General features: G+C 43.8%; 3 protein-coding genes across 3 annotated transcripts in view; 2 read left to right on the top strand and 1 right to left on the bottom strand.

The window, feature by feature from the left end:
- The first annotated feature begins 22,215 nt into the window (after nucleotides 1-22,215).
- On the top strand, nucleotides 22,216-44,446 carry LOC110517235 (GTP-binding protein Rheb). Its single transcript, XM_036986640.2, has 8 exons — nucleotides 22,216-22,540; nucleotides 23,430-23,501; nucleotides 30,339-30,406; nucleotides 30,745-30,827; nucleotides 35,358-35,414; nucleotides 40,101-40,148; nucleotides 40,502-40,583; nucleotides 42,227-44,446. Exons 1-8 carry the CDS (start codon nucleotides 22,489-22,491, stop codon nucleotides 42,317-42,319), a joined length of 555 nt encoding a protein of 184 aa, XP_036842535.1. The 5' UTR covers nucleotides 22,216-22,488; the 3' UTR covers nucleotides 42,320-44,446.
- Nucleotides 44,447-44,536: 90 nt separating this feature from the next.
- Nucleotides 44,537-51,356, bottom strand: LOC110530854 (uncharacterized). The gene is made up of 4 exons (XM_036986641.2): nucleotides 50,930-51,356; nucleotides 49,424-49,495; nucleotides 45,720-45,842; nucleotides 44,537-45,272 (listed from the first exon to the last, which is right to left on the bottom strand). The coding sequence occupies exons 2-4, from the start codon at nucleotides 49,470-49,472 to the stop codon at nucleotides 45,166-45,168; spliced, it is 279 nt and encodes a 92-aa protein (XP_036842536.2). The 5' UTR covers nucleotides 49,473-49,495; nucleotides 50,930-51,356; the 3' UTR covers nucleotides 44,537-45,165.
- A 13,324-nt stretch (nucleotides 51,357-64,680) lies between these two features.
- LOC110529151 (nuclear factor 7, ovary) overlaps nucleotides 64,681-72,089 on the top strand; it is a 13,445-nt gene continuing 6,036 nt past the window's right edge. The window contains 2 exon segments of the mRNA XM_090182933.1: nucleotides 64,681-65,296; nucleotides 68,763-68,858. Coding sequence (XP_090039059.1) covers nucleotides 64,901-65,296; nucleotides 68,763-68,858 — 492 coding nt within the window. The 5' untranslated portion in view covers nucleotides 64,681-64,900.

Below are 72,089 nucleotides of genomic sequence, written 5' to 3'. Positions count from 1 at the left end.
TGAACCTTAATCACTGTTACTAGCCGGCCTCCGCCCAGTACCCTGCCTTGAACCTTAATCACTGTTACTAGCCGGCCTCCGCCCAGTACCCTGCCTTGAACCTTAATCACTGTTACTAGCCGGCCTCCGCCCAGTACCCTGCCTTGAACCTTAATCACTGCTACTAGTCGGCCTCCGCCCAGTACCCCACCCTGCACCTTAATCACTGTTACTAGTCGGCCTCCGCCCAGTACCCTGCCTTGAACCTTAATCACTGCTACTAGCCGGCCTCCGCCCAGTACCCTGCCCTGAACCTTAATCACTGTTACTAGTCGGCCTCCGCCCGGTACCCTGCCTTGAACCTTAATCACTGTTACTAGTCGGCCTCCGCCCAGTACCCTGCCCTGAACCTTAATCACTGTTACTAGTCGGCCTCCGCTCAGTACCCAGCCCTGAACCTTAATCACTGTTACTAGTCGGCCTCCGCCCAGTACCCTGCCCTGAACCTTAATCACTGTTACTAGTCGGCCTCCACCCGGTACCCTGCCCTGAACCTTAATCACTGCTACTAGTCGGCCTCCGCCCAGTACCCTGCCCTGAACCTTAATCACTGCTACTAGTCGGCCTCCGCCCAGTACCCTGCCCTGAACCTTAATCACTGTTACTAGTCGGCCTCCACCCAGTACCCTGCCCTGAACCTTAATCACTGCTACTAGTCGGCCTCCGCCCAGTACCCTGCCCTGAACCTTAATCACTGTTACTAGTCGGCCTCCGCCCAGTACCCAGCCCTGAACCTTAATCACTGTTACTAGTCGGCCTCCGCCCAGTACCCTGCACCTCATTTTGTGGGCAGTGTGCGCATAGCCTGTCTTCTCTTGAGAGCCAGGTCTGTCTACGGCGGCCTTTCTCAATAGCAAGGCTATGCTCACTGTGTCTGTACATAGTCAAAGCTTTCCTTAATTTTGGGTCAGTCACAGTAGTCAGGTATTCTGCCAATGTGTACTCTCTGTTTAGGGCCAAATAGCATTCTAGTTTGCTCTGTTTTTTTGTTAATTCTTTCCAATGTGTCAAGTAATTATCTTTTTGTTTTCTCATGATTTGGTTGGGTCTAATTGTGTTGCTGTCCTGGGGCTCTGTGGGGTGTGTTTGTGTTTGTGAACAGAGCCCCAGGACCAGCTTGCTTAGGGGACTCTTCTCCAGGTTCATCTCTCTGTAGGTGATGGCTTTGTTATGGAAGGTTTGTGAATCACTTCCTTTTAAGTGGTTGTAGATTTTAACGTCTCTTTTCTAGATTTTGATAATTAGCGGGTATCGGCCTAATTCTGCTCTGCATGCATTATTTGGTGTTCTACATTGTACACGGAGGATATTTTTGCAGAATTCTGCATGCAGAGTCTCAATTTGGTGTTTGTCCCATTTTTTGAATTCTTGGTTGGTGAGCGGACCCCAGACCTCACAACCATAAAGGGCAATGGGTTCGATAACTGATTCAAGTATTTTCAGCCAGATCCTTATAGGTATGTTGAATTTGATGTTCCTTTTGATTAAATAAAGGCTCTTCTCTCTCTCTGGTTCTCTCTCTCTCTCTGGTTCTCTCTCTCTCTGGTTCGCTCTCTCTCTCTCGTTCTCTCTCTCTCTCTCGTTCTCTCTCTGGTTCTCTCTCTGGTTCTCTCTCTGGTTCTCTCTCTCTCTCCGGTTCTCTCTCTCTGGTTCTCTCTCAATGGTTCTCTGAAATTCAAATGTCTTTATTGACGTAGATAGTGTCACCACATACATTGCAAACATATAGACACGTCAAATCAATGACGAGTTTAGGAAAAAATAATACTAGTCAATGAGTAGTAACAATTAACAGGACACTACAGTAAGACATTAGAACAACAACAAAATAGTGAGAAAGACACAGATAGGAATGTTATTGGTCTGGTTGGTTGTTCCACTGGCTGGGTTTTTGGGTTTCAAAATGTTTGTATTTCTTTTCAATTTTGGGAAATACATAACATTCTCTCTCTCTGGTTCTCTCTCTCTCTCTCTGGTTCTCTCTCTCTCTGGTTCTCTCTCTCTCTGGTTCTCTCCCTCTCTCTCTCTCTCTCTCTGGTTCTCTCTCTCTCTCTGGTTCTCTCTCTCTCTCTCTGGTTCTCTCTCTCTCTCTGGTTCTCTCTCTCTCTGTCTGGTTCTCTCTCTCTCTCTGGTTCTCTCTCTGGTTCTCTCTCTCTCTGGTTCTCTCTCTCTCTGGTTCTCTCTCTCTCTCTCTCTCTCTGTATGGTTATCTCTCTCTCTCTCTGGTTATATTTTCTCTCCTCTACTAATCTGCATTTCCGAGCAGATCATTGTATCACCTGGGGCGTGAGAGAGGAGCCAATTTCCAGATGGCGTTTCCAATGCGTGACATATCCTCAATTTGAGATGTACAGTAACACACTGACAATTCCACTTCTTCTACACAGTCTCTATCAGTCCTAGCAAGGAGGATGATATGTAGAAACACACACACACACACACACGCACGCACGCATGCACTCACACACACACACACACACACACACACACACACACACACACGGAACGTGTCCAGTGGTGTGAATATGTATAGTACCAGTCATAAGTTTGGACAGACCTACTCATTCAAGGGTTTTTCTTTATTTTTGACAATTTTCTACATTGTAGAATAATAGAGAAGACGTCAAAACAATGAAATAACACACGTGGAATCATGTAGTAACCAACAAAGTGTTAAACAAATCCAAATATATTTGAGATTCTTCAGAGTTGCCAACCTTTACCTTGATGACAGTTTTGCACATTATTGGCATTCTCTCAACCAGCTTCATGAGGTACCTGGAATGCATTTCAATTAACAGGTGTGCCTTGTTAAAAGTTCATGTGTGGAATTACTTTCATTCTTAATGCATTTGAGCCAATCAGTTGTGTTGTGACAAGGTAGGGGTGGTATACAGAAGATAGCCCTATTTCGTGAAAGACCAAGTCCATATTATAGCAAGAACAGCTCAAATAAGCAAACATATTCCATCATTATTTTAAGACATGAAGGTCAGTCAATGCAGAAAATGTCAAGAACTTTAAAAGTTTCTTCAAGTGCAGTTGCTAAAACCCTCAAGGGCTATGAAACTGGCTCTCATGAGGACCGCCACACGAAAGGAAGACCCAGACTTACCTCTACTGCAGAGGATAAGTTCATTAGAGTTACCAGCCTCAGATTGCAGCCCAAATAAATGCTTCACAGAGTTCAAGTAACAGACACATCTCAACATCAACTGTTCTGAGGAGACTGTGTGAATCAGGCCTTCATGGTCAAATTGCTGTAAAGAAACAACTACTAAAGGACACCAATAATAATAAGAGATTTGCTTGGGCCAAGAAACACAAGCAATGGACATTAGACCGGTGGAAATCTGTCCTTTGGTCTGATGAGTCCAAATCTGATATTTTTGGTTCCAACCACCGTGTGTTTTTGCGACACAGAGTAGGTGAACGGACGATCTCTCCTGAACTAGATATCTAACGTCGCGTCTCAAATACAACCCTAATTTCTACTTATTACCAGGGCTCATAGATCAAAGGTAGTGTGCCATTTGGGGTCTAAAGTAGGGCACTAATGTAGGGAATAGGGTGCCATTTGGGGTCTAAAGTAGTGCACTATGTAGGGAAAAGGGTGCCATTTGGGGTCTAAAGTAGGGCACTAATGTAGGGAATAGGGTGTCATTTGGGGTCTAAAGTAGGGCACTATGTAGGGAATAGGGTGCCATTTGGGGTCTAAAGTAGTGCACTATGTAGGGATTAGGGTGCCATTTGGGGTCTAAAGTAGTGCACTATGTAGGGAATAGGGTGCCATTTGGGGTCTAAAGTAGGGCACTATGTAGGGAATAGGGTGCCATTTGGGGTCTAAAGTAGTGCACTATGTAGGGAATAGGGTGCCATTTGGGATCTAAAGTAGGGCACTATGTAGGGAATAGGGTGCCATTTGGGGTCTAAAGTAGTGCACTATGTAGGGAATAGGGTGCCATTAGGTGTCTAAAGTAATGCACTATGTAGGGAATAGGGTGCCATTAGGTGTCTAAAGTAGTGCACTATATAGGGAATAGGGTTCCATTTGGGATTCAGCATAGATATCTAGTTAAGGTGGCTGGCTCTAAGTTCTCTCACGACTCCCCTTCATAGCATGCTGAACGCTGCCCTCCCCTCCATCTTAGGCAGATGATGTGGTGGAGCCCGAGTGGCTAATAAGTTTTCACATTTCTTGTCTTCTAGATTATCGTGTTCTTCCCTAAAGAGGAGGAACAGTATACATTATATCAATTTGTGGGATGGAAATATACTATAAGATTTAGCATTTTCAACAGTACTCGTAATTATCACAAGTAACATCACTCGGTTGGTAGATCATGGCGCTTGCAGCGTCAGGGTTGTGGGTTCAATTCCCGGGGACCACCCATGTGTAAAATGTCCATAACTGTCATTGTGGATAAAGCGTCTGCTAAATGGCATAAAAAGTCACCACATAGTTACCACATAGTTACCACATAGTCAACATAGTTACTACATAGTTACCACATAGTCAACATAGTTACTACATAGTTACCACATAGTCAACATAGTTACTACATAGTTACCACATAGTCAACATAGTTACTACATAGTTACCACATAGTTACCACATAGTTAACACATAGTTACCACATAGTTAACATAGTTACCACATAGTTACCACATAGTTACCTCACAGTTAACATAGTTACCACATAGTTACCACATAGTTACCCCATAGTCAACATAGTTACTACATAGTTACCACATAGTTACCTCACAGTTAACAAAGTCACCACATAGTTACCACATAGTCAACATAGTTACTACATAGTTACCACATAGTCAACATAGTTACTACATAGTTACCACATAATTACTACATAGTTACCACATAGTTACCACATAGTTAACATAGTTACTATGTTAAAGAGCTCAGCCATGTGCTCCTTATCAGTAACAACCACATCATCAACATTAAGGGACATGGGCAGCTGTGAGGAGGAGGGTTTATTCTCCAGGTCTTTAAACATTTTCCAGAACTTCTTGGGGGTTAGACCCACAGAGAGAGAGCTCCTAACTTTGGCCCTCCGGATAGCCTGAGTGCACTTATTTCTAATTTGCCTGAACGAGAGCCAGTCAGCCTGAGTATGCGTGTGCCGAGCCTTTCGCCAAATGCAATTCTTGAGGTTGAGTGGCTCTGCCAGATCACGGTCGAACCAGGGGCTGAACCTGTTTTTAATTCAAATTTTCTTTATGGGAGCGTGTTTGTTAACAATACCACTGAAAATATCAAAAAAGGAGGTCCAAGCGTCTTCGACAGAGGGGATCAAGCTGATTCTGTACCAATTTACAGAGGCCAGTTCATGAAGGAAGGCTTGCTCATTCAAGTTTTTTAGCAAGCGTCTATGACAAATCAGGACGTTTCACTGAGCAGCCATTACGAACACAGGCTGTAAAACAGTGATCACTAAGGTCATTACAGAAAACACCAGACTGATACCTATCAGGATTATTTGTGAGGATAACATCAAGAAGAGTAGCCTTTTCTGGGTGTTTGGAGTCATACCTTGTGGGATTGGTAATAATCTGAGAAAGATTTAGGGAGTCCCATTGCTTTAGGACTGCTTCAGGTGGTTTAAGCATGTCCTAGTTTAGGTCACCTAGCAGGACAAATTCAGACTTAGTGTAAGGGGCCAGGAGAGAGCTAGCATACAGTCCGGTGCTGATGGTGGACGATAACACCAAGCAACAAAAAGATAATTGACAGTTTAATGCTTAAAACCAGCAAATCAAATTGTTTGGTGGAGACAACCCGAGCACTGAAGGTGATCCTTGGTAAAGATTGCCACTCCACCACCTTTGGAATATCTGTCTTGCCGAAAAAGGTTATAACCAGAAAGGTTAACATCAGTATTCAAAACACTCTTCCTGAACCACGTCTCAGTAATGACCAACACATCTGGATTGGAGCTCTGAACCCACACTTTCAAATGATACATTTTAGACAATAAGCTTCTAGTGTTATAACATGCAGAAAACCAAGGCTTTTACGAGAGCAGAAATCAGTGAAACAGATATCAGACCACAAGTCAGAATTGGGACTAGCAACAGTAGATGAGTCAGGGTGGACATGCACATTTCCAGATATCATCAGCAGTAAAACAATCAGGGCACGGCAGAGGACAGGGATATGCATCAGATAACAACAAGATCATATTGCACAGCAATTTCATCAAGTAACATGAATACAAAGCCGGCGAGAGGTGGTTAAAATAGGATGGGAGGCCAAGAGTCTGTGTAACCAATAGAGAGTCAGAGTCCTGAGTGTGGGAACAAACACAGCCTGTCACACGGGTTGGGTAAACAAGCAAGTTCATAGTCAACAAAGCACACAGAAGTCATGAGGCAAATAGCATAAAGCACAATAAAAAAATATAACGACTTGGGGCTAGCCATTGTAAGGTCAAAGAGTCACTCGCCCCAACAAGATAACTTGAGAGAGTAGCTCTCTATGAGTCCAGTAGGCTATACAAGTCTGAGATCAAATAATTAAATAGTAGGCCTATACTAGTTAATTAAAGCATTTCTGAGTAAGCTCACATAATAAGCTTCACGAGTTAATGAGCCTACCCTAAAAATTCAGATCAGTCCAAAGTCTGCAGTGTTTGTGACTGTGTGTGCGTGCTGGAGGCGGGTGAAAGCTCGGGACAGAGGGGGGAGTGTGGCGGGGGGAGACAGGCCATGACAAACGGTGGAAATCCAAGCCAATGGGAGTAGGTGTCACACCCGCTTTATTTCCAGCGAATGGTCCTTTACGAAGTCCAAACAAAGTTGTCCTGTGGCTGTTGCTGTATTTCGAAGATTTACGAGACGGATATCGTCTGACGTGATCAAAGCAAGAATCTTGTTTCTTATTGAGGTCATTTACAATTGAAGTGTCCTGGGTGCATATCAATTCAAAAGAGAGATGCGCCCCACAGGTGGTTCAATCCCCGTCCACGCCTTAGAGCCTGAGTGGAAACGATTACTATGAGGTCTCTCCAGTTTCCTCCTAGCCTGGTTTCAGTTCTATTTGTCAAATCAAATCAAATCGAATTGTATTTGTCACATGCGCCAAATACAACAGGTGTGGAATGTTTACTTACAAGCCCTTAACCAACAATTCCGTTTTAAGAAAAATAAGAGTTATTAAGAATTTTTTTACGAAATAAACTAAAGTAAAAAAAGTAACACAATAAAATGACAATAATGAGGCTATATACAGCTGGTACCAGTACTGAATCAATGCTCGGGGGTACAAGTTAGTCAAGGTCATTGAGGTAATATGTACATGTAGGTAGGGGTAAAGTGCTGTTTTGACAACTCCTAGGATCATTGTCACTTCATTGGTGTGAGAATGACCGTATGAGTTGGCAAGGCAGCACAAACAGATCTGGGCTCAGGCTACTTTCTCCAGAACTCCACCCTGGAGACACGACACCATGTTGTACTGAGAGAGACTGGAGACCCGGCTAAGGGTTAAATAAAATGCATTCCTTCCAGGGAGTGACTGAGTTAGATAAATTAAGTATGCATTCCTTTTCATGAAGGTTGGCGAGCATAGAAATAGAATGAATTGAACTGGCTTTCATTCTAATTCTGTGTTTGTGACCGTTCTATTCATTCTAATTCCATGTTTGGAACTGTTCTATTCATTCTAATTCTGTTTGTGACCGTTCTATTCATTCTAATTCCATGTTTGTAACTGTTCTATTCATTCTAATTCTGTTTGTGACCGTTCTATTCATTGTAATTCTATGTTCGTGGCCATTCTATTCATTCTAATTCTATGTTTGTGACCGTTCTATTCATTCTAATTCTGTGTTTGTGACCGTTCTATTCATTCTAATTCTGTGTTTGTGACCATTCTATTCATTCTAATTCTATGTTTGTGACCGTTCTATTCATTCTAATTCTGTGTTTGTGACCGTTCTATTCATTCTAATTCTATGTTTGTGGCCGTTCTATTCATTCTAATTCTGTGTTTGTGACCGTTCTATTCATTCTAATTCTGTGTTTGTGACTGTTCTATTCATTCTAATTCTGTGTTTGTGAGTGGGTCCAGGTGCCTATTGGTGGCACATGCCCAGCTGGAGGACGTGAGGGAGTGACTCCCAGTGCTGTCACACACACACACAAGGGCACACATCCACACAGGCTGATGTGCTAACAGAGCCAGTGAGCTGAAAGAGACCGGCATCGATGCCAACCACCTCCAAGGGTTCAACAGTAACACTCGCTCTGCTCCTCTCCAGCTGCAGGTCTGCTAGCTACTCTATGACTGCCTTCCCTTTATCTACACCCGTTATCTATTCCCTTTATCTACACCCTTGATCTATTCCATTTATCTACACCCTTTATCTACACCCGTTATCTATTCCCTTTATCTATTCCCTTTATCTACACCCTTTATCTACTCCCTTTATCTACACCCTTTATCTATTCCCTTTATCTACACCCGTTATCTATTCCCTTTATTTACACCCTTGATCTATTCCATTTATCTACACCCTTTATCTACACCCGTTATCTATTCCCTTTATCTACACCCTTTATCTACTCCCATTATCTACACCCTTTATCTATTCCCTTTATCTACACCCTTTATCTATTCCCTTTATCTACACCCGTTATCTATTCCCTTTATCTATTCCCTTTATCTATTCCCTTTATCTACTCCCTTTATCTACACCCTTTATCTATTCCCTTTATCTATTCCCTTTATCTACTCCCTTTATCTACACCCTTGATCTATTCCATTTATCTACACCCTTTATCTACACCCTTGATCTATTCCATTTATCTACACCCTTTATCTACACCCTTGATCTATTCCATTTATCTACACCCTTTATCTACACCCGTTATCTATTCCCTTTATCTATTCCCTTTATCTACACCCTTTATCTATTCCCTTTATCTATTCCCTTTATCTATTCCCTTTATCTACACCCTTTATCTACACCCTTTATCTACACCCTTTATCTATTCCCTTTATCTATTCCCTTTATCTACACCCTTTATCTACTCCCTTTATCTACACCCTTTATCTATTCCCTTTATCTACACCCTTTATCTATTCCCTTTATCTACACCCGTTATCTATTCCCTTTATCTATTCCCTTTATCTACTCCCTTTATCTATTCCCTTTATCTACACCCTTTATCTACACCCTTTATCTACACCCTTTATCTATTCCCTTTATCTACACCCTTTATCTATTCCCTTTATCTACTCCTTTTATCTACACCCTTGATCTATTCCATTTATCTACACCCTTTATCTACACCCTTTATCTATTCCCTTTATCTATTCCCTTTATCTACACCCTTTATCTACTCCCTTTATCTACACCCTTTATCTATTCCCTTTATCTACACCCGTTATCTATTCCCTTTATTTACACCCTTGATCTATTCCATTTATCTACACCCTTTATCTACACCCGTTATCTATTCCCTTTATCTACACCCTTTATCTACTCCCATTATCTACACCCTTTATCTATTCCCTTTATCTACACCCTTTATCTATTCCCTTTATCTACACCCGTTATCTATTCCCTTTATCTATTCCCTTTATCTATTCCCTTTATCTACTCCCTTTATCTACACCCTTTATCTATTCCCTTTATCTATTCCCTTTATCTACTCCCTTTATCTACACCCTTGATCTATTCCATTTATCTACACCCTTTATCTACACCCTTGATCGATTCCATTTATCTACACCCTTTATCTACACCCTTGATCTATTCCATTTATCTACACCCTTTATCTACACCCGTTATCTATTCCCTTTATCTATTCCCTTTATCTACACCCTTTATCTATTCCCTTTATCTATTCCCTTTATCTATTCCCTTTATCTACACCCTTTATCTACACCCTTTATCTACACCCTTTATCTATTCCCTTTATCTATTCCCTTTATCTACACCCTTTATCTACTCCCTTTATCTACACCCTTTATCTATTCCCTTTATCTACACCCTTTATCTATTCCCTTTATCTACACCCGTTATCTATTCCCTTTATCTATTCCCTTTATCTACTCCCTTTATCTATTCCCTTTATCTACACCCTTTATCTACACCCTTTATCTACACCCTTTATCTATTCCCTTTATCTACACCCTTTATCTATTCCCTTTATCTACTCCTTTTATCTACACCCTTGATCTATTCCATTTATCTACACCCTTTATCTACACCCTTTATCTATTCCCTTTATCTACACCCTTTATCTATTCCCTTTATCTATTCCCTTTATCTATTCCCTTTATCTACACCCTTTATCTACACCCTTTATCTACTCCCTTTATCTATTCCCTTTATCTACACCCTTTATCTACACCCTTTATCTAATCCCTTTATCTACACCCTTTATCTACACCCTTTATCTACACCCTTTATCTATTCCCTTTATCTACACCCTTTATCTACACCCTTTATCTATTCCCTTTATCTATTCCCTTTATCTACACCCTTTATCTACTCCCTTTATCTACACCCTTTATCTACACCCTTTATCTACACCCTTTATCTATTCCCTTTATCTACACCCTTTATCTACACCCCTTTATCTACACCCTTTATCTATTCCCTTTATCTATTCCCTTTATCTACACCCTTTATCTACACCCTTTATCTATTCCCTTTATCTATTCCCTTTATCTACACCCTTTATCTACACCCTTTATCTATTCCCTTTATCTATTCCCTTTATCTATTCCCTTTATCTACACCCTTTATCTACACCCTTTATCTATTCCCTTTATCTATTCCCTTTATCTACACCCTTTATCTACACCCTTTATCTATTCCCTTTATCTACACCCTTTATCTACACCCTTTATCTATTCCCTTTATCTATTCCCTTTATCTACACCCTTTATCTACACCCTTTATCTACTCCCTTTATCTACACCCTTTATCTACACCCTTTATCTATTCCCTTTATCTACACCCTTTATCTACACCCTTTATCTACACCCTTTATCTATTCCCTTCATCTACACCCTTTATCTATTCCCTTTATCTACACCCTTTATCTACACCCTTTATCTATTCCCTTTATCTACACCCTTTATCTACACCCTTTATCTATTCCCTTTATCTACACCCTTTATCTACACCCTTTATCTATTCCCTTTATCTATTCCCTTTATCTACACCCTTTATCTACACCCTTTATCTACACCCTTTATCTATTCCCTTTATCTACACCCTTGATCTATTCCCTATATCTATTCCCTTTATCTATTCCCTTTATCTATTCCCTTTATCTACACCCTTTATCTACACCCTGTATCTATTCCCTTTATCTACACCCTTGATCTATTCCCTTTATCTATTCCCTTTATCTACACCCTTGATCTATTCCCTTTATCTATTTCCTTTATCTACACCCTTTATCTACACCCTTTATCTACACCCTTTATCTATTCCTTTAAAAACACCCTTTATCTACTCCCTTTATCTATTCCCTTTATCTGCACCCTTTATCTACACCCTTTATCTACACCCTTTATCTATTCCTTTAAAAACACCCTTTATCTATTCCCTTTATCTATTCCCTTTATCTACACCCTTTATCTACACCCTGTATCTATTCCCTTTATCTACACCCTTGATCTATTCCCTTTATCTATTCCCTTTATCTACACCCTTTATCTACACCCTTTATCTATTCCCTTTATCTATTCCCTTTATATATTCCCTTTATCTACACCCTTTATATATTCCCTTTATCTATTCCCTTTATCTACACCCTTTATCTACACCCTTTATCTACACCCTTTATCTACACCCTTTATCTATTCCCTTTATCTATTCCTTTATAAACACCCTTTATCTACTTCCTTTATCTACACCCTTTATCTACACCCTTTATCTACACCCGTTATCTATTCCCTTTATCTATTCCCTTTATCTACACCCTTTATCTACTCCCTTTATCTACACCCTTTATCTACTCCCTTTATCTACACCCTTTATCTATTCCCTTTATCTACACCCGTTATCTATTCCCTTTATCTATTCCCTTTATCTATTCCCTTTATCTACACCCTTTATCTACTCCCTTTATCTACACCCTTTATCTACTCCCTTTATCTACACCCTTTATCTACTCCCTTTATCTACACCCTTTTATCTACTCCCTTTATCTACACCCTTTATCTACTCCCTTTATCTACACCCTTTATCCATTCACTTTATCTACACCCGTTATCTATTCCCTTAATCTATTCCCTTTATCTACACCCTTTATCTACTCCCTTTATCTATTCCCTTTATCTACACCCTTTATCTACACCCTTTATCTACACCCGTTATCTACACCCTTTATCTACTCCCTTTATCTACACCCTTTATCTACACCCGTTATCTACACCCTTTATCTACACCCTTTATCTACTCCCTTTATCTACACCCTTTATCTACACCCTTTATCTACACCCTTTATCTACTCCCTTTGTCTACACCCTTTATAATGCACTTTTTTGGACCTGGGCTTGAGATTTCCACATTCTCAGGTTGTTGAGCACCCGGCCGCTAGTCATTCCATTATTTGTAGAAAATGAGTTATTCCTACAGTTGTTGGATATTAATTTGATCACCCTGTTGTAGGATAACCTATACACAGTTGAAGTCTGAAGTTTACATACATCTTAGCCAAATACATTTAAACTCAGTTTTTCACAATTCCTGACATTTAATCCATATAAAGTCCCTGCTTTAGGTCAGTTTGGATCACCGCTTCATTTTTAGAATGTGAAATGTCAGAATAATAGTAGAGAGAATCATTTATTTCAGCTTCACATTCCCAGTGGGTCAGAAGTTTACATACACTCAATTAGTATTTGGTAGCATTGCCTTTAAATTGTTTAACTTGGGTCAAATGTTTCGGGTAGCCTTACACAAGCTTCCCACAATAAGTTGGATGAATTTTGGCCCATTCCTCCTGACAGAGCTGGTGTAACTGAGTCAGGTTTGTAGGCCTCCTTGCTCGCACACGCTTTTTCAGTTCTGCCCACACATTTTCTATGGGATTGAGGTCAGGGCTTTGTGATGGCCACTCTAATACCTTGACTTTGACATTGTTGTCCTTAAGCCATCTTGCCACAACTTTGGAAGTATGCTTAGGGTCATTGTCCATTTGGAAGACCCATTTGTGACCAAGCTTTAACTTGGTTTTAACTGACTGATGTCTTGAGATGTTGCTTCAATATATCCACATAATTTTCCACCCTCATGATGCCATCTATTTCGTGAAGTGCACCAGACACTCCTGCAGCAAAGCCCCCCCCCCCCCCCCCCCCCCCCCACAACATGATGCTGCCACCCCCGTGCTTCACGGTTGGGATGGTGTTCTTCAGCTTACAACCCCTCCCCTATTTCCTCCAAACATAACAATGGTTATTATGGCCAAACACGTCTATTTTTGTTTCATCAGACCAGAGGACATTTTTCCAAAAATGATGATCTTTGTCCCCATGTGCAGTTGCAAACCGTAGTCTGGCATTTTATGACGGTTTTGGAGCAGTGGCTTCTTCCTTGCTGAGCGGCCTTTCAGGTTATGTCGATGTAAGACTTTTACTGTGGATATAGATACTTTTGTACCTGTTTCTTCCAGTATCTTCAAAAGGTCCTTTGCTGTTGTTCTGGGATTAATTTGCACTTTTCGCAAGTACATTCATCTCTAGGAGACAGAACGCGTCTCCTTCATGAGCGGTATGACGGCTAGGTGGTCCCATGGTGTTTATACTTGCATACTATTGTTTGTACAGCTGAACGTGGTACCTTCAGGCGTTTGGAAATGTCTCCCAAGGATGAACAAGACTTGTGGAGGTCTACAAATGTTCTTGGCTGATTTCTTTTGATTTTCCCATGATGTCAAGCAAAGAGGCACTGAGTTTGAAGGTAGGCCTTGAAATAAATCCACAAGTACACCTCCAATTGACTCAAATGATGTCAATTAGCCAATCAGAAGCTTCTAAAGCCATGACATAATTTTATAGAATTTTCCAAGCTGTTTAAAGGCACAATCAACTTAGTGTATGTAAACTTCTGACCCACTGGAATTATGATACAGTGAATTAAAAGTGAAATAATCTGTCTGTAAACAATTGTTGGAAAAATGACTTGTGTCATGCACAAAGTAGATGTCCTAACCGACTTTCCAAAACTATAGTTTGTTAACAAGAAATTTGTGGAGTAGTTGAAAAAACAGTTTTAATGACTCCAACCTAAGGTGTATGTAAACTTCCGAATTCAACTGTATACACCAGGTGGTGTCAGAGGAAGACCCAACAAATTGTCAAAGACTCCAGTCACCCAAGTCATAGACTGTTCTCTCTGCTACCGCATGGCAAGCGGTACCGGAGCGCCAAGTCTAGGACCAAAAGGCTCCTTAACAGCTTCTACCCAAAAGCCATAAGACTGCAGAGCAACTAATCAAGTGGCCACCCGGACTATTTACATTGACATATAACTAACTATCTAACTATAACTGTGCCTATAACTATATATAACTACAAGCTATAACTATATATCTAACTATAACTATGTCTATAACTGTCTATAACCATAATATATAACTATCTATCTAACTATGACTATGTGTATAACTATCTATAACTATAATCTATAACTATCTAACTATCTATAACTATAATCTATAACAATCTAACTATCTATGACTATAATCTATAACTATCTAACTATCTATAACTATAATCTATAACTATCTAACTATCTGTAACTATAATCTATAACTAACTATAACTATGTCTATAACTGTCTATAACTAACTAGATCTATGTCTATAACTATCTATAACTAACTATAACTATGTGTATAACTATCTATAACTATAATCTATAACTATCTAACTAACTATAACTATGCCTATTACTGTCTATAACTATAATCTATAACTATCTAACTAACTATAACTATGTCTATTACTATCTATAACTATAATCTATAACTAACTATAACTATCTATAACTATAATCTATAACTATCTAACTAACTATAACTATGTCTATTACTATCTATAACTATAATCTATAACTAACTATAACTATCTACAACTATAATCTATAACTAACTATAACTGTCTATAACTAACTAGATCTATGTCTATAACTATCTATAACTAACTATAACTATGTGTATAACTATCTATAACTATAATCTATAACTATCTAACTAACTATAACTATGTCTATTACTGTCTATAACTATAATCTATAACTAACTATAACTATCTATAACTATAATCTATAACTAACTATAACTATCTATAACTATAATCTATAACTAACTATAACTGTCTATAACTATAATCTATAACTATCTAACTAACTATAACTATGTCTATTACTATCTATAACTATAATCTATAACTAACTATAACTATCTATAACTATAATCTATAACTATCTAACTAACTATAACTATGTCTATTACTATCTATAACTATAATCTATAACTAACTATAACTATCTACAACTATAATCTATAACTAACTATAACTGTCTATAACTAACTAGATCTATGTCTATAACTATCTATAACTAACTATAACTATGTGTATAACTATCTATAACTATAATCTATAACTATCTAACTAACTATAACTATGTCTATTACTGTCTATAACTATAATCTATAACTAACTATAACTATCTATAACTATAATCTATAACTAACTATAACTATCTATAACTATAATCTATAACTAACTATAACTATGTCTATAACTGTCAATAACTAACTAGATCTATGTCTATAACTATCTATAACTAACTATAACTATGTGTATAACTATCTATAACTATAATCTATAACTAACTATAACTATCTATAACTATAATCTATAACTAACTATAACTATGTCTATAACTGTCAATAACTAACTAGATCTATGTCTATAACTATCTATAACTAACTATAACTATGTCTATAACTATCTATAACTATAATCTATAACTATCTAACTAACTATAACTAAGTATATTACTATCTATAACTATAATCTATAACTAACTATATCTATCTATAACTGTAATCTATAACTAACTATATCTATCTATAATCTATAACTATCTAACTAACTATAACTATGTCTATTACTGTCTATAACTATAATCTATAACTATCTAACTAACTATAACTATGGCTATTACTGTCTATAACTATAATCTATAACTAACTATAACTATGTCTATTACTATCTATAACTAACTATAACTATCTATAACTATATAACTAACTATAACTATGTCTATTACTATCTATAACTATAATCTAAAACTATCTATAACTATAATCTAAAACTATCTATAACTATGTCTATTACTATCTATAACTATAATCTTATACTATCTATCTAACTATAACTATGTCTATTACTATCTATAACTAACTATAACTATGTCTATAACTAACTAGATCTATGATTTTAGGATTATGTTATTGTATGTGTATAATGTACATTAGATGAACACATTTGTGCAGATCCTTACTTTAGGACTGTTGTGCCAGTGTAGTTTCTGTAGGCTTCCGTTCTCCTCCCATCCACTCCCCACCATATATGCCTATGCGTGGCTGCAATTCGTGTCTGTCTATGGGGCTTAACCCATTGTGGTCTGAGTCAGCTATTTTGTAGTGTGTGTAGTGTTACTGCGTGCTCAGTGTCTGGTCTATACACTCCAGGTATACTATGACTTGAGGCTTACGAGTGGGTATGTAACGGAGACATGTTATCTTCCACGGATAATCCCATCCTCTAGGCTGCTTGCGGCTTCAGGGGCAGAGGTCTGAATCAGATGTGCTAGAAAAGAGACATTACTGGACAAAAACAGTAGGAACACCTGCTCTTTCCATGTCACAGACTGACCAGGTGAATCCAGGTGAAAGATATGGTCCCTTATTAAGGTCACTTGTTAAATCCACTTCAAATCAGTGTAGACGAAGGGGAGGAGACAGGTGGTTAAAGAAGGATTTTTAAGCCTTGAGGCAATTGAGACATGGATTGTGTATGTGCCATTCAGAGGGTGAATGGACAAGACAACAGATGTAAGTGACTTTGAACGGGGGGTATGGTAGTAGGTACCAGGCGCTTTTCGAGTTTTTCACGCTCAACCGTTTCCCCGTGTGTTACCAAGAATGGTCCAACCACCCGAAGGACATCCAGCCAACTTGACACAACTGTGGGAAGCATCGGAGTCAACATGGATATGGAGCATTAAAGGTCGCCATAACACCACTCAACAAACCTACTATCATTTAGAGAGCATCATGGGGGTTTTCTACATTTTAGAAACCGTGGTGCACTGGAAATGATAGTATTGAGTGGTGTTATGGCGACCTCTACTGGTTAGAAAGGAGTACTGGTTATTTGTGACCAATAACCTGATGATGATGACACATTTAGTGGTGCATGTTCGGCTATACTGTTAAACAAACACACATCAAATCAACCTGACTGCTGTTAACAATATCTGTCATTATTTAACAACAACAAAAAATACCTGATTTATCACAAATTAACACAAAATAAATTAACATCAGTGAAGAAGAGGCATTAGATATTTTCAAAATAGAGGTTCTAGTCACAGAGAGGTTTCACCTGTTAGACTTCATTATGATAGACAGATCATACCCCTAGTCACAGAGAGGTTTCACCTGTTAGACTTCATTATGGTAGACAGATCATACCCCTAGTCACAGAGAGGTTTCACCTGTTAGACTTCATTATGATAGACAGATCATACCCCTAGTCACAGAGAGGTTTCACCTGTTAGACTTCATTATGATAGACAGATCATACCCCTAGTCACAGAGAGGTTTCACCTGTTAGACTTCATTATGGTAGACAGATCATACCCCTGGTCACAGAGGTTTCACCTGTTAGACTTCATTATGGTAGACAGATCATACCCCTGGTCACAGAGGTTTCACCTGTTAGACTTCATTATGGTAGACAGATCATACCCCTAGTCACAGAGGTTTCACCTGTTAGACTTCATTATGGTAGACAGATCATACCCCTGAACACAGAGGTTTCACCTGTTAGACTTCATTATGGTAGACAGATCATACCCCTAGTCACAGAGGTTTCACCTGTTAGACTTCATTATGGTAGACAGATCATACCCCTAGTCACCTCTCCATGCACCATTCACCTGTTAGACTTCATTATGGTAGACAGATCATACCCCTAGTCACCTCTCCATGCACCATTCACCTGTTAGACTTCATTATGGTAGACAGATCATACCCCTAGTCACAGAGAGGTTTCACCTGTTAGACTTCATTATGGTAGACAGATCATACCCCTAGTCACAGAGGTTTCACCTGTTAGACTTCATTATGGTAGACAGATCATACCCCTAGTCACAGAGGTTTCACCTGTTAGACTTCATTATGGTAGACAGATCATACCCCTAGTCACCTCTCCATGCACCATTCACCTGTTAGACTTCATTATGGTAGACAGATCATACCCCTAGTCACAGAGAGGTTTCACCTGTTAGACTTCATTATGGTAGACAGATCATACCCCTAGTGACCTCTCCATGCACCATTCACCTGTTAGACTTCATTATGGTAGACAGATCATACCCCTAGTCACCTCTCCATGCACCATTCACCTGTTAGACTTCATTATGGTAGACAGATCATACCCCTAGTCACAGAGAGGTTTCACCTGTTAGACTTCATTATGGTAGACAGATCATACCCCTAGTGACCTCTCCATGCACCATTCACCTGTTAGACTTCATTATGATAGACAGATCATACCCCTAGTCACCTCTCCATGCACCATTCACCTGTTAGACTTCATTATGGTAGACAGATCATACCCCTAGTCACCTCTCCATGCACCATTCACCTGTTAGACTTCATTATGGTAGACAGATCATACCCCTAGTCACAGAGAGGTTTCACCTGTTAGACTTCATTATGATAGACAGATCATACCCCTAGTCACAGAGAGGTTTCACCTGTTAGACTTCATTATGGTAGACAGATCATACCCCTAGTCACCTCTCCATGCACCATTCACCTGTTAGACTTCATTATGATAGACAGATCATACCCCTAGTCGCCTCTCCATGCACCATTCACCTGTTCGACTTCATTATGATAGACAGAGCATACCCCTAGTCACAGAGAGGTTTCACCTGTTAGACTTCATTATGGTAGACAGATCATACCCCTAGTCACAGAGGTTTCACCTGTTAGACTTCATTATGGTAGACAGATCATACCCCTAGTCACCTCTCCATGCACCATTCACCTGTTCGACTTCATTATGATAGACAGAGCATACCCCTAGTCACAGAGAGGTTTCACCTGTTAGACTTCATTATGGTAGACAGATCATACCCCTAGTCACCTCTCCATGCACCATTCACCTGTTAGACTTCATTATGATAGACAGATCATACCCCTAGTCACCTCTCCATGCACCATTCACCTGTTAGACTTCATTATGGGGGTTTTCTATTTTCCTCCACATGGAGGTGGAAGGTATATGATAGGCGACCTCACGAACAAGCCACCTTTCTCCAGGCCATGAATGACGCTTGCAATGACATCACGGCAGACCAGTGTCAGGTCTGGATTCACCATGCAATGACATCACGGCAGACCAGTGTCAGGTCTGGATTCACCATGCAATGACATCACGGCAGACCAGTGTCAGGTCTGGATTCACCATGCAATGACATCACGGCAGACCAGTGTCAGGTCTGGATTCACCATGCAATGACATCACGGGAGACCAGTGTCAGGCCTGGATTCGCCCGAAGATTCTTCCCAAGATGTTTGGCTAATGAAAACATCCATTGTCATGTGGATGAGAACCTGTGGCCAAATCCACAAGACAGGGTTGATGGAAATATAGAAGTACAGTAATCAATCCTTTAGTTTTGCTTTTTACAGTAAGACAGGTGAGGAACACTGCAGTTAATGTTTTACAGTAAGCCAGCTGAGGAACACTGCAGTTGATGTTTTACAGTAAGCCAGCTGAGGAACACTGCAGTTGATGTTTTACAGTAAGCCAGCTGAGGAACACCGCAGTTGATGTTTTACAGTAAGCCAGCTGAGGAACACTGTAGTGATGTTTTACAGTAAGCCAGCTGAGGAACACTGTAGTGATGTTTTACAGTAAGCCAGCTGAGGAACACTGCAGTTGATGTTTTACAGTAAGCCAGCTGAGGAACACCGCAGTGATGTTTTACAGTAAGCCAGCTGAGGAACACCGCAGTGATGTTTTACAGTAAGCCAGCTGAGGAACACCGCAGTGATGTTTTACAGTAAGCCAGCTGAGGAACACCGCAGTGATGTTTTACAGTAAGCCAGCTGAGGAACACTGTAGTGATGTTTTACAGTAAGCCAGCTGAGGAACACTGTAGTGATGTTTTACAGTAAGCCAGCTGAGGAACACTGTAGTGATGTTTTACAGTAAGCCAGCTGAGGAACACCGCAGTGATGTTTTACAGTAAGCCAGCTGAGGAACACCGCAGTGATGTTTTACAGTAAGCCAGCTGAGGAACACTGCAGTGATGTTTTACAGTAAGCCAGCTGAGGAACACTGCAGTGATGTTTTACAGTAAGCCAGCTGAGGAACACTGCAGTGATGTTTTACAGTAAGCCAGCTGAGGAACACCGCAGTGATGTTTTACAGTAAGCCAGCTGAGGAACACCGCAGTGATGTTTTACAGTAAGCCAGCTGAGGAACACTGCAGTGATGTTTTACAGTAAGCCAGCTGAGGAACACTGCAGTGATGTTTTACAGTAAGCCAGCTGAGGAACACTGCAGTGATGTTTTACAGTAAGCCAGCTGAGGAACACTGCAGTGATGTTTTACAGTAAGCCAGCTGAGGAACACTGCAGTGATGTTTTACAGTAAGCCAGCTGAGGAACACTGCAGTGATGTTTTACAGTAAGCCAGCTGAGGAACACTGTAGTGATGTTTTACAGTAAGCCAGCTGAGGAACACCGCAGTGATGTTTTACAGTAAGCCAGCTGAGGAACACCGCAGTGATGTTTTACAGTAAGCCAGCTGAGGAACACCGCAGTGATGTTTTACAGTAAGCCAGCTGAGGAACACTGCAGTTGATGTTTTACAGTAGTTTTTTTCTTTTTTTGTTGTTTTATTTTTGCTTTGATTCAAAGAAACCTACGCTGTGATTTTATTGTATTTCATCAATAAATTTCATATTTTGTTCAATGATTCCACTGTGTCTGTAGTATTTTCTCCACTAGTCCTTTTACAGTGATGTATTTATGGTGTAGTAGTACCATAATGAAACCTGTATCACATATTTTGTACTACAATATTTAATGGTTGTACGAACAACTACACTGTGAAAGTATCGGTATCTTGTTTCGTGGGTGATCTAAATGAATGTTCCTATTGGTATTTCATGATAAATTCGTTTTTTGAACCAATGATTCTGCAAGTGCAAGGTTTATTTAAAGATATGAATTCACAATGCAATGTTTTGAACATCGGACAGCCTGTGTTACAAGTGATGACCGTTTTGAATTTTGTGTCTAGAGTTCTGAAAAAGGAGTTTCTGAAATTAGTGCCAAAGTGATTGTAAAAAACTGTGATCACCATGGTTTATATTCATATCTGGTTGTCTATTCTTCTATAATAATCCAATTACAATTTAAGGAAAGTGTATTTCACAAAGTCATATCAATGTATTCTAATTACATTAATCTTCACTAAGATCTAGTGCTTAGATCGTTGGACCAGTAACCGAAAGGTTGTTAGATCGAATCCTTGAGTTGACAAGGTAAAACATCTGTCGTTCTGCCCCTGAACAAGGCAGTTAACCCCACTGTTCCTAGGCCGTCATTTTAAATAAGAATTTGTTCTTAACTGACTTGCCTCGTAAAATAATGACATCAATCTTTACTAGGGCACTACTCTACAGTTTACTAGACCTAATTTCAGCAGTACAGTAACGGAGTCATGGAATGATTCATTATCCCACTCTATTACAGACACACCGGACAATGAATGAAAATGGAGTCTCAGATAGACTGACAGCATTGTTGATCCAATCACTGTTACGCGTGAGACATAAAGCCCGCCTTTATTCTGTACACAACCAATCAGCATCGGGCATTGATGGCTAATTCATGAGATCACAAAGGGGAGTGACGCAGATGTTATAGACGCCCCACATTTCTATTAAATCTACAGGAATTCAAATGTCTAATCTGTAAATGTCTAATTTCTTAATTTACGAGAATAAATAGTGATTTAAAAAAGAGACACAGAATAATTTCGTCGGACTGCTCTGCTTGTGACATGCTAACGCCGTTCCTGTTGGAGGTTGCTGCTGTCCACGGTGAAGATTAGATGGGATAGCCAACACGAGATATGCCGCAACCCAAATCACGAAAAATCGCCATTCTCGGGTACAGATCCGTAGGTGAGTTCCATTTAGCTGTCGACCATTAAAAAAAAGAGAGACAAAATGCGTGTTTTAGCCGTTCTTTAGCTGTAGGTAGAGACTGCGCGCGGGTCACGGATTACTCTCTCTTTATAATAGAGTTAAATTATAGGGAGTACAATCTGTCACGAAACATCTCGTTTGAAGAAATGAGAGAGTGCCACACCAGTTGAGACAGTGGCCTAGTAGTCACGGCCCAACTCGACATTGACTAGATATTACTCCGTGTGGATCGTCTTGGAAGTGTTTTAGTATGGATGTTGCCCAATTCATGAAACACTTCTATCTGAGAATGTGCTTTGTTCAGTTGGCCTGGCATATAGGGTTGGCTACTGTAGCTGACATGCCTGCTACTGTAAAGATTACTGTAGCTGACAGGCCTGCTACTGTAAAGACTAATGTAGCTGACAGACCTGCTACTGTAAAGATTACTGTAGCTGACAGGCCAACTACTGTAAAGACTACTGTTGCTGACAGGCATGCTACTGTATACTACTGTGTACTACTGTATACTACTGTGTACTACTGTGTACTACTGTATACTACTGTTTACTACTGTGTACTACTGTATACTACTGTTTACTACTGTGTACTACTGTGTACTACTGTTTACTACTGTGTACTACTGTGTACTACTGTATACTACTGTGTACTACTGTGTACTACTGTTTACTACTGTGTACTACTGTGTACTACTGTATACTACTGTTTACTACTGTGTACTACTGTTTACTACTGTATACTACTACTCAACACAGAATAGAAGTCTACTCACCATATGTACTGTATGAGAGAGAGAGAAAGAATTACATTTATATTTTCTCCAAAAAACTGATAAATGACATCCTCTGTGTTTTTTTTCCTGTAGGAAAGTCCTCGCTAACGATTCAGTTTGTGGAAGGCCAGTTTGTCGACTCCTATGATCCAACGATAGAAAACAGTAAGTGTCTTTAGAAAGCCATGTCAGATACACACAGGAATACTCCCAGCTCTGAGACCCTGCTGTGAATCTGGTGGAACTCTGTAGTAGTAATTTATTCAAATATGATAGTTTGGGATTTTTACCTTGCTCCCCTGAAGTGTTTCAGCTCGATCTGGTACAACTTGTGACACACACACACACACACACATATACACACATATATACACACACACACACATACACACACACACACACACACACACACATTTTAAATACTTTATTTTCGATCCACCAATCAAATTTGACAAAACAAAAGGATCCGAACGTTTCAAAGATCCCTGTATGGGTCCATGGGTACAGAAAGCACCTCCTTCTCCAGACTGCAGGCTGTCCCAGCTAACCACGAGAGGCTGGCAAAAGGCCTGCTCCGTGTAGCCGTCTAATGAGCAGCCCACTTCCACAATGAGCACCTCCCCCTGGCCTCACCCCACATCAACAATATCTGGCGTATTTGGCACAAAGAAATCAACATGTAAACCAGATGTGTGTGTCTGCTTCACACACACACGTCTGGTTTACTATTTTTTTGTGGTGACTAAACAATTGATTTCCATTAAATATCCTATTTTCCCTGACCCCTGACCCCTAACCTTAATTATAATGCTATCCCTAAACCTAACCCCTAACAGTGGGTTTTGACTAGAGGCGGGGCCGCCTTCTCTTGACAAAGCGCCAATGCTGACCCTGACCCTAACCCTGACCCTAACCCTGACCCTAACCCTGACCCTTTCGGTTACGAGTCCAACACTCTAACCACTAGGCTACCTGCCGACCCTACACTCTAACCACTAGGCTACCTGCCGACCCTACACTCTAACCACTAGGCTACCTGCCTCCTCTACACTCTAACCACTAGGCTACCTGCCGCCCCTCCACTCTAACCACTAGGCTACCTGCCACCCCTACACTCTAACCACTAGGCTACCATGCCGCCCCTCCACTCTAACCACTAGGCTACCTGCCACCCCTACACTCTAACCACTAGGCTACTTGCCGACCCTACACTCTAACCACTAGGCTACCTGCCGTCCCTACACTCTAACCACTAGTCTACCTGCCACCCCTACACTCTAACCACTAGGCTACTTGCCGACCCTACACTCTAACCACTAGGCTACCTGCCACCCCTACACTCTAACCACTAGGCTACCTGCCATCCCTACACTCTAACCACTAGGCTACCTACCGTCCCTACACTCGAACCACTAGGCTACCTACCGTCCCTACACTCTAACCACTAGGTTACCTGCCATCCCTCCACTCTAACCACTAGGCTACCTGCCGTCCCTACACTCTAACCACTAGTCTACCTGCCACCCCTACACTCTAACCACTAGACTACCTGCCCCCCCTACACTCTAACCACTAGACTACCTGCCCCCCCTACACTCTAACCACTAGGTTACCTACCCCCCTACACTCTAACCACTAGGCTACCTGCCCCCCCTACACTCTAACCGCTAGGCTACCTACCCCCCTACACTCTAACCACTAGGCTACCTGCCTCCCCTACACTCTAACCACTAGGCTACCTGCCGCCTCCACACTCTAACCACTAGGCTACCTGCCTCCCCTACACTCTAACCACTAGGTTAACTGCCGCCCCTACACTCTAACCGCTAGGCTACCTGCCCCCCCTACACTCTAACCGCTAGGCTACCTACCCCCTTACACTCTAACCGCTAGGCTACCTACCCCCCTACACTCTAACCACTAGGCTACCTGCCCCCCCTACACTCTAACCGCTAGGCTACCTACCCCCCTACACTCTAACCACTAGGCTACCTGCCTCCCCTACACTCTAACCACTAGGCTACCTGCCGCCTCCACACTCTAACCACTAGGCTACCTGCCTCCCCTACACTCTAACCACTAGGTTAACTGCCGCCCCTACACTCTAACCACTAGTCTACCTGCCGCCCCTACACTCTAACCACTAGGCTACCTGCCGCCCCTACACTCTAACCACTAGGTTAACTGCCGCCCCTACACTCTAACCACTAGGCTACCTGCCACCCCTACACTCTAACCACTAGACTACCTGCCACCCCTACACTCTAACCACTAGACTACCTGCCATCCCTCCACTCTAACCACTAGGTTACCTGCCATCCCTCCACTCTAACCACTAGGCTACCTGCCATCCCTCCACTCTAACCACTAGGCTACCTGCCACCCCTCCACTCTAACCACTAGACTACCTGCCATCCCTCCACTCTAACCACTAGGCTACCTGCCATCCCTCCACTCTAACCACTAGACTACCTGCCATCCCTCCACTCTAACCACTAGGCTACCTGCCACCCCTCCACTCTAACCACTAGACTACCTGCCATCCCTCCACTCTAACCACTAGGTTACCTGCCATCCCTCCACTCTAACCACTAGGTTACCTGCCATCCCTCCACTCTAACCACTAGGCTACCTGCCATCCCTCCACTCTAACCACTAGGCTACCTGCCACCCCTCCACTCTAACCACTAGACTACCTGCCATCCCTCCACTCTAACCACTAGGTTACCTGCCATCCCTCCACTCTAACCACTAGGCTACCTGCCATCCCTCCACTCTAACCACTAGGCTACCTGCCATCCCTCCACTCTAACCACTAGGCTACCTGCCACCCCTACACTCTAACCACTAGGCTACCTGCCGTCCCCTACACTCTAACCATGACTGGTCTCTCAGTTCCCTTCTTTTTATCAGCCTCGATGTCGGACCACTTCTTTTTTTACGACGTCACTGTCCCCCGGCGGCAGAGACAGACCTCGGCCACTCTTCGCCCATCCTCTCTTTCTGGTCTCTGCCGTGACCCTGCCGTGACCCCTGCAGTTATCCAGTCTCCCCAACAGCAACCTTTCCCTGGCTGCCATTTCCTCCACCGTCACTCTTCAAGCTCTTTGTTTGCTGTAGTTTGTGTTGTGCTTTCCATTTGGGGTTTTGATGTAGCTAATCTGATGGCTACAATTTGTGAGAAATATCCAAATAACCCAAATCCCATCATCCCTGTCACACAGGCTTATTTATTGGTGTCGAGCACGTCACTAATGTCAATGACACGTGACAAAATATGTACGGAAGTTTCTAAGAAGCTTTGAATTACTAAGAACTTCAATGTGTTTCGTTAATCCGGCCCCAGCACCCCAAAAGGATAGTAAAACCACACACACACACACACACCACACCACTCCACACCACACCACACCACACACACACACACACACACAGTTCCCCTCTCTCTATAATAGCCTTCTTTACCAGTAAATATACAGTGTCTTAGTAGTGAAGTGGAGTCTGATTTTGCTGGTACAGCCCTTCTCCTCCTACATCTCCTTCTCCACATCCTCCTCTTCCTCCTCCACATCCTCCTCCTCCTTCTCCACATCCTCTTCCTCCTCCACATCCTCCTCCTCCTTCTCCACATCCTCTTCCTCCTCCACATCCTCTTCCTCCTCCACATCCTCCTCCTCCTTCTCCACATCCTCTTCCTCCTCCACATCCTCCTCCTCCTTCTCCACATCCTCCTCTTCATCCTCCTCCTTCTCCACATCCTCCTCTTCCTCCTCCACATCCTCCTCTTCTTCCTCCACATCCTCCTCTTCCTCCTCCACATCCTCCTCCTCATCCTCCATCTCCACATCCGCATCCTCCATCTCCACATCCTCCTCTTCTTCCTCCTCCTTCTCCACATCCTCCTCTTCCTCCTCCACATCCTCCTCTTCCTCCTCCACATCCTCCTCTTCCTCCTCCACATCCTCCTCCTCCTTCTCCACATCCTCCTCTTCCTTCTCCACATCCTCCTCTTCCTCCTCCACATCCTCCTCTTCCTCCTCCACATCCTCCTCTTCCTCCTCCACATCCTCCTCCTCCTTCTCCACATCCTCTTCCTCCTCCACATCCTCCTCCTCCTTCTCCACATCCTCTTCCTCCTCCACATCCTCTTCCTCCTCCACATCCTCCTCCTCCTTCTCCACATCCTCTTCCTCCTCCACATCCTCCTCCTCCTTCTCCACATCCTCCTCTTCATCCTCCTCCTTCTCCACATCCTCCTCTTCCTCCTCCACATCCTCCTCTTCTTCCTCCACATCCTCCTCTTCCTCCTCCACATCCTCCTCCTCATCCTCCATCTCCACATCCGCATCCTCCATCTCCACATCCTCCTCTTCTTCCTCCTCCTTCTCCACATCCTCCTCTTCCTCCTCCACATCCTCCTCTTCCTCCTCCACATCCTCCTCTTCCTCCTCCACATCCTCCTCCTCCTTCTCCACATCCTCCTCTTCCTTCTCCACATCCTCCTCTTCCTTCTCCACATCCTCCTCTTCCTCCTCCACATCCTCCTCTTCCTCCTCCACATCCTCCTCTTCCTCCTCCACATCCTCAATCTCCACATCCTACTCCTCCTTCTCCACATCCTCCTCCTCCACATCCTCCACATCCTCCACATCCTCATCCTCCTCCTCCTTCTCCACATCCTCCTTCTCCACATCCTCAATCTCCACATCCTACTCCTCCTTCTCCACATCCTCATCCTCCTCCTCCTTCTCCACATCCTCCTCCTCCTTCTCCACATCCTCCACATCCTCATCCTCCTCCTCCTTCTCCACATCCTCCTCCTCCTTCTCCACATCCTCAATCTCCACATCCTCCTCCTCCACATCCCCCTTCTCCACATCCTCCTTCTCCACATCCTCCTTCTCCACATCCTCCTTCTCCACATCCTCCTCCTCCTTCTCCACATCCTCCTTCTCCACATCCTACTCCTCCTTCTCCACATCCTCCTTCTCCACATCCTCCACATCCTCATCCTCCTCCTCCTTCTCCACATCCTCCTCCTCCTTCTCCACATCCTCAATCTCCACATCCTCCTCCTCCACATCCTCCTCCACATCCTCATCCTCCTCCTCCTTCTCCACATCCTCCTTCTCCACATCCTCATCCTCCTTCTCCACATCCTCCTTCTCCTTCTCCACATCCTCCTCCTCCTTCTCCACATCCTCCTTCTCCTTCTCCACATCCTCCTTCTCCACATTCTCCTCCTCCTTCTCCACATCCTCCTCCTCCACATCCTCCTCCACATCCTCATCCTCCTCCTCCTTCTCCACATCCTCCTTCTCCACATTCTCCTCCTCCTTCTCCACATCCTCCTTCTCCACATCCTCCTTCTCCACATCCTCCTTCTCCACATCCTCCTTCTCCACATCCTCCTTCTCCACATCCTCCTCCTCCTTCTCCACATCCTCCTTCTCCACATCCTCCTTCTCCACATCCTCCTTCTCCACATCCTCCTCCTCCTTCTCCACATCCTCCTCCTCCTTCTCCACATCCTCCTACATCTCCTTCTCCACATCCTCAATCTCCACATCCTCCTCCTCCTTCTCCACATCCTCCTACATCTCCTTCTCCACATCCTCAATCTCCACATCCTACTCCTCCTTCTCCACATCCTCCTCCTCCACATCCTCATCCTCCTCCTCCTTCTCCACATCCTCCTCCTCCTTCTCCAAATCCTCCTCCTCCACATCCTCCTCCACATCCCCCAGACTCTCTTATCCAGAGCCACTACAGTAGTGATTCATTTAGCAGACTCTCTTATCCAGAGACATACAGTAGTGAATCATTTAGCAGACTCTCTTATCCAGAGACCTACAGTAGTGAATCATTTAGCAGACTCTCTTATCTAGAGCCACTACAGTAGTGAGTCATTTAGCAGACTCTCTTACCTAGAGCCACTACAGTAGTGAGTCATTTAGCAGACTCTCTTATCCAGAGCCACTACAGTAGTGAGTCATTTAGCAGACTCTCTTATCCAGAGCCACTACGGTAGTGAGTCATTTAGCAGACTCTCTTATCCAGAGACCTACAGTAGTGAGTCATTTAGCAGACTCTCTTATCCAGAGACCTACAGTAGTGAGTCATTTAGCAGACTCTCTTATCCAGAGACCTACAGTAGTGAGTCATTTAGCAGACTCTCTTATCCAGAGACCTACAGTAGTGAGTCATTTAGCAGACTCTCTTATCTAGAGCCACTACAGTAGTGAGTCATTTAGCAGACTCTCTTATCTAGAGCCACTACAGTAGTGAATCATTTAGCAGACTCTCTTATCCAGAACCACTAAGCTGACTCTCTTATCCAGAGCCACTTACAGTAGTGAGTCAGTTAGCAGACTCTCTTATCTAGAGCCACTACAGTAGTGAGTCATTTAGCAGACTCTCTTATCTAGAGCCACTACAGTAGTGAGTCATTTAGCAGACTCTCTTATCCAGAGCCACTACGGTAGTGAGTCATTTAGCAGACTCTCTTATCCAGAGCCACTACAGTAGTGAGTCATTTAGCTGACTCTCTTATCTAGATCCACTACGGTAGTGAATCATTTAGCAGACTCTCTTATCCAGAGCCACTACGGTAGTGAGTCATTTAGCAGACTCTCTTATCTAGATCCACTACGGTAGTGAATAATTTTAGCAGACTCTTATCTAGAGCCACTTACAGTTAGTGCATTCATCTGAAGATAACTAGGTGAGACAACCACATACAGTATCACAGCCATAGTAAGTCCATGTTTCCTCATGACAATAGCTATCAGCAGCCAGAACCCTGTAGGACAAGACCGATGTTAATTACTATGGAGACAACACTACACTTCAATTGACCGAGCAAGACTATACGACTCCTCTTTGCCCCCGAAACAGCAGAAGTCCCTCCCCAGCTATTGGAGCACATCTCTAGGCAGTCATAGACAACTCCATCACAACATACAAAGGGGACTTTTCTTTCTCTTCTCTCTTTTGCCGCAGCGTTTACCAAGATGATCACGATAAACGGACAAGAATACCACCTGCAGTTGGTAGACACAGCGGGACAGGTAGTAGTCACGCACCACAGGGATTTATTTTGAAAAAAAAACATTTATACAAGACCTTACATTTCTACATTGACTCGTGGTTGGGGATCTCATGATGTCGTATCACCATTAGAATTGTAGAACACAGGCCATTCTAGAATGCGCCCTACCTCTAATTAGAATGCCAGCTGGGTACATTGCTTTACTCTCTGACACTATAAGGCCTAGATTCTAAGCGGTATACTAGTATGGACATTGGGACACTATGTTACAGTGTGCAGGCTAAGTACTTATTTCACACATTTCTCTGTCTCCCTCTTTCTCCTTCCCTTTCCTCTCTCCCCCTCTGTCTTTTCCAGGATGAATACTCTATATTTCCTCAGACCTATTCCATAGATATCAATGGATACATCTTGGTCTACTCTGTCACATCTAATAAAAGGTTAGTCAGCTATTTACTCGACTGTCTTTTAATGATTTAGATTGTGCAGAATGATCTGTGGTAGGGGTGATCAACGACTGAACAGGTTTTTACTTAAATAAAATATATAAATATGTTTTCTTAAGATTTGAATCAGACATCTTTGTGTCTGAGGTAAAAACAAACGGAAGCATCATTATAAAATGTTTGAGAGAGTTGTTGTTAAACAGTCTGATGATGTTTTAAAGTTGTTCAGGGGATGTAACACATACACAAAGCCCAGACAAAATGAGTGGAACTGTGTTACAGCACTGTGCGGAACAACTGGCTGGTGTTTTTAACAGACATTTTCCAATCCTCACTCGACCAGCAACACGTTCCAGTATTGTGGAAAACCTCAATAATTATACCCATTCCTAAAGCATCTAATCCCTCTGTGCTGAATGACTACCGCCCCTGTCGCCTTGACATCCTTAGGAATGAAATGCCTTGAGAAACTTGTGAAAAGTCATATTCTCAGCGTCACCCGGAAGCTTATCGACCCATTTCAGTTTGCCTATCAGCCTCAGAGGAGTTGATGATGCCATCCTTACCCTCCTCAACATGGTCTATAGTCATCTAGAGGGGGTATTAACATGGTCTATAGTCATCTAGAGGGGGTATTAACATGGTCTATAGACATCTAGAGGGGGTATTAACATGGTCTATAGACATCTAGAGGGGGTATTAACATGGTCTATAGACATCTAGAGGGGGTATTAACATGGTCTATAGACATCTAGAGGGGGTATTAACATGGTCTATAGTCATCTAGAGGGGGTATTAACATGGTCTATAGACATCTAGAGGGGGTATTAACATGGTCTATAGACATCTAGAGGGGGTATTAACATGGTCTATAGACATCTAGAGGGGGTATTAACATGGTCTATAGACATCTAGAGGGGGTATTAACATGGTCTATAGACATCTAGAGGGGGTATTAACATGGTCTATAGACATCTAGAGGGGGTATTAACATGGTCTATAGACATCTAGAGCCAAATCCCATGTTAGGGTTCTGTTTGTTTACTTTTCTTCTGCCTTCAACACAATCCAGCTCTAAATTCTGGCACAGAGACTCATTCAGGACTTCTCCTTATATGGGGGGGGGGGGGGCTGGTTTTGTGGCTGTTGGACTTCCTGAGCCAACGCTCACAGCGAGTCAAAATAGGTCCCCACGTGTCGGACATACGCAATACCAACACAGGCGCTCCTCAGGGATGTGTTTTGTCCCCACTCCTGTACATCTTGTACACTAATAGTTGTACTAGTATCCATACTGACAGACACCTCGTTAAGTTCGCTGATGACACTGCCTTGATCAGCCTGTTGCATGATGACGAGGAACATCATGGCCCGGTCCTAGATGACTTTGTAGAGTGGTGTTACGAATCACACTTGGTCCTCAATACCGACAAGACCAAAGAGATGTGCATAGACTTCAGGAAGTGTACAACACCATACCTCTGCAACATCTATCAGAGGTCAGAACATAGAGATTGTAGAGGAATACAAATACCTGGGTGTCCTCTTGGACGATAAGCTTCAGTGGGGTAAATGTACAGACCTGATCTACAAAAAGAGCCAACAGAGACGGTACTTTCTCAAAAAGCTGGGATCTTTTAATGTAGACTGTACTATAAGGCCAACAGGCTAATGTTCCTATCCACTCAGTAAGGCCAGCAGGCTAATGTTCCTATAGACTCAGTAAGGCCAGCAGGCTAATGTTCCTATTCACTCAGTAAGGCCAGCAGGCTAATGTTCCTATCCACTCAGTAAGGCCAGCAGGCTAATGTTCCTATCCACTCAGTAAGGCCAGCAGGCTGATGTTCCTATAGACTCAGTAAGGCCAGCAGGCTAATGTTCCTATCCACTCAGTAAGGCCAGCAGGCTAATGTTCATATCCACTCAGTAAGGCCAGCAGGCTAATGTTCCTATCCACTCAGTAAGGCCAGCAGGCTAATGTTCCTATAGACTCAGTAAGGCCAGCAGGCTAATGTTCCTATAGACTCAGTAAGGCCAGCAGGCTAATGTTCCTATAGACTCAGTAAGGCCAGCAGGCTAATGTTCCTATAGACTCAGTAAGGCCAGTAGGCTAATGTTCCTATAGACTCAGTAAGGCCAGCAGGCTAATGTTCCTATAGACTCAGTAAGGCCAGCAGGCTATAACAGTATCTATGACAGTATGTTTGACAGTATTAATGACAGTATCTATAACAGTATCTATGACAGTATGTTTGACAGTATTAATGACAGTATTAATGACAGTATCTATAACAGTATCTATGACAGTATGTTTGACAGTATTAATGACAGTATCTATAACAGTATCTATAACAGTATGTTTGACAGTATTAATGACAGTATCTATAACAGTATCTATAACAGTATCTATGACAGTATGTGTGACAGTATTAATGACAGTATCTATAACAGTATGTTTGACAGTATTAATGACAGTATTAATGACAGTATCTATAACTGTATGTGTGACAGTATTAATGACAGTATCTATAACAGTATCTATGACAGTATGTTTGACAGTATTAATGACAGTATCTATAACAGTATCTATGACAGTATGTTTGACAGTATTAATGACAGTATTAATGACAGTATCTATAACAGTATCTATGACAGTATGTTTGACAGTATTAAGGACAGTATCTATAACAGTATCTATGGCAGTATGTTTGACAGTATTAATGACAGTATCTATAACAGTATCTATGACAGTATGTTTTACAGTATTAATGACAGTATCTATAACAGTATCTATAACAGTATGTTTGACAGTATTAATGACAGTATTAATGACAGTATCTATAACTGTATGTGTGACAGTATTAATGACAGTATCTATAACAGTATCTATGACAGTATGTTTGACAGTATTAATGACAGTATCTATAACAGTATCTATAACAGTATGTTTGACAGTATCTATAACAGTGTATATAACAGTATGTTTGACAGTATTAATGACAGTATTAATGACAGTATCTATAACAGTATCTATAACAGTATCTATGACAGTATGTTTGACAGTATTAATGACAGTATCTATAACAGTATCTATAACAGTATCTATGACAGTATGTTTGACAGTATTAATGACAGTATCTATAACAGTATCTATAACAGTATGTTTGACAGTATCTATGACAGTATGTTTGACAGTATTAATGACAGTATCTATAACAGTATCTATAACAGTATCTATGACAGTATGTTTGACAGTATTAATGACAGTATCTATAACAGTATCTATGACAGTATGTTTGACAGTATTAATGACAGTATCTATAACAGTATCTATGACAGTATGTTTGACAGTATTAATGACAGTATCTATAACAGTATCTATAACAGTATCTATGACAGTATGTTTGACAGTATTAATGACAGTATCTATAACAGTATCTATAACAGTATGTTTGACAGTATCTATGACAGTATGTTTGACAGTATTAATGACAGTATCTATAACAGTATCTATAACAGTATGTTTGACAGTATCTATGACAGTATGTTTGACAGTATTAATGACAGTATCTATAACAGTATCTATGACAGTATGTTTGACAGTATTAATGACAGTATCTATAACAGTATCTATGACAGTATGTTTGACAGTATTAATGACAGTATCTATAACAGTATCTATAACAGTATCTATGACAGTATGTTTGACAGTATTAATGACAGTATCTATAACAGTATCTATAACAGTATCTATGACAGTATGTTTGACAGTATTAATGACAGTATCTATAACAGTATCTATAACAGTATGTTTGACAGTATCTATGACAGTATGTTTGACAGTATTAATGACAGTATCTATAACAGTATCTATAACAGTATGTTTGACAGTATCTATGACAGTATGTTTGACAGTATTAATGACAGTATCTATAACAGTATCTATGACAGTATGTTTGACAGTATTAATGACAGTATCTATAACAGTATCTATAACAGTATGTTTGACAGTATCTATGACAGTATGTTTGACAGTATTAATGACAGTATCTATAACAGTATCTATAACAGTATGTTTGACAGTATCTATGACAGTATGTTTGACAGTATTAATGACAGTATCTATAACAGTATCTATGACAGTATGTTTGGCAGTATTAATGACAGTATCTATAACTGTATGTGTGACAGTATTAATGACAGTATCTATAACTGTATGTGTGACAGTATTAATGACAGTATCTATAACAGTATCTATGACAGTATGTTTGGCAGTATTAATGACAGTATCTATAACAGTATCTATGACTGTATGTTTGGCAGTATTAATGACAGTATCTATAACAGTATCTATGACAGTATGTTTGGCAGTATTAATGACAGTATCTATAACAGTATCTATGACAGTATGTTTGACAGTATTAATGACAGTATCTATAACAGTATCTATGACGGTATGTTTGACAGTATTAATGACAGTATCTATAACAGTATGTGTGACATATTGTTTTTCTTTTCTTCCAGTTTTGAAGTAGTTCAGGTTATCCATGAAAAACTTCTGGATATGGTGGGGAAAGCTCAGTGAGTATCTACTGTAATCTGACTGTATATTAACCCTCTACTGTAATCTGATGTATATTAACCCTCTACTGTAACCTGACTGTATATTAACCCTCTACTGTAATCTGATGTATATTAACCCTCTACTGTAATCTGACTGTATATTAACCCTCTACTGTAATCTGACTGTATATTAACCCTCTACTGTAATCTGACTGTATATTAACCCTCTACTGTAATCTGACTGTATATTAACCCTCTACTGTAATCTGATGTATATTAACCCTCTACTGTAACCTGACTGTATATTAACCCTCTACTGTAATCTGACTGTATATTAACCCTCTACTGTAATCTGACTGGATATTAACCCTCTGCTGTAACCTGACTGTATATTAACCCTCTACTGTAATCTGATGTATATTAACCCTCTACTGTAATCTGACTGTATATTATCCCTCTACTGTAATCTGACAGTATATTAACCCTCTACTGTAATCTGATGTATATTAACCCTCTACTGTAATCTGACTGTATATTATCCCTCTACTGTAATCTGACTGTATATTAACCCTCTACTGTAATCTGACTGTATATTATCCCTCTACTGTAATCTGACTGTATATTAACTCTCTACTGTAATCTGACTGTATATTATCCCTCTACTGTAACCTGACTGTATATTATCCCTCTACTGTAATCTGACTGTATATTATCCCTCTACTGTAACCTGACTGTATATTATCCCTCTACTGTAATCTGATGTATATTAACCCTCTACTGTAATCTGACTGTATATTATCCCTCTACTGTAATCTGACTGTATATTAACCCTCTACTGTAATCTGACTGTATATTATCCCTCTACTGTAATCTGACTGTATATTAACCCTCTACTGTAATCTGACTGTATATTATCCCTCTACTGTAACCTGACTGTATATTATCCCTCTACTGTAATCTGACTGTATATTATCCCTCTACTGTAACCTGACTGTATATTATCCCTCTACTGTAATCTGACTGTATATTAACCCTCTACTGTAATCTGACATAGCATGCCTAAAATAAATGCCTGAAACTAAAGCCCCACATTCGGGTCATGATGAAGGAAACAAACTGTCTGAGGAGGTTTAACGTATCCCGTAAATGTGGAGTAGAAGTTGGAGTTAAAATAGAGTATTGCTCTGTTTAATATTGAGATGGAAAAAACTTCATAGAGAAAGCTAGCAAACGGAAGCTAGCTAGCTACTAGCCGGATATTAGATAGCGTCACCTAGCGATAATGGAATCGCTAACAAAGTTGACACCAACTGTATTGGTATGTGGTGTTTGTCGACTTTGTGGCACTTGCTCTGAAAGCTCAATGTTTCCCAGTCATACAGTGCTCTGAAGAAGTTTTTGCCCCCCCCTTACCCTCAATATGGGGTTGTGCCACCTTTAGCTGCAATGACTGCAACCAAATGCTTCCTGTAGTTCTTGATTGTGTGTTTTGGATCATTGTCTTGCTGCACGACCCAGCTGCACTTCAGCTTACAGACGGATGGCCTGATAATTGTCCTGTAGAATTCTCTGATACAGAGCAGAATTCATGGTTCCTTTAATTTGTATATATTAATCACCTTTATTTAACCAGGTAGGCTAGTTGAGAACAAGTTTGCATTTGCAACTGCGACCTCCTTCTATGAAGGCAAGTCGTCCAGGTCCTGAGGCAGCAAAGCATTCCCCAAACCATCACACTACCACCACCATGCTGGTCCCCAAACTATCACACTACCACCACCATGCTGGGCCATTGGGAATGAGGTTCTTACTGTAGAATGCAATGTTTGGTTTTCACCAGAGATAATGGGATCCATCTCGAGTTCCATCTCCCACAGCGATGTGAGAGACTGATCAACAACTACAGGAAGTGGTTGGTTGTAGTCAGTGCAGCTACAGTAAATTCCTCCACAGCGATGTGAGAGACTGATCAACAACTACAGGAAGTGGTTGGTTATAGTCAGTGCAGCTACAGTAAATTCCTCCACAGTGATGTGAGAGACTGATCAACAACTACAGGAAGTGGTTGGTTGTAGTCAGTGCAGCTACAGTAAATTCCTCCACAGCGATGTGAGAGACTGATCAACAACTACAGGAAGTGGTTGGTTATAGTCAGTGCAGCTACAGTAAATTCCTCCACAGTGATGTGAGAGACTGATCAACAACTACAGGAAGTGGTTGGTTGTAGTCAGTGCAGCTACAGTAAATTCCTCCACAGCGATGTGAGAGACTGATCAACAACTACAGGAAGTGGTTGGTTATAGTCAGTGCAGCTACAGTAAATTCCTCCACAGTGATGTGAGAGACTGATCAACAACTACAGGAAGTGGTTGGTTGGAGTCAGTGCAGCTACAGTAAATTCCTCCACAGCGATGTGAGAGACTGATCAACAACTACAGGAAGTGGTTGGTTGTAGTCAGTGCAGCTACAGTAAATTCCTCCACAGTGATGTGAGAGACTGATCAACAACTACAGGAAGTGGTTGGTTGTAGTCAGTGCAGCTACAGTAAATTCCTCCACAGCGATGTGAGAGACTGATCAACAACTACAGGAAGTGGTTGGTTGTAGTCAGTGCAGCTACAGTAAATTCCTCCACGGCGATGTGAGAGACTGTTCAACAACTACAGGAAGTGGTTGGTTGGAGTCAGTGCAGCTACAGTAAATTCCTCCACAGCGATGTGAGAGACTGATCAACAACTACAGGAAGTGGTTGGTTGTAGTCAGTGCAGCTACAGTAAATTCCTCCACAGCGATGTGAGAGACTGATCAACAACTACAGGAAGTGGTTGGTTGTAGTCAGTGCAGCTACAGTAAATTCCTCCACAGCGATGTGTGAGTGATCAACAACTACAGGAAGTGGTTGGTTGTAGTCAGTGCAGGTAAAGGTGGCACAACCAGTTATTGAGTGTAAGGGGGCGTTTACTTTTTCACACAGGGGAATTGTGTGTGGCATATCTTTGTTTATGAAATAATTTAAATAAGTGTGTAATTGTTGTGTTATTTGTTCACTCAGGTTCCCCTTTATCTATTATTTGGTCTAGTATTTGGTGAAACCGGATGGCTTAGATTTTTGCAGATGAGGCTGAGGGTGCATCTACTGTGTCTATGTAACATTTGGGAATATGGGGTACAACATGTGGTTTTGTTCTGGGTACAACATGTGGTTTTGTTTTGATAGATGGGATACAACATGTGGGTTTGTCTTTGATACATGGGATACAACATGTGGTTTTGTCTTTGATACATAGGATACAACATGTGGTTTTGTCTTTGATACATGGGATACAACATGTGGGTTTGTCTTTGATACATGGGATACAACATGTGGGTTTGTCTTTGATACATGGGATACAACATGTGGTTTTGTCTTTGATACATGGGATACAACATGTGGTTTTGTCTTTGATACATGGGATACAACATGTGGTTTTGTCTTTGATACATGGGATACAACATGTGGGTTTGTCTTTGATACATGGGATACAACATGTGGTTTTGTCTTTGATACATGGGATACAACATGTGGTTTTGTCTTTGATACATGGGATACAACATGTGGTTTTGTCTTTGATACATGGGATACAACATGTGGTTTTGTCTTTGATACATGGGATACAACATGTGGGTTTGTCTTTGATACATGGGATACAACATGTGGTTTTGTCTTTGATACATGGGATACAACATGTGGTTTTGTCTTTGATACATGGGATACAACATGTGGTTTTGTCTTTGATACATGGGATACAACATGTGGTTTTGTCTTTGATACATGGGATACAACATGTGGTTTTGTCTTTGATACATGGGATACAACATGTGGTTTTGTCTTTGATACATGGGATACAACATGTGGTTTTGTCTTTGATACATGGGATACAACATGTGGTTTTGTCTTTGATACATGGGATACAACATGTGGTTTTGTCTTTGATACATGGGATACAACATGTGGTTTTGTCTTTGATACATGGGATACAACATGTGGTTTTGTCTTTGATACATGGGATACAACATGTGGTTTTGTCTTTGATACATGGGATACAACATGTGGTTTTGTCTTTGATACATGGGATACAACATGTGGTTTTGTCTTTGATACATGGGATACAACATGTGGTTTTGTCTTTGATACATGGGATACAACATGTGGTTTTGTCTTTGATACATGGGATACAACATGTGGTTTTGTCTTTGATACATGGGATACAACATGTGGTTTTGTCTTTGATACATGGGATACAACATGTGGTTTTGTCTTTGATACATGGGATACAACATGTGGTTTTGTCTTTGATACATGGGATACAACATGTGGTTTTGTCTTTGATACATGGGATACAACATGTGGTTTTGTCTTTGATACATGGGATACAACATGTGGTTTTGTCTTTGATACATGGGATACAACATGTGGTTTTGTCTTTGATACATGGGATACAACATGTGGTTTTGTCTTTGATACATGGGATACAACATGTGGTTTTGTCTTTGATACATGGGATACAACATGTGGTTTTGTCTTTGATACATGGGATACAACATGTGGTTTTGTCTTTGATACATGGGATACAACATGTGGTTTTGTCTTTGATACATGGGATACAACATGTGGTTTTGTCTTTGATACATGGGATACAACATGTGGTTTTGTCTTTCTCTCAGAGTTCCTATTATGTTGGTGGGAAATAAGAACGACCTGCACATGGAAAGGTATGTTCCTTACTTACATACCTAGATACTGTCACACACTCACGCTCACACAAACACTCACGCTCACACACACACACAGACTCACGCTCACACACATTCAACAGCTCTCTGATTCAGAAGGCCTGGGTTAAATGCGGAAGACACATTTCGGTTGACTGTATTCAGTTGTACAACTGACCTAGGTATCCCACTTCCCCTATCCCTTAAAAGCATTATATCCTGTCGCTGTCGGGTTTGGAGTGATGTCATACAGAGACTCCATCCCCCTAACCTGTGGTGTGTGACGTGTGTGTGTGTGTGTGACGTGTGTGTGTGTGGTATCTGATTGGTGTGATGTCTCTTTTGAATTCCAGGGTGATCAGCTGTGAGGAAGGGAAGTCACTAGCAGAATCGTGGAACGCTGCCTTCATGGAATCCTCAGCTAAAGAGAACCAGGTGAATACACCTAGAACACATGTCCATCCAATAGAACCTGGAGGCACAAAAAAACACTTCTGGTACTTGTTTCTACCTGGTCGTTAATCACCGGGTGTCCCAGGTCTGAATTAGTCCTTTGATTTGGAATGAGAGAATGAAAACCTGAAGAAGTGTTTGAGTCCTCCATGACCGACATTGAACAGCCCTGCCATGGACCAAAAGCACTAGTCACCTCATCATCAAACCTTTGAGTAGTGGAATCAGGTGTGTAGTACTAGACAAAAAGACTCTAGGACCGGGATTGAACAGCCCTGCCATGGACCAAAAGCCCTAATCACCTCATCATCAAACCTTTGAGTAGTGGAATCAGGTGTGTAGTACTAGACAAAAAGACTCAAAAAATATGCACATATTTGGGTCCCTAGGACCGGGATTGAACAAACAGTGCTATGGGCACTGACGCTTGGAGGTCTACAGGCCTGTAATTGCAGTACTCTGTACTCTACAGCAGGGGGCAGCCCAGCTCTCCCAACTATTGAAAGGAATATTCCAGCCCAGAGATGTTGAGGCACTGTTCAGTCTCTCTTTCTGTCAGACGGCTGTGTCATAGTAGATAGTAAAGTAGCCTCAATTCTAGTCTAGTATGTCCTAGTCTGCTTTAGTCTGTTCTATTGTAGTCTGTTCTATTCTACTGAAGTCTGTTCTATTCTACTGTAGTCTGTTCTACTGTAGTCTGCTCTATTCTACTGTAGTCTGTTCTATTCTACTGTAGTCTGTTCTACTGTAGTCTGCTCTATTCTACTGTAGTCTGTTCTATTCTACTGTAGTCTGTTCTATTCTACTGTAGTCTGTTCTACTGTAGTCTGCTCTATTCTACTGTAGTCTGTTCTATTCTACTGTAGTCTGTTCTACTGTAGTCTGCTCTATTCTACTGTAGTCTGCTCTATTCTACTGTAGTCTGTTCTATTCTACTGTAGTCTGTTCTATTCTACTGTAGTCTGTTCTACTGTAGTCTGCTCTATTCTACTGTAGTCTGTTCTATTCTACTGTAGTCTGTCCTATTCTACTGAAGTCTGTTCTATTCTACTGTAGTCTGTTCTACTGTAGACTGCTCTATTCTACTGTAGTCTGTTCTATTCTACTGTAGTCTGTTCTACTGTAGTCTGCTCAATTCTACTGTAGTCTGTTCTATTCTACTGAAGTCTGTTCTATTCTACTGTAGTCTGTTCTACTGTAGTCTGTTCTATTCTACTGTAGTCTGTTCTATTCTACTGTAGTCTGTTCTAATGTAGTCTGTTATATTCTACTGTAGTCTATTCTACTGTAGTCTGTTCTATTCTACTGTAGTCTGTTCTATTCTACTGTAGTCTATTCTACTGTAGGTTGTTCTATTCTACCGTAGTCTGTTCTATTCTACCGTAGTCTGTTCCACTGTAGTCTGTTCTATTCTACTGGGTTCTACTGTATTCTGTTCTATTCTACTGTAGTCTGTTCTATTCTACTGGGTTCTACTGTATTCTGTTCTATTCTAATGGGTTCTACTGTATTCTACTCTTATTCTGTTTCTGCTTTCTCAGACGGCAGTGGAGGTGTTATATTCTAACCTGTGTGTGTGTGTGTGTGTGTGTGTGTGTGTGTCTGTGTGTGTGTGTGTGTGTCAGACGGCGGTGGAGGTGTTCAAGAGGATGATCCTGGAGGCGGAGAAGCTGGAAGGCGGCGTCCAACCAGGGAAGACTTCCTGCTCCTTGATGTAGAGCTGCTGATCAATCAGAACAGAGAACCGAACACTACACTGGGATATCCAGATACTTGAAGGCTTCCTGCCAGTACAACTACTACTCTTCCAACTGTCTTCAACTGTCTCCAACTGTCTTCAACTGTCTTCAACTGTCTTCAACTGTCTTCAACTGTCTTCCAACTGTCTTCAACTGTCTTCAACTGTCTTCAACTGTCTTCCAACTGTCTTCAACTGTCTTCAACTGTCTTCAACTGTCTTCCAACTGTCTTCAACTGTCTTCAACTGTCTTCAACTGTCTTCAACTGTCTTCAACTGTCTTCAACTGTCTTCCAACTGTCTTCAACTGTCTTCAACTGTCTTCAACTGTCTTCAACTGTCTTCCAACTGTCTTCAACTGTCTTCAACTGTCTTCAACTGTCTTCAACTGTCTTCAACTGTCTTCAACTGTCTTCCAACTGTCTTCAACTGTCTTCAACTGTCTTCCAACTGTCTTCAACTGTCTTCAACTGTCTTCAACTGTCTTCCAACTGTCTTCAACTGTCAACTCACCAACAGTTTATTTTTCAGTATTTCTGTTTGTCATGAAAGGGTGAGTGGCTGTGATACTGTACATTTCCCACAATCCACTTCTCGTCTGTTCTGTGCTCAGCCCTGATGCGAAACTGACGAAACTGACGTCCAGAAATAACCCCTAGACCCTCCACCCTTACCCCCCCCCCCCCTTAGTCACTTCTCTTAGCCCCTAGCAGACAAGGGGTGGGGTTTAGGGTCTGTTTCTGTAACCTTGTTTGACCATCCTGATCTTGCAAAAGTACAGCGGTCAGGATGGTGTATCAGACTACTGTTTCTCATAAAGACGTATCAGAAACTATGTCTGGCTTCTCACATGGGGCTGCACAGGTGTCCGTTCTGGCTTTATGGCGGACGGGTGACTATGGAAGAATCAGAGATGTTCAACCTCCTCGTATTAGAGATGCTATGAAGAACGAACATTCCCTTCTATTGAATTGTGTTTTTTAAAATGTTTTTTATTTAAACAAAGATTGTTTTATCTTCTTTTCTCTGTCCATGTAATTAGTCCACTGTGTCACCAGGATGGAGCTAGCATGCCATGGTTGTTTTTACCCATACTAAGCTGTTCATTTTAGTGTATTGTTTCAAAGGGAAACAAACACTCATTAGGATCAGGTGTGGTTAATTAGTGGGCGTGGCCAACACACCTGACCACGCGTAACAAGATACAGCATAGAGAGTTGTCTTGATGCAGAGAACGGTTTTTAAATCACTTTAGTAACGTTGAGAGAATGTTTTCTGTGGTTTTTATGGAACTTTTGGAACAATTTGAAAACATGACTTTAAATAAAAACCACGAGGAAACCTGTAGGAAACGTTATGCTGTAGTACTGAAATTCCCACAGAAGAACGTTGTTTCTTAACGTTCCCTGAACTATTTTAAAATGTCAAACCAGTTGTAGAACGTTTCTAGAACATTACCAAAATTGAAATTAAATGTAACCATGTTTGACATTTTAGGAAACGTTCTGTTAAAGTAATGAAATACCAAGAAAATATCATTTTCGAAAGTTACATAATTGTGCTGAGAATGTTCCAAAGCCAATCAACTACCCTGCACCGTTCCCAGAACGTTGTGAGAAGGTTGTATGCAAAATAACCATAGGACAACCGCACTCTCACCAAGCACTAAGAAACGTTCTCAGAACGTCGTGTGCTAGCTGGGCTCTGTCATTGTTGTCATTGTCAATCCGTACATCACTAAAACGTTTATAGGAAATCTTCCAATAAACTTCAGGGAGAATCCTAACTTCCTTAAGTCAAATATTCAGCTCGTCTCCCATTGACATCAACGCATGAATAAGTGAACATTTCATTTATGTGTAAGTTAAGATTTGTTCTTTAGTCATATCTGATGCATTAGTAGCTGTTCATCTGTCCCTCTTATCCCTCTAGCTCTTTCTTTATCTACTTTATTTTCCCACATCGTTGTCAGTCAGATGTGTGTGTCCCCACCCCCCCCCCCCCCCCATAGCTGTTTTTGTCGCCAGACAAAATATCTGCATCGTATTTTCTAACGTTGTACAAAAGTGTTTTTTGATTGTAATCATTAAAGCAAAAATGGATTATTTCAGAAGTGTTTGTTGTATAATTCCTGCGATGATGATTGATACACTTTGCTCAGATTCAATCATTTTGAAAAAAAGATTTTAACTACAAATGGTTTCAAGGTTTTGGTTTATTTTAAGTCGAATAATTATTCATGTTTGTTTTGTAAATATCAGACATATTTGAGTGGTTGATGTGACGGTTGATGATGGTTGATGTTGTGATGGTTGATCTGATGGTTTGCCTGGTGGATGCTCTACCTCCTCTCTTCAATGAACTGAATCAGGATGTTATAAAGTAGAGAAATATTGGTCTAGATAGAACCCTTAACTCCAAAATCAAAGCCAGTTCCTCTGTCTTTATTTATTCCATTTCTAATCAGTGACTGATTTAGACACCAGGTGGGAACAATGAATTATCAGGTAGAACAGAAAACCAGCAGTACTCCAGACCTCCATGGAATGATTTGAATACCCCTGGTCTAGAATGTGAACCACTATATAGATTCTAGAATGTGAACCAGTATATAGATTCTAGAATGTGAACCAGTATATAGATTCTAGAATGTGAACCAGTATATAGATTCTAGAACGTGAACCAGTATATAGATTCTAGAATGTGAACCAGTATATAGATTCTAGAATGTGAACCAGTATATAGATTCTAGAACCTTAACCAGTATATAGATTCTAGAATGTGAACCAGTATATAGATTCTAGAACGTTAACCAGTATATAGATTCTAGAACGTGTTGCACTTGTCAGTGCCACAACACTTCATGTTGATGTAAGCGTTGGTTTGGAACTGCTTACAGCCCGACATGTCCATGCATCTCTGGAAATGGCCAACTGAGAGAGAAAATACAGAATAATGTTAAGTTACTATGTGATAGGCGTTAACGTCGATTATAAATAATCTGTATTAAAAACCATTAAATTCTTGATCATTCAAACCAGGGCCTGCATCTCCTCTGAGAATGAAACAGGCCAGACCAGCATTATATTTATATACGTATATCATTTCTTGGTTGTTGCAGGTTCCACAAAGCGTCTTAGAGCAGGAGTGCTGATTATGAGTTCATATAGTCTTATTCATTATGATATAAATCTGCACCCCTCTGAGAACTTGTGAATACTGGCACAGAACTTTGTGTGACATGACATCCAATGCTGTTCTTCAAGCATCAGCACAACATTACTCTTTTTCAAGTCTATTTTTAATCATTAGTGTTTAGCTCAGCGGGCTAACATAGTCTGAAGACCCAGGTCTTGAACCTGGTCAGTAACATTACTTACATGGTGCTCTGAGGAACTTGGCGGCTGCACATCCGTCCTTCTCTGGGGGGCAGGTTTCTACTGTCACCTCACAGTCTCTTCCTGCCTTAGTTGGCACACAGCGCAGACAGTCCAGTGCTTCACCTAGGAGACAACACAGCGCTGTGTTAGAAAGTCATAGGAACAATAGAACACACCTACAGCACAGCATTGTGTTAGGACCACAGAATTAGAATCACGCAATAGCAACGCTACAGTATATTGGCCAGATGGTAGCCACATTGTTCAGGGACTCATTGGTAAAATACTAGGGCTGCAAAGTTCAAAGCCGCTGGAAAGGGTTTGGGGGTGTGATATTTATTTTTTTGGACTATGCAGGAGAGAAAAAAATTGCCCGATTGGTCAAGGCCCAGGACTGATCAAGGCCCAGGACTAGTCAAGCCCCAGGACTAGTCAAGGCCCAGGAATGATCAAGGCCCAGGACTAGTCAAGCCCCAGGACTAGTCAAGGCCCAGGACTAGTCAAGGCCCAGGACTAGTCAAGCCCCAGGACTGGTCAAGGCCCAGGACTAGTCAAGCCCCAGGACTGGTCAAGGCCCAGGACTAGTCAAGGCCCAGGACTAGTCAAGGCCTAGTGCCCTACTTTTGTGACAAAATGTAACCTAAATGTATTTGAATGTTTTACCAACATCTGTAACTGGAGTCTGATAATTATATTTACCGAACAGTTCATCTGATAATACTTTTAAAAAATACTTGCACATCACCCCATCACATCACCACCACATCACATCACATCACCACATCATCACATCAACACATCACCACATCAACACATCACATCACCACATCACCACACCACTTCACCACACCACATCACCACATCACCACACCACTTCAACACATCACATCACCACATCACCACACCACTTCACCACACCACATCACCACATCACATCATCAACACATCACCACATCACATCACCACATCACCACATCTCCACCACATCACATCACCACATCACATCACATCACCACATCACCACTTCACCACTTCACCACATCACCACATCACCACATCACATCACCACATCATCACCACACCACATCACCACACCACATCACATCACCACATCAACACATCACCACATCATCACATCACCACATCACCACATCACCACTTCACCACATCACATCACCACATCAACACATCACCACATCACATCACCACATCAACACATCACCACATCATCACCACATCACCACTTCACATCACCACATCACCACTTCACCACATCACATCACCACATCACCACATCACATCACCACATCACCACTTCACCACATCACCACTTCACCACATCACCACTTCACCACATCACCCCATCACATCACCACATCACCACTTCACCACATCACATCACCACATCACCACATCACATCACCACATCACCACTTCACCACATCACATCACCACATCAACACATCACCACATCATCACCACATCACCACATCACCACATCACCACATCACCACATCATCACCACACCACATCATCACATCACCACATCACCACTTCACCACATCACCACACCACATCACCACATCACCACATCATCACCACACCACATCACCACATCACCACATCACATCACCACACCACATCACCACATCATCACCACACCACATCACCACATCACATCACCACATCACCACATCACCACTTCACCACATCACATCACCACCACATCACCACATCACATCACCACACCACATCACCACATCATCACCACACCACATCACCACATCACATCACCACATCACCACTTCACCACATCACATCACCACATCACATCACCACATCACCACTTCACCACATCACCACATCACATCACCACTTCACCACATCACCACATCACCACATCACATCACCACATCACCACACCACATCACCACACCACATCACCACATCACCACACCACATCACGTTTGATATAAGTGTTTGAGGACAGGGTTTTGTTCTGTCTGGATATTTTATTGAACCTTTATTTAACTAGACAGGTCAGTTAAGAACACATTCTTATTTACACCGCCGGTCAATCACAGAGGGAGAGGGGAACGACTCTTACAAATCCAACTATTGAATCCTGCAAGATACTGTTCTGAGATGCTGAAAAACAAATGTTTTTCCCGCGCTACAGACGTCTATACCGGTCCATTAATACTGATAAAAGTTCCCAGGTTTTTCAGAAATCCCGGTTGAAAGATTCGGCAGGTCAAAAACAGGGAGGAGGGAACTCACATTGAGAGTTTTGAAAAGTTTTGCAACACTATAATGCTGCATTCATGGCACGTCGGAAAACTCTGATCCTCTGAGATAAACAATTAAACATATGTTAGTGGTGTAGAGCTTCCTATTGGTTGATTCTGATACTTCCTATTGGTTGATTCTGATACTTTTCTAAACTGGGAAACTGGGGTATCATCTTTCTACAAGGAGTTACCGAGTTGGAAAAATTCAGAGTGTTCTAGTTCCGACATGTCACCAACACTATGTACGAGACCGTTCCAGAGCCTTACCCAGCACCACAGTACAGAAGAGGTTAAAATACAGTGTTTTCTCAGTAGTTAATTAGTGACAGACCCACCACTAGCCAACAGCAGGGCCAGAGCCTTACCCAGCACCACAGTACAGAAGAGGTTAAAATACAGTGTTTTCTCATTAGTTAATTAGTGACAGACCCACCACTAGCCAACAGCAGGGCCAGAGCCTTACCCAGCACCACAGTACAGAAGAGGTTAAAATACAGTGTTTTCTCATTAGTTAATTAGTGACAGACCCACCACTAGCCAACAGCAGGGCCAGAGCCTTACCCAGCACCACAGTACAGAAGAGGTTAAAAGACAGTGTTTTCTCAGTAGTTAATTAGTGACAGACCCACCACTAGCCAACAGCAGGGCCAGAGCCTTACCCAGCACCACAGTACAGAAGAGGTTAAAATCCAGTGTTTTCTCATTAGTTAATTAGTGACAGACCCACCACTAGCCAACAGCAGGGCCAGAGCCTTACCCAGCACCACAGTACAGAAGAGGTTAAAAGACAGTGTTTTCTCAGTAGTTAATTAGTGACAGACCCACCACTAGCCAACAGCAGGGCCAGAGCCTTACCCAGCACCACAGTACAGAAGAGGTTAAAATACAGTGTTTTCTCAGTAGTTAATTAGTGACAGACCCACCACTAGCCAACAGCAGGGCCAGAGCCTTACCCAGCACCACAGTACAGAAGAGGTTAAAAGACAGTGTTTTCTCAGTAGTTAATTAGTGACAGACCCACCACTAGCCAACAGCAGGGCCAGAGCCTTACCCAGCACCACAGTACAGAAGAGGTTAAAAGACAGTGTTTTCTCATTAGTTAATTAGTGACAGACCCACCACTAGCCAACAGCAGGGCCAGAGCCTTACCCAGCACCACAGTACAGAAGAGGTTAAAATACAGTGTTTTCTCATTAGTTAATTAGTGACAGACCCACCACTAGCCAACAGCAGGGCCAGAGCCTTACCCAGCACCACAGTACAGAAGAGGTTAAAAGACAGTGTTTTCTCAGTAGTTAATTAGTGACAGACCCACCACTAGCCAACAGCAGGGCCAGAGCCTTACCCAGCACCACAGTACAGAAGAGGTTAAAAGACAGTGTTTTCTCAGTAGTTAATTAGTGACAGACCCACCACTAGCCAACAGCAGGGCCAGAGCCACAGCCAACATCACTATCTTCATCTTGCTGGTTTGTATGTGTGAACCTGAGAAGAGGGAACAGGCAGTGATTTGTAAACATTGTAAACAGGATTTTTTTAAATTCTCGAATATACTTTGATAAACCCATTGTTGTGTGAACCGTTTTTTGTGGATTATGCTCCGCAGCGAGACATACATACAGCTCACTGTACTTTGTTTTGAATTAACATACTGTAATGACGAACAGTAATAGTCAGAATGTAGAGGTGAGACATATGCAGAAGGAGACAGAGAGGAATGGCTGAGATGGGCTTTGAACCCACATCCCCAGGGGTATATGGGATCCGGATGGATAACCACCAGACTCATGCACATTTTTTTGACTAATGAAAATATTTTCTATCACGTTTCCATACACTTTAATCTTGAACAAAATAACTTTCATGACTCATATTGAGAAAGAAACCCAAGAAATAGAGTAAGGTAAAAGACTAAAAGACTAAGGCTAAAACACTAAAGCATCCAGCCATTGAGGAAACAGTGTAAAACAACATGAAAACGGAAGAATATCGATCAGAGAAGCATGAACGGACTAATTCTCCACTGATGTAGAACGGACTAATTCTCCACTGATGTAGAACTGACTAATTCTCCACTGATGTAGAACAGACTGATTCTCCACGGATGTAGAACTGACTAATTCTCCACGGATGTAGAACTGACTGATTCTCCACTGATGTAGAACTGACTAATTCTCCACTGATGTAGAACTGACTAATTCTCCACTGATGTAGAACTGACTAATTCTCCACTGATGTAGAACTGACTAATTCTCCACTGATGTAGAACTGACTAATTCTCCACTGATGTAGAACTGACTAATTCTCCACTGATGTAGAACTGACTGATTCTCCACTGATGTAGAACTGACTAATTCTCCACTGATGTAGAACTGACTAATTCTACACTGATGTAGAACTGACCAATTCTCCACTGATGTAGAACTGACTAATTCTACACTGATGTAGAACTGACTAATTCTCCACTGATGTAGAACTGACTGATTCTCCACTGACGTAGAACTGACCAATTCTCCACTGATGTAGAACTGACCAATTCTCCACTGATGTAGAACTGACTAATTCTACACTGATGTAGAACTGACTGATTCTACACTGATGTAGAACAGACTGATTCTCCACTGATGTAGAACTGACTGATTCTACACGGATGAGAGAGAGCAGCGAAATGAAACTCAAAACAGAGATGAATTAACTGCACCAACGAAACAGCTGATTTAAAAAAAAATATATATATATATATATATATATATTTTTTTTTTAAACAAGCTCTGAGATAAGGAGCCATAGAATCCTAAACCCGCCCGCTAATTTTTTTTTGAAAATAACAAAATATCTAATGCTGCCCGTGCAGGGGTGGTTTACGTCCTAATGTGTTACCGCTCCATACAGGTAAATGTAGATTCAGGTATAACTTACCTCACTCAACGCCGTGCTGATACGTCCTCTGTACACGTCAACGTTCCTCCTCTTATAGTCTACCCTTCGGTCTCTGTCAACTCCCCTACGCACGCAGCAGAGTGTACTGGAGTAAACCCTGTCAGTTCACCAACCCACTCTATAGGGGTCGTGTCCCCAATGACACCCTAATCTCCCCAAGAACAGCGCTACTACTTTTTAAACCCAGGACCAGGCCATTTGGGATGCAGCTCTACGACTACAGGGGCGTGTTTTACTCGGTAGAATCATGCACATGTATGCTTTCAGTTCATGCCAACTCCGCTAGGACTCGTAGAACAGTGAAGATGCAAACCTTCATTGTTAAAACACTTCGCATTTGCACTGCTCTTTGTGTAAATACTGGATAATCGGGTATGCTCTCTCTCCACCCACCCAGTCTACCAATGTCTGCTCTCTCTCCACCCACCCAGTCTACCAATGTCTGCTCTCTCTCCACCCACCCAGTCTACCAATGTCTGCTCTCTCTCCACCCACCCAGTCTACCAATGTCTGCTCTCTCTCCACCCACCCAGTCTAGCAATGTCTGCTCTCTCTCCACCCACCCAGTCTACCAATGTCTGCTCTCTCTCCACCCACCCAGTCTACCAATGTCTGCTCTCTCTCCACCCACCCAGTCTACCAATGTCTGCTCTCTCTCCACCCACCCAGTCTACCAATGTCTGCTCTCTCTCCACCCACCCAGTCTACCAATGTCTGCTCTCTCTCCACCGACCCAGTCTACCAATGTCTGCTCTCTCTCCACCCACCCAGTCTAGCAATGTCTGCTCTCTCTCCACCCACCCAGTCTACCAATGTCTGCTCTCTCTCCACCCACCCAGTCTACCAATGTCTGCTCTCTCTCCACCCACCCAGTCTACCAATGTCTGCTCTCTCTCCACCGACCCAGTCTACCAATGTCTGCTCTCTCTCCACCCACCCAGTCTAGCAATGCCTGCTCTCTCTCCACCCACCCAGTCTACCAATGTCTGCTCTCTCTCCACCCACCCAGTCTACCAATGTCTGCTCTCTCTCCACCCACCCAGTCTACCAATGTCTGCTCTCTCTCCACCCACCCAGACTACCAATGTCTGCTCTCTCTCCACCCACCCAGTCTACCAATGTCTGCTCTCTCTCCACCCACCCAGTCTACCAATGTCTGCTCTCTCTCCACCCACCCAGACTACCAATGCCTGTTATCTCTCCACCCACCCAGTCTACCAATGTCTGCTCTCTCTCCACCCACCCAGTCTACCAATGTCTGCTCTCTCTCCACCCACCCAGTCTACCAATGTCTGTTATCTCTCCACCCACCCAGTCTACCAATGTCTGCTCTCTCTCCACCCACCCAGACTACCAATGCCTGTTATCTCTCCACCCACCCAGTCTACCAATGTCTGCTCTCTCTCCACCCACCCAGTCTACCAATGTCTGCTCTCTCTCCACCCACCCAGTCTAGCAATGCCTGCTCTCTCTCCACCCACCCAGTCTACCAATGTCTGCTCTCTCTCCACCCACCCAGTCTACCAATGTCTGCTCTCTCTCCACCCACCCAGTCTACCAATGTCTGCTCTCTCTCCACCCACCCAGTCTACCAATGCCTGCTCTCTCTCCACCCACCCAGTCTACCAATGTCTGCTCTCTCTCCACCCACCCAGTCTAGCAATGCCTGCTCTCTCTCCACCCACCCAGTCTACCAATGTCTGCTCTCTCTCCACCCACCCAGTCTACCAATGTCTGCTCTCTCTCCACCCACCCAGTCTACCAATGTCTGCTCTCTCTCCACCCACCCAGTCTACCAATGTCTGCTCTCTCTCCACCCACCCAGTCTAGCAATGTCTGCTCTCTCTCCACCCACCCAGTCTACCAATGCCTGCTCTCTCTCCACCCACCCAGTCTACCAATGCCTGCTCTCTCTCCACCCACCCAGTCTAGCAATGTCTGCTCTCTCTCCACCCACCCAGTCTACCAATGTCTGCTCTCTCTCCACCCACCCAGTCTACCAATGCCTGCTCTCTCTCCACCCACCCAGTCTACCAATGCCTGCTCTCTCTCCACCCACCCAGTCTACCAATGCCTGCTCTCTCTCCACCCACCCAGTCTACCAATGCCTGCTCTCTCTCCACCCACCCAGTCTACCAATGCCTGCTCTCTCTCAACCCACCCAGTCTAGCAATGTCTGCTCTCTCTCCACCCACCCAGTCTACCAATGTCTGCTCTCTCTCCACCCAGTCTACCAATGTCTGTTCTCTCTCCACCCACCCAGTCTACCAATGTCTGCTCTCTCTCCACCCACCCAGTCTACCAATGTCTGCTCTCTCTCCACCCACCCAGTCTACCAATGTCTGCTCTCTCTCCACCCACCCAGTCTACCAATGTCTGCTCTCTCTCCACCCACCCAGTCTACCAATGTCTGTTCTCTCTCCACCCACCCAGTCTACCAATGTCTGCTCTCTCTCCACCCACCCAGTCTACCAATGTCTGCTCTCTCTCCACCCACCCAGTCTACCAATGTCTGCTCTCTCTCCACCCACCCAGTCTACCAATGTCTGCTCTCTCTCCACCCACCCAGTCTACCAATGCCTGCTCTCTCTCCACCCACCCAGTCTACCAATGTCTGCTCTCTCTCCACCCACCCAGTCTACCAATGTCTGCTCTCTCTCCACCCACCCAGTCTACCAATGCCTGCTCTCTCTCCACCCACCCAGTCTACCAATGTCTGCTCTCTCTCCACCCACCCAGTCTACCAATGTCTGCTCTCTCTCCACCCACCCAGTCTACCAATGCCTGCTCTCTCTCCACCCACCCAGTCTACCAATGTCTGCTCTCTCTCCACCCACCCAGTCTACCAATGTCTGCTCTCTCTCCACCCACCCAGTCTACCAATGCCTGCTCTCTCTCCACCCACCCAGTCTACCAATGTCTGCTCTCTCTCCACCCACCCAGTCTACCAATGTCTGCTCTCTCTCCACCCACCCAGTCTACCAATGTCTGCTCTCTCTCCACCCACCCAGTCTACCAATGTCTGCTCTCTCTCCACCCACCCAAACTACCAATGCCTGCTCTCTCTCCACCCACCCAATCTACCAATGCCTGCTCTCTCTCCACCCACCCAGTCTACCAATGTCTGCTCTCTCTCCACCCACCCAGTCTACCAATGTCTGCTCTCTCTCCACCCACCCAGTCTACCAATGTCTGCTCTCTCTCCACCCACCCAGTCTACCAATGTCTGCTCTCTCTCCACCCACCCAGTCTACCAATGTCTGTTATCTCTCCACCCACCCAGTCTACCAATGTCTGCTCTCTCTCCACCCACCCAGACTACCAATGCCTGTTATCTCTCCACCCACCCAGTCTACCAATGTCTGCTCTCTCTCCACCCACCCAGTCTACCAATGTCTGCTCTCTCTCCACCCACCCAGTCTAGCAATGCCTGCTCTCTCTCCACCCACCCAGTCTACCAATGTCTGCTCTCTCTCCACCCACCCAGTCTACCAATGTCTGCTCTCTCTCCACCCACCCAGTCTACCAATGTCTGCTCTCTCTCCACCCACCCAGTCTACCAATGCCTGCTCTCTCTCCACCCACCCAGTCTACCAATGTCTGCTCTCTCTCCACCCACCCAGTCTAGCAATGCCTGCTCTCTCTCCACCCACCCAGTCTACCAATGTCTGCTCTCTCTCCACCCACCCAGTCTACCAATGTCTGCTCTCTCTCCACCCACCCAGTCTACCAATGTCTGCTCTCTCTCCACCCACCCAGTCTACCAATGCCTGCTCTCTCTCCACCCACCCAGTCTACCAATGTCTGCTCTCTCTCCACCCACCCAGTCTAGCAATGTCTGCTCTCTCTCCACCCACCCAGTCTACCAATGCCTGCTCTCTCTCCACCCACCCAGTCTACCAATGCCTGCTCTCTCTCCACCCACCCAGTCTACCAATGTCTGCTCTCTCTCCACCCACCCAGTCTACCAATGTCTGCTCTCTCTCCACCCACCCAGTCTACCAATGCCTGCTCTCTCTCCACCCACCCAGTCTACCAATGCCTGCTCTCTCTCCACCCACCCAGTCTACCAATGCCTGCTCTCTCTCCACCCACCCAGTCTACCAATGCCTGCTCTCTCTCCACCCACCCAGTCTACCAATGCCTGCTCTCTCTCCACCCACCCAGTCTAGCAATGTCTGCTCTCTCTCCACCCACCCAGTCTACCAATGTCTGCTCTCTCTCCACCCAGTCTACCAATGTCTGTTCTCTCTCCACCCACCCAGTCTACCAATGTCTGCTCTCTCTCCACCCACCCAGTCTACCAATGTCTGCTCTCTCTCCACCCACCCAGTCTACCAATGTCTGCTCTCTCTCCACCCACCCAGTCTACCAATGCCTGCTCTCTCTCCACCCACCCAGTCTACCAATGTCTGCTCTCTCTCCACCCACCCAGTCTACCAATGTCTGCTCTCTCTCCACCCACCCAGTCTACCAATGCCTGCTCTCTCTCCACCCACCCAGTCTACCAATGTCTGCTCTCTCTCCACCCACCCAGTCTACCAATGTCTGCTCTCTCTCCACCCACCCAGTCTACCAATGCCTGCTCTCTCTCCACCCACCCAGTCTACCAATGTCTGCTCTCTCTCCACCCACCCAGTCTACCAATGTCTGCTCTCTCTCCACCCACCCAGTCTACCAATGTCTGCTCTCTCTCCACCCACCCAGTCTACAAATGTCTGCTCTCTCTCCACCCACCCAGTCTACCAATGCCTGCTCTCTCTCCACCCACCCAATCTACCAATGCCTGCTCTCTCTCCACCCACCCAGTCTACCAATGTCTGCTCTCTCTCCACCCACCCAGTCTACCAATGTCTGCTCTCTCTCCACCCACCCAGTCTACCAATGTCTGCTCTCTCTCCACCCACCCAGTCTACCAATGTCTGCTCTCTCTCCACCCACCCAGTCTACCAATGTCTGTTATCTCTCCACCCACCCAGTCTACCAATGTCTGCTCTCTCTCCACCCACCCAGTCTACCAATGTCTGCTCTCTCTCCACCCACCCAGTCTACCAATGTCTGCTCTCTCTCCACCCACCCAGTCTACCAATGTCTGCTCTCTCTCCACCCACCCAGTCTACCAATGTCTGCTCTCTCTCCACCCACCCAGTCTACCAATGTCTGCTCTCTCTCCACCCACCCAGTCTACCAATGTCTGCTCTCTCTCCACCCACCCAGTCTACCAATGTCTGCTCTCTCTCCACCCACCCAGTCTACCAATGTCTGCTCTCTCTCCACCCACCCAGTCTACCAATGTCTGCTCTCTCTCCACCCACCCAGTCTACCAATGTCTGCTCTCTCTCCACCCACCCAGTCTACCAATGCCTGCTCTCTCTCCACCCACCCAGACTACCAATGTCTGCTCTCTCTTCACCCACCCAGTCTACCAATGTCTGTTATCTCTCCACCCACCCAGTCTACCAATGCCTGCTCTCTCTCCACCCACCCAGTCTACCAATGCCTGCTCTCTCTCCACCCACCCAGTCTACCAATGCCTGCTCTCTCTCCACCCACCCAGTCTACCAATGTCTGCTCTCTCTCCACCCACCCAGTCTACCAATGCCTGCTCTCTCTCCACCCACCCAGTCTACCAATGCCTGCTCTCTCTCCACCCACCCAGTCTACCAATGTCTGCTCTCTCTCCACCCACCCAGTCTACCAATGCCTGCTCTCTCTCCACCCACCCAGTCTACCAATGCCTGCTCTCTCTCCACCCACCCAGTCTACCAATGCCTGCTCTCTCTCCACCCACCCAGTCTACCAATGCCTGCTCTCTCTCCACCCACCCAGTCTACCAATGTCTGCTCTCTCTCCACCCACCCAGTCTACCAATGCCTGCTCTCTCTCCACCCACCCAGTCTACCAATGTCTGCTCTCTCTCCACCCACCCAGTCTACCAATGTCTGTTATCTCTCCACCCACCCAGACTACCAATGTCTGCTCTCTCTCCACCCAGTCTACCAATGCCTGCTCTCTCTCCACCCACCCAGTCTACCAATGTCTGCTCTCTCTCCACCCACCCAGTCTACCAATGTCTGCTCTCTCTCCACCCACCCAGTCTACCAATGTCTGCTCTCTCTCCACCCACCCAGTCTACCAATGCCTGCTCTCTCTCCACCCACCCAGTCTACCAATGCCTGCTCTCTCTCCACCCACCCAGTCTACCAATGTCTGCTCTCTCTCCACCCACCCAGTCTACCAATGTCTGTTATCTCTCCACCCACCCAGTCTAGCAATGGCTGCTCTCTCTCCACCCACCCAGTCTACCAATGTCTGCTCTCTCTCCACCCACCCAGTCTACCAATGTCTGTTATCTCTCCACCCACCCAATCTACCAATGTCTGTTATCTCTCCACCCACCCAGTCTACCAATGTCTGTTATCTCTCCACCCACCCAGTCTACCAATGTCTGCTCTCTCTCCACCCACCCAGTCTACCAATGTCTGCTCTCTCTCCACCCACCCAGTCTACCAATGTCTGCTCTCTCTCCACCCACCCAGTCTACCAATGCCTGCTCTCTCTCCACCCACCCAGTCTACCAATGTCTGCTCTCTCTCCACCCACCCAGTCTACCAATGCCTGCTCTCTCTCCACCCACCCAATCTACCAATGCCTGCTCTCTCTCCACCCACCCAGTCTACCAATGCCTGCTCTCTCTCCACCCACCCAATCTACCAATGTCTGCTCTCTCTCCACCCACCCAGTCTACCAATGTCTGCTCTCTCTCCACCCACCCAGTCTACCAATGCCTGCTCTCTCTCCACCCACCCAATCTACCAATGCCTGCTCTCTCTCCACCCACCCAGTCTACCAATGCCTGCTCTCTCTCCACCCACCCAATCTACCAATGTTTGCTCTCTCTCCACCCACCCAGTCTACCAATGTCTGCTCTCTCTCCACCCACCCAGTCTACCAATGTCTGTTATCTCTCCACCCACCCAGTCTACCAATGTCTGCTCTCTCTCCACCCACCCAGTCTACCAATGTCTGTTATCTCTCCACCCACCCAGACTACCAATGTCTGCTCTCTCTCCACCCACCCAATCTACCAATGTCTGTTATCTCTCCACCCACCCAGTCTACCAATGCCTGCTCTCTCTCCACCCACCCAGTCTACCAATGCCTGCTCTCTCTCCACCCACCCAGTCTACCAATGTTTAATCTCTCTCCACCCACCCAGTCTACCAATGTCTGCTCTCTCTCCACCCACCCAATCTACCAATGTCTGCTCTCTCTCCACCCACCCAGTCTACCAATGTCTGCTCTCTCTCCACCCACCCAGTCTACCAATGCCTGCTCTCTCTCCACCCACCCAGTCTACCAATGCCTGCTCTCTCTCCACCCACCCAGTCTACCAATGTTTAATCTCTCTCCACCCACCCAGTCTACCAATGTCTGCTCTCTCTCCACCCACCCAATCTACCAATGTCTGCTCTCTCTCCACCCACCCAGTCTACCAATGTCTGCTCTCTCTCCACCCACCCAATCTACCAATGTCTGCTCTCTCTCCACCCACCCAGTCTACCAATGTCTGCTCTCTCTCCACCCACCCAGTCTACCAATGCCTGCTCTCTCTTCACCCACCCAATCTACCAATGCCTGCTCTCTCTCCACCCACCCAGTCTACCAATGCCTGCTCTCTCTCCACCCACCCAGTCTACCAATGCCTGCTCTCTCTCCAACCACCCAGTCTACCAATGCCTGCTCTCTCTCCACCCACCCAGTCTACCAATGCCTGCTCTCTCTCCACCCACCCAGTCTACCAATGTTTAATCTCTCTCCACCCGTCCAGTCTACCAATGCCTGCTCTCTCTCCACCCACCCAATCTACCAATGTCTGTTCTCTCTCCACCCACCCAGTCTACCAATGCCTGCTCTCTCTCCACCCACCCATTCTATCAATAGAGACACCATGTCCAAAGAATAGAAATGGTTTGCCCAACTCCTTAACATTCATACGAGTTAAATCCCATAGGATTGCATCCTACAGTACATATTTATGTCTTCCCCCATATCTGTAGGTCTAGCCTGGGTCCCCAGTCTGTTTGTGCTAACATTCCACCCCTGACCAGTCCTTGTCATGTATTGTTTGGCAGCGGCACAGCGAGTGGAGTCGTAGCATAAAAAAAGGTCTGGATTTCAGTGGGCAAAAACCTGGTTGAAAAAAAACGTTGTTTCCATGTCATTTCAACCCCCCCCCCCCCCCCCCCAAAAAAAAAAATCAATGTGATGACATTGAATCAGCGTAGAAACCGGATTGAATTTACCAACGTAAGTCAATTTAATCTTTTTTTTTTTTTTTTTTTTTTTTCACCCAATTTTTAACCAAAATCCAAATGACGGGTGACCTTTTCTTGGTTCATTTCACATTTAATTCACATGAGTTCAACAAAATGTAAATCAAAAAGTAGATGTTGAAGTGACTGACATCTGTGCCCGGTGGGAGGCTACTGTAGTCTACTGTGCATAATACTGTCACCCATGACCCAGTTTGAGTTGAGTTTATTTTTTATTTGTACAGGGACAGTGCTCATTAATCAACGTTTCAGTAAAAGTGATGTTTTTACTCAGCCGGCTAATTTTCAACCGCAGTCCCTGGGCAGGTTATTAAAAACAATAACAATATAGACAATCATTGGGCAGTGAGCACACGCAGAGCAACATAGAACAAGCAAGATGTAGCATACAGACAGAGCAACATAGAACGAGCAAGACATAGCATACAGACAGAGCAACACAGAACAAGCAAGACATAGCATACAGACAGAGCAACATAGGACAAGCAAGACGTAGCATACAGACATAGCAACATAGGACAAGCAAGACGTAGCATACAGACAGAGAAACATAGGACAAGCAAGACGTAGCATACAGACATAGCAACATAGGACAAGCAAGACGTAGCATACAGACAGAGCAACATAGGACAAGCAAGACGTAGCATACAGACAGAGCAACATAGGACAAAAAGCAACAAGACAAAATTCATAAAAGCAACAAAGTGTTTCCACACCTCACAAGCTACAGACAACATGGAAAGCGGCAACACACAGCTAGGGATTATGTTCACAAATCTGATTCACCTTTAGCCATGTCCTCTAAATGTAATTTGTTTTGTTTTTTTAACCTCTATTTAAATTGGCAAGTCAGTTAAGAACAAATTCTTATTTACAATGACGGCCTACACCAGCCAAACCACGACGACGCTGGGCCAATTGTGCGCCACCCAATCACAGCCGGATGTGATACAGCCTGGATTCGAACCAGGTATTATAGTGATGCCTCTTGCAGCTAGTTAGCGGTGGTGCGCGCTAATAGCGTTTTAATCCGGTGACGCCACTTGCTCTGAGACCTTGAAGTAGTGGTTCCCCTTGATCTGCAAGTGCTGCAGCTTTTGTGGAGCGATGGGTAACGATGCTTAGAGGTTGGCTGTTGTTGATGTGTGCAGAGGGTCCCTGGTTTGAGCCCAGGTAGGGGCAAGGAGAGGGACGGAAGCTATACTTTTACAGTAGCGTGCGTAGCAACTATTATTGTTAGGCATAGTAACCAACGTTTTTGTACAGATGATGTATTCAGGTTTTTGTCTTCAGATGGAGTTCGTACAAACTTCCCTCAACTGTGCGAACGTGGCAAAAGTATTATTGATGTAAACGTCTGAAATAGTTGTAATGCCCTTTCTCTTCCCGAATAGAATACAGTATATACATATGAGATTGTCACACCCTGATCTGTTTCACCTGTCTTTGTGATTGTCTCCACCCCACCCCCCCCCCCTCCAGGTGTCGCCCATCTTCTCCATTATCCCCTGTGTATTTATACCTGTGTTCTCTGTCTGTCTGTGCGTCTTGTTTGTCAAGTCAAGGACCGGTTTGTTTCTCAGCTCCTGCTCCCCCCCCTCCCCCCAGTCTCTCTTTTCTCCCCCTCCTGGTTTTGACCCTTGCCTGTCCTGATTGCAAGCCTGCCTGCCTGACCACTCTGCCTGCCCCTGACCATGAGCCTGCCTACAGATCTGTACCTTTACCCCCAGCTGGATTTTTGACCTCTGCTGACCCTGAGCCTGCCTGCCGTCCGGTACCGTTGTCTCACCTCTGGTTTATTGACCCCTGCCTGCCTTGACCTGTCTATTCCCTGCCCCTATTGGATCATTAAAACTATTGCTATTTTGACGTGGTCTGAATCTGGGTCTTACCTTCCCATGTGATAGAGATGGGTAAAAGCAGTGTGTAAACACAATTAAAGTGACTAGTGTTCCATTATTAAAGTGACCAGTGATTCCATGTCTATGTATATGGGGCAGCGTTGCGTAACCGGGTGGAAGCCGGCTAGTGAGGGATGTTTAACAGTCTAATGGCCTTGAGATAGAAGCTGTTTTTCTGTCTAACCTCTGGGTGAGCAGATCACATAACAAGCATCACAATTAAAAGGGAAGGTTCACTCATTTTGAATGTTATCATTGTTTTTGTGCATCTCTGAGGGATGTTCTGTCGATTCCCTGGGTTTTCATGTTTCAAGAAATCCGTCCGTTATTATGTAGTATTGTGATAAAGTCGCTCCCACTACACTGGAAGGTTACGACTTTAAGATTGCTAAAAACGTCTATCATTCAGCGCATTCGGAAAGTATTCAGACCCCTTAACTTTTTCCACATTTTGTTACGTTACAGACTTATTCTAAAATGTATTAAATAATTGTTTTGCCTTCTCAATCTACACACAATGCCCCATAATGACATCACAATACCCCGTAATGACATCACAATACCCCATAATGACATCACAATACCCCGTAATGACATCACAATACCCCATAATGACAAAGCAAAAACAGGTTTTTAGACATTTTTGAAAATGTATTAATTTTTTAAAATCAAATACCTTATTGACGTAAGTATTCAGACCAGTTGCTATGAGACTCGAAATTGAGCTCAGGTGCATCCTGTTTCCATTGATCATCCTTGAAATGTTTCTACAACTTGATTGGAGTACACCTGTGGTAAATTCAATTGATTGGACATTATTTGGAAAGGCACACACCTGTATATATATATATATATATATATATATATATATATATATATATATATATAAGGTCCCACAGTTGACAGTGCATGTCAGAGCAAAAAACCAAGTCATGAGGTCAAAGTAATTGTCCGTAGAGCTGAGACAGGATTGTGTTGAGGCACAGATCTGGAGAAGGCTACCAAAAAATGTCTGCAGCATTGAATGTCCCCGAGAACACAATGGCCTCCATTCTTATATGGAAGAAGTTTGGAACCACCAAGACTCTTCCTAGAGCTGGCTGCCTGGCCAAATTGAGCAATCGGGGGAGAAGGGCCTTGGTCAGGGAGGTGACCAAGAACCCGATGGTCACTCTAACAGAGCTCTAGAGTTCCTCTCGGGAGATGGGAGAACCTTCCAGAAGGACAACAATCTCTGCAGCACTCTACAATCAGGCCTTTATGGTAGAGTGGCCAGACGGAAGCCACTCCTCAGTAAAAGGCACATGACAGCCTGCTTGTGGTTTGCCAACAGGCAAATGGTTTTTCAGCGGCAGGGACTGGTAGACTAGTCAGGATCGAGGCAAAGATGAACGGAGCATATTTGTAAACTGGGGCGAAGGTTCACCATCCAACAGGACAATGACCCTAAGCACACAGCCAAGACAACGCAGGAGTGGCTTCGGGACACGTCTCTGAATGTCCTGGAGTGGCCCTGCCAGAGCCCGGACTTGAACCCGATCAAACATCTCTGGAGAGACCTGAAAATAGCAGTGCAGTGAAACTCCCCATCCAACCTGACATAGCTTGAGAGGATCTACTGAAAAGAATGGGAAACTCCCCAAATACAGGTGTGCCAAGCTTGTAGCGCCATATCCAAGAAGACGAGGCTGTAATCGCTGTCAAAGGTGCTTCAATAAAAAACTGACTAAAAGGTCTGAATACTGGGATTTTTTCCGGTTTTTATTTTTAACAAAAGCCGCAAAAATCTATAATATATATTATCAACTTCACTTGCTTTGGCAATGTTAACATATGTTTCCCATGCCAATAAAGCCCTTAAAATGTATTGAATTGAATTGAGAAAGAGAGAGAGAGAAAGAGAAAGAGAGATTGTAACTCATTGCTGTCATTCATCTTTGTCAAAGTGATTTCATTCACTATATTAGAAATTGTACTGACAGAGATTGAAGTGTTACTTAGAGTTGCATACTGTATATACCCGTCATAGCAGGCAGGGACACCATAGGGGCTGTGTCCCAAATGCCACCCTATTCCCTATACAGTGGCTTGCGAAAGTATTCACCCCCTTTGGCATTTTTCCTATTTTGTTGCCTTTACAACCTGGAACTAAAACAGATTTTTTTTTGGGGGGGGTTGTATCATTTGATTTACACAACATGCCTACCACTTTGAAGATGCAAAATATGTTTTATTGTGAAATAAACAAGAGATAAGACAAAAACACAGAAAACTTGAGAGTGTATAACTATTCACCCCCCCCCCAAAGACAATACTTTGTAGAACCACCTTTTGTAGCAATTACAGCTCCAAGTCTCTTGTGGTATGTCTCTATAAGGTTGACACATCTAGCCACTGAGATTTTTGCCCATTCTTCAAGGCAAAACTGCTGCAACTCGTTCATGTTGGATGGGTTCCGCTGGTGTACAGCTATCTTTAAGTCATACCACAGATTCTCAATTGGATTGAGTCTGGGCTTTGACTAAGACATTTAAATGTTTCCCCTTAAACCACTCAAGTGTTGCTTTAGCAGTATGCTTAGGGTCATTGTCCTGCTGGAAGGTGAACCTCCATCCCAGTCTCAAATCTCTGGAGGACTGAAATAGGTTTCCCTCAAGAATTTCCCTGTATTTAGCACCATCCATCATTCCTTCAATTCTGACCAGTTTCCCAGTCCCTGCTGATGAAAACCATCTCCACAGCAAGATGCTGCCACCATCATGCTTCACTGTGGGGATGGTGTTCTCGGGGTGATGAGAGGTGTTAGGTTTGCGCAAGACATAGCGTTTTCCTTGATGGACAAAAAGCTCAATTTTAGTCTCATCTGGCCAGAGTACCTTCTTCCATATGTTTGGAGAGTCTCCCACATGCCTTTTGGCGAACACCAAACGTGTTTGCTTATTTTTTTATTTAAGCAATGACTTTTTTTCTGGCTACTCTTCCGTAAAGCCCAGCTCTGTGGAGTGTATGGCTTAAAGTGGTCCTATGGACAGATACTCCAATCTCCGCTGTGGAGCTTTGCAGCTCCTTCAGGGTTATTTTTGGACTCTTTGTTGCCTCTCTGATTAATACCCTCCTTGCCTGGTCCGTGAGTTTTGGTGGGGGGCCCTCTCTTGGCAGGTTTGTTGTGGTTGGTGCCATATTCTTTACATTTAAAAAAATAATGGATTTAATGGTGCTCCGTGGGACGTTCAAAGTTTCTGATATTTTTTTATAACCCAACCCTGATCTGTTCTTCTCCACAAATTTGGCCCTGACCTGTTTGGAGAGCTCCTTTGTCTTCATGGTGTCGCTTGCTTGGTGGTGTTCCAGACCCTGGGGCCTTTCAGAACAGGTATATATATATACTACATATACTCATGATGTAAGAGATCATGAGACACTTAGATTGCACACAGGTTACACACACACACACACACACTCTTGAGCCCCACCCCTAAGCCACCTGTACTGCAGTGAGTCAAAAGTTCAGAAGGGTACAGTCCCAGATAGGGTGGCCAGTAGACTCTATAAAGGACTCTAACTCACTACAACTAACTTACCACAACTTCAAGACTCACAGCATCTACTGAAGAGCAAGACAATATCATCAACACTAAGATTTAAATAACACTGAAGTCAATGTCTGCTTCCTTCAGAGGCTATTAGAGGGAAGTGACTGATTTCATTACAAAATGGCTTCTGGTTCATCTTTCCAAGAGGAGGAACTCTCCTGTCCTGTGTGCCGTGACATCTTCAAGGATCCCGTTCTAGTGCCGTGTGGCCACAGCTTATGTGAAACCTGTCTGCGGGAAACCTGGAAACAAAGGGAATCTCGGGAATGTCCGGTCTGCAAAAGAAAATGTTCCAAAGACTGGTATCCTCCTAACCTTGCTCTAGAGAGCCTGTGTGAGGCCTTCTCACAGTCACATATAGGTAGTCAGAAATCAACAAGCAAGATAAGCTCTGCACTCTGCAGTCTGCATGGAGAGACACTGGAGCAGGAGGACAAACAGCCTGTCTGTTTGGTGTGGCAGGATACAAGACAACGTAACCACAAACCGCTAGCTGAGGCTGTACAGGATCATAAGGTATCCATATGTTCTTGTGTATTTTCAGCTGTCTAAAATGCTGTGTGTGTGTGTGTGTGTGTGAATGCCTAAAAAAATAATAGCTTATTCCTGTAATGATTGTGATTTGATTATTGACAATAAAGCGTAAAGCTAGAACACAGATGCTCTGTCCATAGTAACACTAGAACACAGAGGCTCTGTCCATAGTAACACTAGAACACAGATGCTCTGTCCATAGTAACACTAGAACACAGATGCTCTGTCCATAGTAACACTAGAACACAGAGGCTCTGTCCATAGTAACACTAGAACACAGATGCTCTGTCCATAGTAACACTAGAACACAGATGCTCTGTCCATAGTAACACTAGAACACAGATGCTCTGTCCATAGTAACACTAGAACACAGAGACTCTGTCCATAGTAACACTAGAACACAGAGACTCTGTCCATAGTAACACTAGAACACAGATGCTTTGTCCATAGTAACACTAGAACACAGAGACTCTGTCCATAGCAACACTAGAACACAGAGACTCTGTCCATAGTAACACTAGAACACAGATGCTCTGTCCATAGTAACACTAGAACACAGAGACTCTGTCCATAGTAACACTAGAACACAGAGACTATGTCCATAGTAACACTAGAACACAGAGACTCTGTCCATAGTAACACTAGAACACAGAGACTGTCCATAGTAACACTAGAACACAGATGCTCTGTCCATAGTAACACTAGAACACAGATGCTCTGTCCATAGTAACACTAGAACACAGAGACTCTGTCCATAGTAACACTAGAACACAGAGACTCTGTCCATAGTAACACTAGAACACAGATGCTTTGTCCATAGTAACACTAGAACACAGAGACTCTGTCCATAGTAACACTAGAACACAGAGACTCTGTCCATAGTAACACTAGAACACAGATGCTTTGTCCATAGTAACACTAGAACACAGAGACTCTGTCCATAGTAACACTAGAACACAGATGCTTTGTCCATAGTAACACTAGAACACAGAGACTCTGTCCATAGTAACACTAGAACACAGAGACTCTGTCCATAGTAACACTAGAACACAGAGACTCTGTCCATAGTAACACTAGAACACAGAGACTCTGTCCATAGTAACACTAGAACACAGATGCTTTGTCCATAGTAACACTAGAACACAGATGCTTTGTCCATAGTAACACTAGAACACAGAGACTCTGTCCATAGTAACACTAGAACACAGATGCTCTGTCCATAGTAACACTAGAACACAGAGACTCTGTCCATAGTAACACTAGAACACAGAGACTCTGTCCATAGTAACACTAGAACACAGAGACTCTGTCCATAGTAACACTAGAACACAGAGACTCTGTCCATAGTAACACTAGAACACAGAGACTCTGTCCATAGTAACACTAGAACACAGATGCTTTGTCCATAGTAACACTAGAACACAGATGCTTTGTCCATAGTAACACTAGAACACAGAGACTCTGTCCATAGTAACACTAGAACACAGAGACTCTGTCCATAGTAACACTAGAACACAGAGACTCTGTCCATAGTAACACTAGAACACAGAGACTCTGTCCATAGTAACACTAGAACACAGAGACTCTGTCCATAGTAACACTAGAACACAGAGACTCTGTCCATAGTAACACTAGAACACAGAGACTATGTCCATAGTAACACTAGAACACAGAGACTCTGTCCATAGTAACACTAGAACACAGAGACTCTGTCCATAGTAACACTAGAACACAGATGCTTTGTCCATAGTAACACTAGAACACAGAGACTCTGTCCATAGTAACACTAGAACACAGAGACTCTGTCCATAGTAACACTAGAACACAGAGACTCTGTCCATAGTAACACTAGAACACAGAGACTCTGTCCATAGTAACACTAGAACACAGATGCTCTGTCCATAGTAACACTAGAACACAGATGCTCTGTCCATAGTAACACTAGAACACAGAGACTCTGTCCATAGTAACACTAGAACACAGAGACTCTGTCCATAGTAACACTAGAACACAGATGCTCTGTCCATAGTAACACTAGAACACAGAGACTCTGTCCATAGTAACACTAGAACACAGAGACTCTGTCCATAGTAACACTAGAACACAGATGCTTTGTCCATAGTAACACTAGAACACAGAGACTCTGTCCATAGTAACACTAGAACACAGATGCTTTGTCCATAGTAACACTAGAACACAGAGACTCTGTCCATAGTAACACTAGAACACAGAGACTCTGTCCATAGTAACACTAGAACACAGAGACTCTGTCCATAGTAACACTAGAACACAGAGACTCTGTCCATAGTAACACTAGAACACAGATGCTTTGTCCATAGTAACACTAGAACACAGATGCTTTGTCCATAGTAACACTAGAACACAGAGACTCTGTCCATAGTAACACTAGAACACAGAGACTCTGTCCATAGTAACACTAGAACACAGAGACTCTGTCCATAGTAACACTAGAACACAGAGACTCTGTCCATAGTAACACTAGAACACTGAGACTCTGTCCATAGTAACACTAGAACACAGAGACTCTGTCCATAGTAACACTAGAACACAGAGACTCTGTCCATAGTAACACTAGAACACAGAGACTATGTCCATAGTAACACTAGAACACAGAGACTCTGTCCATAGTAACACTAAAACACAGAGACTCTGTCCATAGTAACACTAGAACACAGAGACTCTGTCCATAGTAACACTAGAACACAGAGACTCTGTCCATAGTAACACTAGAACACAGAGACTCTGTCCATAGTAACACTAGAACACAGATGCTTTGTCCATAGTAACACTAGAACACAGATGCTTTGTCCATAGTAACACTAGAACACAGAGACTCTGTCCATAGTAACACTAGAACACAGAGACTTTGTCCATAGTAACACTAGAACACAGAGACTCTGTCCATAGTAACACTAGAACACAGAGACTCTGTCCATAGTAACACTAGAACACAGAGACTCTGTCCATAGTAACACTAGAACACAGATGCTCTGTCCATAGTAACACTAGAACACAGAGACTCTGTCCATAGTAACACTAGAACACAGAGACTCTGTCCATAGTAACACTAGAACACAGAGACTCTGTCCATAGTAACACTAGAACACAGATGCTCTGTCCATAGTAACACTAGAACACAGATGCTCTGTCCATAGTAACACTAGAACACAGATGCTTTGTCCATAGTAACACTAGAACACAGAGACTCTGTCCATAGTAACACTAGAACACAGAGACTCTGTCCATAGTAACACTAGAACACAGAGACTCTGTCCATAGTAACACTAGAACACAGATGCTTTGTCCATAGTAACACTAGAACACAGATGCTTTGTCCATAGTAACACTAGAACACAGAGACTCTGTCCATAGTAACACTAGAACACAGATGCTCTGTCCATAGTAAAGTCTCAATGTTTCATTGTAGGAGGAGCTCCAGACTGCCCTGAAGCCCTTACAGGAGAAACTGGAAGTCTGTAATAAAGTTAAACTAAGCTGTGATCAAACAGCTTGGCATATTAAGGTAAGAATGAGTTGTATTGGTCAGAGGGGTTTCATGCTTACATTCCACTCCTTATGCAAACATTACAATCTGGACTTTGTTTGGCGTGTCAAGGAGTGGAACGATAGCAGATAGAGACTGGTATCTAAGATTCCTTATAGAACCAAAAAGGGTTCTATTGCTTGCTTCCTGTGTTCTAGTGTGACAGGGTAATATTCCGTTAGTTATATTTCTACGTTAAATGGAAACATCATTCAGTCATTATTCCTAAAACATCCCATAACCGATTCCCAATCAGAGACAATGATAGACAGCTGATTGGGAACAATACCCGGCCAACAAAGAAATAGAAAACTAGAATGCCCACCCAAATCACACCCTGACCTAACCAAATAGAGAAATAAAAAGGCTCTCTAAGGTCAGGGCGTGACACAGTATGCACAAGTTAATTTGCACCAATATGCATGAGTTAATTTGCACCAATATGCATGAGTTAATTTGCACCAATATGCATGAGTTAATTTGCACCAATCAGCATGAGTTAATCTGCACCAATCAGCATGAGTTAATCTGCACCAATAAACATGAGTTAATCTGCCAAATGAAGACCATAAACTGTCAGACATATAATTCTTATGATGTAGAACAACAATTTACATGCAGTTGTTGTCATCAGCAGCCGAAAGAGATCCCCTTATGGCTCTGGGTTTACTGCCAGACTGAGCAAAACGTAGATGGTGTGTTAAAAGTAATGTAATCATTAACTAGAGTATCGAATCACAAAGACGTGATATACATAATTTATTATAGGCTAAATATTTTATACTGTACCTCCTGTCAGTCAGCAACAGTCTTCTAATGGCTTCATGAAACACAGTCCCCTCCATTGACTCCACACTGAATACTGAAATAAAAGTTAAATCCTTAATTAAGAGTCTATTGAGTGTAAAACTAACAATGACTCGATAATCCACGCCTTCTGGATGACATATAAAGTTATGGGCGGAGTTTTGAGTCCGTCTGTCTGCATTATCCAAGACATATGAGGGTGCAGTGAGATACCGGATGGGTTGGACGATACTTTTCACATCAATCATCTTGAAAAGGCGTATACTTAAAAACTAGAAATCGACCAATCCTCCATCGTTAACACAATCGAAAGCTCAAATACTTTATTATGTTATTATATGTATTATTATGTTATGTTGAAAGTGTGTGGGGGGGCGACGGAGAGAAACAAAATGGTGCAGTTTGAGGCCATGTGGCGGAGAGGGATGTGGGCGCTGGGGATGAGGGGTGTGGGCGCTGGGGATGAGGGGTGTGAGCAGGTGGAGATGAGGGGTGTGAGCAGGTGGAGATGAGGGATGTGGGCGCTGGAGATGAGGGGTGTGGGCGCTGAAGATGAGGGGTGTGAGCAGGTGGAGATGAGGGGTGTGAGCAGTTGGAGATGAGGGATGTGAGCAGGTGGAGATGAGGGATGTGAGCAGTTGGAGATGAGGGATGTGAGCAGGTGGAGATGAGGGGTGTGAGCAGGTGGAGATGAGGGGTGTGAGCAGGTGGAGATGAGGGGTGTGGGCGCTGGAGATGAGGGGTGTGAGCAGGTGGAGATGAGGGGTGTGAGCAGGTGGAGATGAGGGGTGTGAGCAGGTGGAGATGAGGGGTGTGGGCGATGGAGATGAGGGGTGTGGGCGCTGGAGATGAGGGGTGTGAGCAGGTGGAGATGAGGGGTGTGAGCAGGTGGAGATGAGGGGTGTGAGCAGGTGGAGATGAGGGGTGTGGGCGCTGGAGATGAGGGGTGTGAGCAGGTGGAGATGAGGGGTGTGAGCAGGTGGAGATAAGGGGTGTGAGCAGGTGGAGATGAGGGGTGTGGGCGCTGGAGATGAGGGGTGTGAGCAGGTGGAGATGAGGGGTGTGGGCGCTGGAGATGAGGGGTGTGGGCGCTGGAGATGAGGGGTGTGGGCGCTGGAGATAAGGGATGTGAGCAGGTGGAGATGAGGGGTGTGGGCGCTGGAGATGAGGGGTGTGAGCAGGTGGAGATGAGGGGTGTGAGCAGGTGGAGATGAGGGGTGTGAGCAGGTGGAGATGAGGGGTGTGGGCGCTGGAGATGAGGGGTGTGAGCAGGTGGAGATGAGGGGTGTGGGCGCTGGGGATGAGGGATGTGGGCGCTGGAGATGAGGGGTGTGGGCGCTGGAGATGAGGGGTGTGGGCGCTGGAGATGAGGGGTGTGGGCGCTGGAGATGAGGGGTGTGGGCGCAGGAGATGAGGGGTGTGGGCCGCTGGAGATGAGGGGTGTGGGCGCTGGAGATGAGGGGTGTGGGCGCTGGAGATGAGGGGTGTGGGCGCAGGATATGAGGGGTGTGGGCCGCTGGAGATGAGGGGTGTGGGCGCTGGGGATGAGGGATGTGGGCGCTGGAGATGAGGGGTGTGGGCGCTGGAGATGAGGGGTGTGGGAGCTGGAGATGAGGGGTGTGGGCGCTGGAGATGAGGGGTGTGGGCGCTGGAGATGAGGGGTGTGGGCGCAGGAGATGAGGGGTGTGGGCGCTGGAGATAAGGGATGTGAGCAGGTGGAGATGAGGGGTGTGGGCGCTGGAGATGAGGGGTGTGGGCGCTGGAGATGAGGGGTGTGGGCCGCTGGAGAGGAGGGGTGTGGGCGCTGGAGATGAGGGGTGTGGGCGCTGGAGATGAGGGGTGTGGGCGCTGGAGATGAGGGGTGTGAGCAGGTGGAGATGAGGGGTGTGGGCGCTGGAGATGAGGGGTGTGGGCGCTGGAGATGAGGGGTGTGAGCAGGTGGAGATGAGGGGTGTGGGCGCTGGAGATGAGGGGTGTGGGCGCTGGAGATGAGGGGTGTGGGCGCTGGAGATGAGGGGTGTGGGCGCTGGAGATGAGGGGTGTGGGCGCTGGAGATGAGGGGTGTGGGCCGCTGGAGAGGAGGGGTGTGGGCGCTGGAGATGAGGGGTGTGGGCGCTGGAGATGAGGGGTGTGGGCGCTGGAGATAAGGGATGTGAGCAGTTGGAGATGAGGGGTGTGGGCGCTGGAGATGAGGGGTGTGGGCGCTGGAGATGAGGGGTGTGGGCGCTGGAGATGAGGGGTGTGAGCAGGTGGAGATGAGGGGTGTGAGCAGGTGGAGATAAGGGGTGTGAGCAGGTGGAGATGAGGGGTGTGGGCGCTGGAGATGAGGGGTGTGAGCAGGTGGAGATGAGGGGTGTGGGCGCTGGAGATGAGGGGTGTGGGCGCTGGAGATGAGGGGTGTGG

Source organism: Oncorhynchus mykiss, chromosome 8, assembly GCF_057628025.1.
Source record: "Oncorhynchus mykiss isolate SJ-2025 chromosome 8, ASM5762802v1, whole genome shotgun sequence".
Taxonomy (NCBI): domain Eukaryota; kingdom Metazoa; phylum Chordata; class Actinopteri; order Salmoniformes; family Salmonidae; genus Oncorhynchus; species Oncorhynchus mykiss.
This window is presented reverse-complemented; position numbering and strand designations above follow the sequence as displayed.

Bases quoted from the DNA above. Each gene is read 5' to 3' on its own strand.
- LOC110517235 (XM_036986640.2), top strand. From the start codon at position 22,489: ATGCCGCAACCCAAATCACGAAAAATCGCCATTCTCGGGTACAGATCC. The intron at 22,541-23,429 runs GTGAGTTCCATT...TTTTTCCTGTAG, and splicing joins TCTCGGGTACAGATCCGTAG to GAAAGTCCTCGCTAACGATT. The intron at 30,407-30,744 runs GTAGTAGTCACG...TGTCTTTTCCAG, and splicing joins TGGTAGACACAGCGGGACAG to GATGAATACTCTATATTTCC.
- LOC110530854 (XM_036986641.2), bottom strand. From the start codon at position 49,472: ATGAAGATAGTGATGTTGGCTGTGGCTCTGGCCCTGCTGTTGGCTAGT. The intron at 45,843-49,423 runs GTGGGTCTGTCA...GTTGTCTCCTAG, and splicing joins GGCCCTGCTGTTGGCTAGTG to GTGAAGCACTGGACTGTCTG. The intron at 45,273-45,719 runs GTAAGTAATGTT...TTTCTCTCTCAG, and splicing joins CAAGTTCCTCAGAGCACCAT to TTGGCCATTTCCAGAGATGC.